General features: G+C 40.3%; 1 protein-coding gene and 1 long non-coding RNA gene across 2 annotated transcripts; one reads left to right on the forward strand and one right to left on the reverse strand.

Moving 5' to 3' along the window:
• Positions 1–11,580: 11,580 nt before the first annotated feature.
• ENPEP (glutamyl aminopeptidase) lies at positions 11,581–46,276 on the reverse strand. The gene is given in 33 exon segments (XM_066316916.1): positions 11,581–11,641; positions 13,645–13,758; positions 13,760–13,824; positions 13,826–13,858; positions 14,103–14,162; positions 14,164–14,182; positions 14,970–15,110; positions 16,820–16,992; positions 17,112–17,217; positions 17,327–17,400; positions 18,157–18,236; positions 18,239–18,307; positions 19,127–19,182; positions 19,287–19,401; positions 19,404–19,424; positions 20,969–21,048; positions 22,244–22,325; positions 22,328–22,394; positions 23,645–23,710; positions 25,089–25,110; positions 25,112–25,152; positions 29,148–29,282; positions 30,891–31,004; positions 31,622–31,756; positions 31,758–31,777; positions 33,911–34,031; positions 38,036–38,130; positions 38,133–38,166; positions 41,135–41,276; positions 45,400–45,613; positions 45,616–45,668; positions 45,670–45,772; positions 45,775–46,276. Coding segments are annotated over 33 exon segments (2,979 nt in total). The 5' UTR covers positions 46,043–46,276.
• An 11,456-nt stretch (positions 46,277–57,732) lies between these two features.
• On the forward strand, positions 57,733–61,925 carry LOC136359960 (uncharacterized). The gene is made up of 3 exons (XR_010743389.1): positions 57,733–57,886; positions 59,151–59,200; positions 61,788–61,925. It is a non-coding gene; the product is annotated as an uncharacterized lncRNA (long non-coding RNA).
• The last annotated feature ends 10,164 nt before the right edge of the window (positions 61,926–72,089 follow it).

A 72,089-nucleotide genomic window follows, 5' to 3' on the forward strand; every position in this document is an offset into this window, starting at 1 on the left:
TCTAGTGGACCAGATGGCAAGTTTAGGGCTTTTAATGGCTGTATCCAAAACCCACCAGAGCAAACATATTTGGTGATCTTGCATACAGAGACTGCCGAGCACATGAAACAAAGACCCAGCTTCTGCTCACACAGATGCACAAGCTGATCGTTTGGGCTTTGTGAGGAGTGATTAAATCCCAGTGGCTGTGCCTGGCCTGCAGGACAGCGGTGCTCCATGTTACAGCACCTCAGCGAGGTGGCTCCGGCTCCCTGCCCATCCACAGACCCCCTTTCCTCCCCCTGAACTGGGTAGGGGGCAAAGCAGAGGGATCACATTCCCACATTTCACCCCAACACAGAGTCAAGACGTAGATGAGCCAGACAGCAGGACCCAGGAGCGAAGCAGTACTCAGGGTCAGACTGCATAAACACAGTGAGTATTAAATCTGTATTATTTGCTTTTGCTGCAGTGCCTTGGGTCTCTGAGAACCTTACTGTGCCAGGCACTGTACGAGTCCAGAACAAACTTACCCCAATATAGAATTTGAATAAGGATAGTATTGAACCGTGGCAGATTTAGTACACAGCCTTTAAAGATATCATTAAAAATGTTTTAAACCCCTGTTTTTTTGGAACAACACCATCCCCCACCCCTTTGGAGGGGAGATCTTCTCAGGCACTAAATAAATGTTTACAGAAAGGTGTTTATGACTCTACATTCAATAATAGTTTTAGATGGAAATGTTGACAGAGTCTGAGTGCTAGCAATGCTTCTCAGAATCTAGATGCATCTGGGAATTTATTTCCTTTTACAGTCTATGATAAAAAAGGAATAGCTTATCTATGTTTTTAAATCTCACATCAAGGGCCAACCAAAATTATCTGTAATTCCTGAAAACAGGAATTTCTACTGGAAACAGGAACAGAACCTCTACTGTAGATTTTTCAGCAGGAAAAACATTATAAAAATCATCTCCATATGTTGCACAAAATCCTTCTCCTGTTTACAACTCATTGTTTCAGAAGCTGGGATTTTTCACTATCACTGTCTTTTCATTTCTCTATTCCCCTCGTTTGTCTTTGTATTTTAAAATGTGTATTTGCTTGAGAAAAGTCTTCTTAATTTTGACCCACTGGTGGCCCAGCTAAGCGCTGAGCTAATATTGACTAATATTTCAAAATAAATTGCTCCCTCTAGTGAGATCATGGCAGTACTGATGTCTAGCAGATGTGCCTGAAAACTGCTTGAATGTGTTTCTCTGTACCACTCGATTAAGCAGCTGGGTCATTATGGACTTGATTCTGTGCTTCTTACACAAAACTCCAGATGATCTCAAGAGGACACTTGCCTGAGCAAGGAATACATGATAAGGCCTTCTGCATTTAAGACAATATTATTTACAAAGGTTTATGCCTCCTACACCATTAAAATCTCCCCTTAAACAACACACCAAATTAACTAGCAGACCTTTCGAGGAGCACACTAGCTTGCCAAATGCTATGAATAAGTTTCATACAAACAATACTGTTATCACCATCTCCTTCATTTCTTTTAGCTCCAAGTTGCTTGGGAAAAAAAAAATCCCATTTAAGGTAGACCTTGCTCCAAATATGATCTGGATGCTTTAATTTGTTCCCCTGCATCCAGCAGCTTTTAATGTAAAAAAGAAACATTAATATGGCATATTTTGTGGCATCTTCAAAAGTCTCCCGGGGGGGGTGGGGGGGAACTACCACATTTAAAGGAAACAGCATATGCATTGGTTTTTATCCCCTTCTAGCCTGTCGGCACGATAGCACCAGAAGTAAAGCCTTTCATAAGGAAAATGTTGCCCTTTCTCGCTCTGATAAATTCTCAGGAAACACTTGGGAATAAATCCCAGAGAGGCTGGGGCCAGGGTGCTGAGATGCTTCTCTGCTAATTATTGGGACATTCATTAGCAGCACTATCCCGAAGCTGGCTGTGCAGTGGCCACAAGCGCTGCAGACACCAGCCACCTCCCTGAGCATCCGCGCCGCATGGGCTGGGGAGGCCTGTGCCTCCTGAGGAGGGCTCGCTAGGCTGTGTCCCCTCCCGGGACACGTGGACAGCTGCTCCCCGGACAAACCCATGCTCGCAGGGAAGTAAAGCCAGAAACTGGTGTTTTGTCCGGAGCCATCCTGCTCTCTGCTCTGTTCCGCCTGCTGGCAGGACGGGGCCCGCTGTGGCAGCGGCCTGGAGCCCGTGCTGCCGGAGCAGCTCTGGGCAGAGGGGGCCCACCAGCACGGCCCACCCGATACTGAGAGCAGCAGCACTGTGAAGCCCCGCTGGCTGCTGCAGGGTTGATTTCATTAGCGGCACAGCCTGATTTCATTAGCGGGGGATTGGATTAGCGTGGATGAATGGCTGTACGGAGAGCAGCCGGCCGCCCACCCCTGCGCTCCCGGCCGCACCAGCGGTGTGAGGGGCTCGACCTGCCCGAGGTGTGGGTGCGGCCCGGCCCCGCGCAGGGGAATGTGCGCTGCAGGTCATGCAGGGCAGGGCCTTTCCTTCTCCTCCCATGGCCCTGCCTGCCGCGTGGGGACACAAACCCTTGGCGGGCTCCTGGACCCCTAAGAGAGATCTCTCTCTCCTCATGATAGTGACCTTAGGAGAGCCAGGGGCGGGAGATGAAGCCAGAGCCGCCCCAGGTGCTGGAGGGCTGCAGCTGCCGATGATGCCAGCCACAGAACCCCACTCAGCTGTGCTCAGGGCCCAGTGGCAGGGCCTCTCCTGTGCTCTCAGGAGAGGCTTTATACTTCAAAACAGTGAACTTGCAGCTCAGCTGGTGTGAGATGAGAGTCTGGAAGAGACCTCAGCTCCCTCAGACTGCATAAGAGCAAGGCCACTCCATCACGGGAGGGTAGGTGTGAGGGGAGGCAGCAGACATGTCTGAATACATGATGTTCAAACCCTCGTGCCCGCCAGGGTGAGCACTGCCCCACCACTGGGTGCAAGGTTTTGTTCTCCATAGCCCTTGGGAAACCAGCCGTGAGAGGGAGCCCATACCTCTGGCAGCTTCTCCTTCCCTCCTGCCTGGCTGAGGGAGATGGGCTGCGCTGCTTGTGCCAGGTGCTGCCCTGCGGTGCTGAGAGGACAGGTGCCCGATGCCTTGCTGCTGTCCTTCCCGGGACAACATTCCTGAACTCTCCCTGGCTCTCCAGCCTCCCTTAGTAACGCTGAAAAAGTGTTGCTGAAATGCTGAGGCTATAGACACTATCATGACTGTGAACCTGAGTTCATTTTCCATAAGCAAACTTTGGCTGTAGCAATTCTCCAGAGTTCTGGGCAGAGCCATGTCTGTAGGAGAGCAGCCGCCACAGGCAGTTGTAGATGAGTCCTTCTGCAAATGAAGAAATTACTTAAAGGCAGGTGCTCAGGCTTCTTAAACAAATATTTCTTAACTTCTTTTCAGCGAGGAACAAAAGAACATATGACTCCCCAAAGCAATGGATTAAAAAACAAACATAAGCCTGTTTTGGAAATGCTAAGGGCATTGTTGTGGGCTACTGGCAGAACCTGAGGAGACACTGCCTGATTTTACCATTCCCAACCACACCTCAGGCAGTCAGAGCTTGTTTGAGTCCTGCCATGACCCCTCAGCATTTTGCTGAGCACAGGCACCCCACACAATCATAGGTGTTTGTTTCCACAGTCCCTCAAAGCACAAGTGTGTGTGTTTGTGTGTACATCCTAAAAGAAAGACAAGTTTGCAAGAAGATGAAATATCTTCTTAATGTCTCAGTTATTACCAGTGAAAGAAGCTAAAAAATTCCTATCTCAGAATGGTGATAGGGAGTTCATGGGCTTTTATGATTGTTGCAAATTATACATGCCTGGTTTTGCTAGGAAGCTTGTTTTAGTTGCAAACTGCTTGAGGTAAAATGGCCATCATGCCAGAATCCAGCACACCTTCATACACACAAGAATGTGTATGCAAGTTCATTGTCTGTCTTGTGTTCTGAGTATTTGGCTTTTTGCTTCATCATGGCAGTGCCCACTGCTTTTTGAAACATAACTTGCATTTTCAGCAATTTCCAATGACGAGTGGCATTCCTCAGAGGTTGGTATTGGGAGCAGTGCTGTTTCACATCTTTGTTGTCAACATGGGCAGTGGGATTGAGTGCACTCTCAGGCAGTTTGCCAGTAACACTAAGTTGTGTGGTGTGGTCAGCACACTGGAGGGAAGGGATGCCATGCAAGTAGGACCTTGACAGGCTTGAGAGGTGGTCTTAGGTGAACACCAGGAAGTTCAGCAAGGACAAGTGCCAAGATCCTGCACCTGGGTCAGGGCAATCCCAAGTACAAATGCAGGCTGAATAGCAAATGGATTGAGAGCAGCCCTGAGGAGAAGGACTTGGAGATATTGGTGGGTGAGAAGCTAAGCATGACCAAGGAATGTGCATTTGCATCCGAGGAAGCCAAACTGTGTCCTGGGCTGCATCCAAAGCAGTGTGGCCAGCAGGGTGAGGGAGGCGATTCTCCCCTTCTACTCTGTTCTCATGAGACCCCACCAGTAACACTGTGTTCAGCTCTGGGGCTCCCTGTATGAGAAGGGTGTGGACCTGTTGCACCGAAACTGGTGTAGGGTTACAAAGATGTCAGAGCATGGGAGCACCTGTCGTATAAAGAGAGATTGAAAGAGCTGGGGTTGTTCAGGCTGGAGAGGAGGACATCTCTGGGGACATCTTATAGCAGGCTCCAGTAGGAGACTCTAGTGGAGAGCTTACTAGAGGGATGGAGAGGAGCATTATGCAAGGTAATGTAGGGATAGGACAAGGGGGAATGGCTTTAGGCAGAAGGAGGGTAGGTTTAAATTGGATGTTAGGAAGAAATTCTCTATTGCAAGGGTGGTGAGGCACAGTCTGTCCAGAGAAGCTGAGTGGCCCATCCCTGCAAGTGTTCAAGGGCCTTTGAGCAGCCTGGTCTAGTGGAAGGTCTCTGCCTGCAGCAAGGGGGTTGAACTAGATTATCTTAAAGACCCCTTCCAATCCAGGCCATTTTATGATTAAAAGGGTTAAATTTAACCGTAAAGTAGTTACATAGAAGCTTATTATACGGGTTGGTTGTTGATTTTTTTTTTATATACCTATAAGTTTTAGCCTTTATGATTACCATTTATTCTAAGTAGTTTTATGCAATTATACTTAGAAGCTCCTGTGTGCCTAGTGACTGGTCTCTAAGACCAGGTTGAGGCTATTTTGTTTATTTTTTGAAGATGTATTATAAATAGTTAAGGAGGTGTTTCTGTTTCTGCACTCTGTGTTTAAGCCAGTATAATGGACTGTAATGGCTACTAACTGTCACTAGAGGCTGCTCTTAACACACTGTGAAGAAATAAAAAGAGGGGAAAAAAATCACTACACGTCCTCTATCTCCCATAAAGTAGGCAGTTTTTAAATTTCTTTAACAAGAGGAAAAGAAGTTAATCACCATGATGCATCTTCGTGATTATCCTATTTATTTCCATAGCTAAAGATTTGTTTAACCATAAAATCACTCTAGCTATTAAAATCCAATGCAAGGACAAACCATATTTCCCAGACCATTAATACTCATTGTTTTTTTAGTGAACACAGCAAATAGATCAAAATTTTTGTACTGCATTTTAAGGAATATTTGAGCAATAACCCCTATAATTATAGTAGGAAATTTATGTTTTGCTTTAACATATGTTTTTGGGATAAAATATTTCCCATAGCAAAAACTTAATGATACTTCACTAATATGTTTTCTGATGGTTGTTTTTTTTCCTGTCCTTAATCTTCCCCATCTGATTTGTTTTGGACAGATTGCATTAATCTCCTATGCAAGGAGTCCCGACTAAAGAAGGAAAATACCTTCAATATTTCGTAAAGACCTCTGAAATATTTTCTACAGAACTGTTAGCCCCTAAGCCAAGAGGGTTTAAAGAAACAAAACACAAGCTCTATGTGTGACACTAGGACATGGGTGTCAACTTGCTTTGGTAACTTAACTGCCTTTCTGTTTCCCTGTCCTGCACCCTGTTTCCATGGTCACCATGGCAGCCCGGAAGGCACCCCAAAAAAGTCTTTTTCCTGACTAAACCCACCCATCCATTAGAGTGGAATGAGCAGTGTCACTGTTAGAGACATGAAAGGATGAAGCAGGCAGCAGGAGGTCAAGCAGGAAAGCTCTCTCCTTTATTTTTTCTGACTCCATCTTAAATACCTTTTACAAGCAGGACAAAGATTGGCTACACAGGTAGCCTCCTCTTCCACCTCGTTGGTGGACATCACCATCAATCATATTTCTCCTCTCAGGGGAGAAATATGTAAACATATTTCTAATATATGTTAATCTAAAAATATGTTAGTATGTTAATCTAAAAATAGTTTACTTGAAGCTGTGTGAGAACAAATGCAAACAGTGAAAAGCAGACAAACTTGAGACAACAGAGCAGTTCTGGCCAAATGAGTTGTTCCCCATTCATTCAAAATGCAAAGTGGGCAAACCTGTCTTGCTTTGCTTAGTTTTCTCCTGGCTGTGCACCTACAGCTGTGAATAGGGGACATGAGGAGGGGTCTGTCCGGGGTGCAGCACAGAAGACACTGTATTGGTGGGCTAGTGTAGCACTTTGCTTGCAGGAACACCATCCTTTAGCCTAGCCCTGACTTTCTGAGTGGGCCATGCTAATGCCAGCTAAGATGTGCTCTTTGGTGTTGTACCTGATTTCTTCCTCCTGCATTCTGATTTTAGCCATAGCTGACCTTGCCCTTGGTTGTGGTGTTTCAATGTTAATTATGTGTTGTTGGCTCTGCTGCTGGCTATTCTTTTTTGTACTGCTTGGTACTGACTTGATGTTCATTAAAACCAGCCCCAGCTTGCATCAGCCCTTCTCAAATTGCTCAATTGTGTGCTTCTGTTTCGTGGCTGATACCTGAAGGGGCAGTTTGCTCTGGTTCACCTCCTAGTTTGCACTGGTTGTCTTTCATGCCTGGAGCTTGTCTTTCCCCTGTTGCACTTGGGCCAGGGAGCTGAACAACTTGTCTATGAAGCCAGAAGTCATGTTATTTTGAAGCATTCAGTAGAGGTGCACAATTTTTTGTTTTTCTCCTGAACTAGAGAGAAGGGGTGTGTGTCTATGCAGCTTGAAAGAAGTTTTGTTTTCTTCTGAAGAAATGGAAAGCTGAAGTTTTGCCTCACCTGACATAGAAATATTCCCTTGCACACGACTGAGCATGTTGGTTTGGAGTCCTTGAGGTGGTATGGTAAAATAAGGGTTGCATTTACAAGAGCACTGGGGGAGAGGAATGCCTCTTGCAAGCAGTGGTTGGAGATCTTGGGCAGGAACTGGAAGACTTCATGAATTATTGTTTCTGCTGGAGAAAATTTTAAACCATGTCTGCCCTTTCAGGCTATTACTTAAACCACTGTACTACAGAACAGTGCTCCTCTGCAATTCTAATTACTTAGGGCCTACTGATACAGATCTGAGCTTATTAGCAGTCTCTCTTTGAGGGCATCCATCTTTACTTAAAGTAATGCTAAAAATACTCTGTAATAAAATACTAATAAAAGTATCTGGCAACCTTGTGTTCTCAAGTGCTTATGTGAGGCAACAGACTAGGAAGTTACTAATTACTTTTGATTCTGGCTATTATTTAAGAACCATGGGAAAATTTGAAAGACCAGCAGAGTCGTGTGGAAGAATTCATGTGCATTCCTGTGGAGGAGGCAGGAGTGAGCCTTGATCTGTTTGCTTTTTTTGCAAGTGCTACAGCCTAAGAAAAAGCGGGGGATGCTGACTTTTCATCAGGGTTTATGTAACTTCAGGTCCATAGTGTTTTCTCCAGCTGAATTTGCTTAAGGAACCTGGGTGGGCCACAATTTCAGTTTGCTGAAAGTGACTATTTGCTAAAATAAATGAATCCAATCAGGTTTTGGCTGCCCACCAGACACCTGGAAAATCTTCCTCCTAGGCTGCCACAGTAACACCTTTGGCTTATGAGAACTTGACCTACAGCTTAACACCTTTTTTTGGCATGAGGTTCCTCAACTTTTGCTCTGGCTAATAGCTGTGTCAGCAACCCTCCAGAGTGTATCCTGCAATTTTTGGTTTCAGGATCCCTCTTTGAGAAAGACATAAAAAAACAGCCCTAAGTTGCAGAGCTGCTACAGATACTAGCTCTGTACCTCAGGGGCTTGCAGTTCCTGGTTGGAGAGGCTTCCTTGCTGACCTGTGGTGTAGGAAAAAACAGAAGGGGAGGTCAGGAATGGCAGAACCTCATTACCCACATCTGGCCTCGCACTCCTTGGAGGAAGTCGTATCAGTGACCAGTCCCTCATTCACTGCAAACTGTTGAAGAAAATATTGAGAGGATTTTTAGAAGACACCTGGCCATCTCATCCATCTCCAAAGGAAAATGACCCTTGATGGTTTAAGCTGGGTGAAGGTTGTGTGATGGATATAGCATTTATAACTGAAACATCTATTTCAAATTAACTTTTGGGGATTTTTTACTAAAATAATTACCATGTACCTCCAGCCTTCCTTTTGGAGAGGTAGGCTCCAGTCCTCTCTCATACCTGGATATCTTCTTTTCCATGGCTACCTGCTGGAAACCATCCACCCATATTGTTTCAGCATCATTAAATCATCAGCAAGCAGGTTTCAGCTTGGTAGCAGCCTCTGGATATCAATTTGTGAAGAAGAGAGGGTTGATATGGAAAGGCTTTCTGCAGTTGACGCATTACTGAAACAACTAGTAAGTGCTACTTACTCATGGTATTTTTTAGATTTTAAGTGTTGTTACAAGCACAACAGACATATCTGCAGCAACAGAAGTTGGATCATTTTCTTTCACACTGTATTGTGGTCATATTTTTCAGGATTTGCTCTTCCTTCATGAACTTTGGAATGTACACTGAGAAGCCAGAAACTCTCAGACTTACCTCAACCATATATGTTTCAAATGCTTTATAAATATATTTGTAGTGGTTTTATTCTGAAGCACATCTTGGAAAAAATCAGGTGTCTGGGCAGCCTTGTGAACCACTATAGTCCCCGTGACCTAGAGAATATTTCTTATGTCTCACATACCTGTATTTTTCTGTACCAGTTTTCCACATACAGGCATACATTCAACTGCTCTAGGTGTGGATGTGAGTTGAAATACCTCCAGAACAACTGACTTCTAATGGAATACTGGATTCTGTGTAAACACTTGGGAAAGCAAACTCAACCTGTTTGACTAATCTTCATAACTGGGTACATATAACACAAGACAAAGTTTTGATCTGGCAGTATGGTGTTGTTGTTAGCTACAGGATGAGTTCCTATCCTTCACACCCTTTTATCTAGGGTTCCTTTGCCTAGCACAGGCTATCTTTTTCCTTTTCATCCTGAGTCCCAAAAGCTGCTGGAAGATGCCATTACACAAAACGCCAAGAAATGGTACTGGTTATCGTGGGAAGACTGGAGGGATACTTCCCAGTCATATTCTGTTCCAGCAGACATACCATATGTTTAAGGTGGGGGGCTTTTTTTTTTTTTTCTGTCTGCATACTCATAGTGATCTTAACTGCTGGTTTAGAAACTGGCTCAGCTGGGGAGTTGTGGACACCTTGGTGTTCCCATTGGTGCTATTCATTTTTTCGCTCTGTGCAGTAATACAATGTCTTTAGTTGTTTCTTTACCTGAATTATCAAGATAAAACATTTTCATGCTCCTATCAGGCTTACAGCCTCCTGGGGCCCATGGGCTCAGGCTCCATAGGACGCACAGCTGTAGCTGATATGAGACGGATTTGCAGAGCTGGTGTAAGACAACACTGCAAAAGTTGTAAGTGGCCTCTCTTTAACTCCACCACATTGCACTTCGATTACTCAATAAGTTTCTCTGCCTCACTGCCTGCAATAGCTTTTTGGTGTGGTCCAATAAGAACAGCAGAGTCTCAAAAAGCTGTGTGGATCTAAGGGGCCAGCTGGTTCTGCACTCCCTCACTCGGTGTTATCAGTAGAAATTCCTTCCTTGCTGATCGAATGACCGAGGGAAAATTATCTCTTTTTAAAACAGTTCACATTTCTTTGGATTCAGTTTCAAATTGGCATTCTTAAGCTTATCACAGACCATTTATAAATGCACCAGTTCATGACTGAAAGATTTAGCACGTACCAGATTTGTTATCCATCTCGGACAAACAGTCTGAACGAGGCACATGCCATACAGTACATTCTCCATGAGCCATTTAAAGGTAGCAAGAGCACTGCATAATCTAGAGAACATTATTTAAAATTGACAGAACATTTACCCTATCACAAAAGCAGCTGCCTTCTGGGGCTTTTGGACTTTCTTCCATGTTCCTCTACCCACTTAAGATCAGTGTAGAAATCCAGCTAACCTTTCTGTAACATCAGAAGTATCCAAGCACTAGTCAAAGCTTTCTCTGATCCAGGGTGGCTCAGGCACAAATCTGCGATTGTTTGCAACTTCCTCAACAGAATGAGAGTCAAATGACAAGTGATAATTGCTCAGTTCCTTTAAATCTCCTTCTCTCTCCCATTCACCCAGGACCAAAGCTCAGTAGTTGTTCAGGCTTGTCCTTGGCTTCTCTTTCTCTCTGTGCTTTGGTGATATGTTTCTCTTCTCTCTCTCTGACCCTTTTATTCTTTCTACTACAGTGATACACAATGCTACCAATAAGTGTCTTGTCTGAAACAATGATATTGTCTGTGTGATTCAGATGAAGGCTGCTTTCACTGTAGCTTTCCATCATCACAGAAAAATCTTCATTACTTCCTATGTTTTCCTTGATGAAAGCCTACTACTGTAGCTGACAAAGCTGGCCAGCCCAATCCCACTTGGTGGTAGTAGGGGCTACATGTAACAAGGGATAAAAATATCTTAAAGTAACTTCTTAATCTTGTACCATTCCCTTAATAGCCATACTTCTCCTTCTACAGCAACTTGTGGCAGAAATATGTGAATAATAAAATCAGTTCTTTTTGCCAAAATTTAATTAAATTATCTTTGAAAGGGAAAACGACTGAGCTGTGTGCTTGGATATCTTCATACTGATTTTGCAATGTTGCAAAAGAGGCCATCTGAAATTAAAAACCTTCAATCAAAACATACTGTGCACAGAAAATTTTTCAGAGACGATTGTACTGTTGATAGTCACAGTGATACAATATTCTGATGGCATTACTGTGTGATGCTGCCAAACCTGTTCGTGACCTTGAACCCAAAAGAGTTTTTGTTTGGCTTCCACTCCTTCAGTTCATCAAAAGTGTAAAATAGTGAAGGTGAGTTGTCATATGTTGTACTGAGCTGGCACCTGCCCAAGGGCCATCTGCTCCCTGTCTGCTGCTCGTAGTTTTGGGTGTGGGCAGCTGCTTCACTTTCACTGTTCTGCATGTGTGAATCTGAGCAACAAGAAAAACTGGAAGGGATTACCTGGCCCTTTGCCACCTCCTCACCTTGAAAAGCAGCTGGTGTCTCTAGCAAGCTGTAACCACTGTGAGTCAAAATTCTGCCGTGTTTTGTTTGCAGGAAGCAAACGACTGTCATTTTCCTTTGACAGGTCTTGTGTTTTAACCCCAGCTGGCATTTCAGCCTCACACAGCTACTCGCTCACTCCTTCTCGGAGAATTGAGCACATAAAAACCAAGAAAACTCCTGGGTTGAGATAAAGACATAGTTTAAAAATTAAAGAAAAAGCTGTGGATGTACATAAAGCAAAACAAAGAATTCCTTCACCACCTCCCATGAGATGCCAGGTGTTCAGCCATCTCTATGAAAGCAGAACTCCATACACATAATGGTTACTTGGGAACACAAACCCCATCGCTCTGAATGTCCCTCCCTTCCTTCTTCTTCTTCCCTTCATCTCTGTATGCTAAGCATGATGCAGTATGGTGTGGAGTATCTCATGGATGAGTTGGGATCAGCCGTCTCAGCTGTGTCCCCTCCCAGTTTATGCACACTCAGTTTCCTTGTTTGTGGGGTGGTGTGAGAGGCAGAAAAAGCCCTGACACTGTAAGCACTGCTCAGCAGTAATGAAAACATCCCTGTTTTATAAACATTGTTTCCAGTACAAATAAAATGCATAGCCCACAGGAGCTACTGTGAAGAAAATTAACTCTATCCCAGACAAAACCAGCACAGCAGGACAACTGACTTTGTCACCAGATTTGTCTGGGCTTGTCACAGCTATTTGGATATCTACAGAGACGCCCAAAACCAGCCTTGAATGAAGTGTGGAAGTGGGGTAAGGTGTTTCCGCTTGGGACTATATAAGTAGTTCTGGAGTCCTCTGTGCTGTACCAAGGCCCAGAGGCAAGCACATAGACTGTACTGAAATTTCTGTACCTTACAGTCATCTCCTCTTCCATTTGAATATCATGGCAGGATGAAGGTGAGAGAAATGCTTTTCCATGCTTTTGTCTTCTGATCCAACTGCAGCTGTTTCCTGACAGCTGTGATGAAATCTCCCAGGGCTACCAACTATGAGGTGCTCTGTGATCCTGCTCCCAGGACATATGGACAGACATTGGCTCTGGCTGGTTAGGGTCTCTGCTCAGGAGACCAGGGAGAAGGCAAGGAGGTGCTCACATTTCCTGCTTGTCCAGTGTCAGGACACATCACATGGAAATCTAGGAACTCCAAAGGCCCCAGCTTCCAACTTCCAGCTTGGGAGGACAGGCAGAGTAGCCCTGATGCTTTCCTCCAGCATCACAAGGGCAGAGGGACTAGAGACTGAGATTCTTTCTTTGCTTTCTGTATTCCTGCAATAGACTAAGTTGCAGGAGTGTGACTCATCTGATCCCTCATGGGTGCATTTGCCATTTTTATTGTGTTTTCTCAGAGGAGTTAATAGATTTCTCCCCCACTCAGAAGTCACTGAAGTCACTATTATCTACAGCACAGCTGAACTATGCAACTATTCATTTTTCTATAACCCAGGAAGTTTAATAATTCATTAGAAAGAGACTGAGATTTCATGTAGATTTTTAAATTTTATTTATCTATAAGAAAGAAGCAGTAAGTAAAGCACATCTTGTTTCCAGTATTGGCTGCCACAAGTTCTCTCTCTTTTTTTTTTAAGATTTAGAAATAGACAAAAGTAACCCAAGACAACCCCTACCCTAAGCTACAGAATCCAACTAATAACTTTGAAAAGAAATTGATAATATGGATCCCTTGTGTACTGTAGTTAAACTTCAAAAATCAATTGAAAGGAAAGCTTAACTGGCCTTTCTGTAGTATCAGAAAGCAAACCTAAATCCCAGATGTAGAATTTTTTTCAGCTATAAATATAGGGGAATGATTTTCAGGCAATGTCAATACTACAGTTTAATTCCCTTCCTTCAGGAGAAAGTTCCTATGAGGTGCACTTGGAAAGGAATCCCTGAGTGTGTTAGATATACTTCTGTGCGAACCAAGAAGTAGCTTTACAGAGTGGTGTGCATAAGGAGAGAGACCAGAGTGATCAGCAAGGACTCCAGTCCTTCCATCACTTCTACTTGAGTGACTTTAAACCTTTGTCCTGTTTGTTCAGGCAAATTCAGCTCTCAGCATATAAAGCTATTCCTGCTAAGCAATTACCAAACATTGCTCTGGCAGTGGTCTCCTGAGTGCTTGTAGAAAAAAAAATATTAGGTCTTAGTCTTCTAGGGTACCTAGGTGAGAAATCCACATTGCTAAACATCTTTGAAGATCTGAGTGCTTGGTCTTTTTCACAAAGCAGACTCTGAACCTGTGCTTCCAGCCATGTTTGTATTTCCTCCTTGTTTCTTTAGCCATTCAATGTTGCTCTTCACTTGCTCCAGTGACTGACTTCTGGGCATTTCTCCTGCCCCACGCATTAGGATATTTTTCAAAGAAATTTTCCATCTGGAAAAGAGAAAAATAAATGATGTGAAGTAAATAATGCTGCTATTGGGCAAGCAGCTTTTTACAAGACACTCGGGTAATTCTGACTGTAAGAGATCTATAAGTTCATGCTAGTAGCACTGGAATAGTTTTACAGTTAACTCCTGCTGCTTTAAGCATTTAGAGGACAAAAACTAAAAAATTTCCTGGCCAGAAGATTGTTAATATATTTGACTTAAACCCAAGAGAATGGATGTCACCATACCTGCCAAAGCTGGACCTCAGTGTTGAAGTTTTGGGTAATAGTTAGTATTCGACCAAGGGTTTCTGTCATTTATAGTGAATCTAGAAAAACAATTTAATAAATTATGTTTGATGCCAAAACCATAATCATCTGAAGCTTAAACTTCTAAATGTGTACGATAAAGAAGATATGCTCAAATTTCAGCATTTTGGAAATAGTTGAAAAATAGCACCTCTGCATAATATCTGGCTGTTCTTAAATATGTTTACTAATGGAGTGATCTCTTATGGTGGAAATAATTTTTTTTAAGTGATTACTGATTGTCTCAGGCTTGAAGTTAGGCTGCTCAGCAATACAAAACCTCTGTCTAGTTCACAGCTCTAGGCTTGCAGGTGTGCTTCCCTTCTGTGCCCTCACCAAGCACTTAGAAAGGAGATGGAAGGAGAGAGAAATCACTCAAATACTGAGGAGAAAAAGTTTGCTATTATTTCCACTGCTCATCTGTATGTCTGCTGCTTGCTGTACTATTAGAATAAATTTAAAGAACACCAAATTTTATTCTCTGTCTTCTTGGTATGAAATTGGTCGCAAGAGTGGAGACTTGATTCACTAATTTCCATGCAATAATCAGATTTCTGTGGCCTTGGTAAAACTTTCTCTCCTTGATCACCATTTACTGATAGTGATCATTTAGGGAACAAATGGCCTTTCCAAATTAAAGACAAAGTACTTTTTCTACAGCAAATAAATACAATTTTGTTGAATAAGCTTTTCAGTTTTCATTTTGCAAAGGCCAGTGATTATAGCTGTACAATGAAAACACGAAAAACATGGCATGTAACAAGATTTACAGGTGGTGATGTAGTTTCCCGTGAGTTCATAGAGTACCTGTCAACTAAGTACTGCCAGTTCAGTCGTATCCAGTCCCAGGCCATTGTTTTCCCATAGGTGTTATATGCGATGTTATCTCAGGACCGTGAACACATCTTGGCTTTGATGAGGCTGGTGTTGTAAATGTATTTCAGATATCTAAGAGAAATGCCATAGGAATTGATGAGAGCCATTTCCAAACAGGAATATTATTTTTTCCTACAGCATTTTAAAGGTAAAATACGCAGATGTAAAATGTAAACTCTGTCAAGAGATAATTGTATTTACAGGAATCTTAGGAATCTCTTTAGCAAAGTAGGTAGAGTTTATGTCTCTACATGAAAATAGCCAAACCACCAAACCATTATTATCCTATATTTTAATGCAGTAGAGGAAAACCCAGACTGGATCAGTAATAGTTCAGTCTGTTCAGCCAAGCACCAAAAAAATTAGTAGTCAGACTTTAAAGACCTTACAGGGACCATGAATACATGCACAAGTGGCTTGCTCCAATTGACATCTATGCTGTTTGTTTGGAAACTTTTATCCAAACAACATCAAAATTAATTTGGGCAGAGCATGCCTGCAAGTGCTGCAGTTATACTTGCATGTATAGCACAGGATGGTTTTTGACTGATGGGGTGAAGCACTCATGTTTGCAGGGAGATGAGTAGCATGGTCATGGATTCACAGCAGCAGCTGCACAACAACCCTTTCAAGCGTTTGTGTATTGGATAAGGGTTTGTCTTCTTTTCCCCAGTAACTGAGAGACAAGCTTTCTCTGCTTTAGGAGGATTTTTTTTTATTTTCTGCAAATATAGGCCGATCTAACTAATTAATTCATGTCTTAATCATGTCAGCTGTTAACTATTTAATAGCTTTAGATTATGGCTGTTTTTTGGTCACAAGAATATTTAGGAATGCAGCTGCTTCCTACCATCATTTCAATTACTCTAACTCTTACACTTCCTGAATTTCCTTATATTCCTGTTTTCACCTCCTTTAAACCTGGAACTCTGTCAAGCAGAGGCTGTTCCACGTTATGATATTTTAGATAGGGCTCCAATACAGTGGTCAATGGGCCCTAGTGTAGATGTTTGCCTGCATGGAGTGCTACATGATACGACAACATGCAAAGTTATCAGCATAAGCCTAAAGTAGCTGGTGTTGCCTCTGCAGGGCGACAGCCCGGTGACATACTTGCCCAACTGACAGTCTGCTGGACCAGTCTGGGGCAGTATCCAGGCTCCTCATCATTGCCATGTTTTCAACGTTTTTGCTTCTAGCTTGAGCCTTTCTACATAGCACCTCAGGGAGCATTGCAAGTTCACATGGATGCCTTCATAGGACTCTTAATAACATTGTTTTTTACGCAATTTTAGCTAGTTAGAAGGTAGACATCTAGGCTAAGCAAACTGGAGCCAATGGAGGGTAACTGACAATACCCAAAAACAATTCTTTCCATTGATTTTTAAGCCCCTTTCCTGGTCTGGGATAAGCAGTTGCTTTGTAGGTCTGGCCTGTCTTCACTGATTAAGATGAAATGGATGACTAATTTACTCCTGATGCTTAACTATTAAGCAACTAAACTGCACTGGGTGAAGGGCTGTTGGAAGAGCTGAAAGTTGTTGATTGTGTGCAGCAACTACAATGTCTTCAATATCTTTTGACTAAAAAAACAAGGCTTTTTTCCTGCTGTAGTACAATCTCAGAGGGGCATGTTAGATAATTGGTCTTGAAAATGTGTTGCATTCCTCATGCTGTAATCTGACCAAAATGACAACACAGAAGAGAGGAAGAGGGGAATGAACAAACAGCGGAGTGGTTGCTTTTGTAGGTAGAGAGAAATATGTGTGTGTTTAAATCACCTGTCCAAAAGGGTGATGTTCCTCACTGATGCCAGGCCATATAGCAACTTTTCTTTTTCTTGGGCTAATGAAGTGTTTTGGTATTTCTCAAACATGTAATTCCATGATGTCTCATTGCCTGAGTTCTGCATCCCATAGCGATATACTAGTGAGTCGGAGATTTTGCAGGAATACTAAAATAAAGAAACAATATGTCCCCCTATTGAACAATACTTTAAATATTCTTCCCCCTTTCCCACTTGAGGTCAGTGACCCAGTCACATACTGTGCTCTCCACAAAAGATGTGAGCACTCACATTTCTCCTTGTAACCATCTGTTGAAGAGTTGAGAAGCATTGCTCAAGATTCTGGGTCATTCATACTGCAGGCAAAGTCCTAGAACACTTGCACGAAGAAGCCTTGGAAAGAGAGAGAGAGAGAGAGAGAGAGAGAGAGAGATTTTCCTACTGCTAACTATTCTTTGACTGCATCAATAACATGATGAAAGAAACAATAAAGATGTCCCACTTCTGCAAATGGTCTCCAGAGTCCTCCCAGCGCAGTCGATTCACAGTTGGTTTTACCAGATTGTGAAAATAGTCCTGAGGTAGAAAAAGATATTGATCTACTTGTGTAGATTTCTTTAAATAATATATTTAATTTCATACGTTTATTCTCCTTCATTTTTTCTCAGAACTAGCATCTCTTGAATGAAAAGTAACATGAACAGGCACAGACACAATCTTTCCAGATCCCCACATCATGCCAAGTCTGAATGCTTGCAATACTGATAGGACACAGCCAACCTGCTTTCTCTCCAACCTTGTCTGTGCTCCCAAAGGAAGGCTGGGGTACAGCAAGGACATACTGCCACAACTGCTTTCCAGAGATGATAGAGAGTTCAGGACATACTCACTTCAGTGACCATTAAATCATGTTCAGTATTTAGGTCAACTAACAACATACTCACTGTCACACAGAGATATAGCCATCCTTGGTGCTGAGGACTGGTGTCTGAGATTTTTCTGCCCTATACATACTTCTTTATTGAATGCAGGACAGCCTTGACTAATAAATATCTGTAACATGGCTTATGGTGACAGATTATAAGAATAATTAGGCATAATTTCTTTCTCCAAGTGCATGATCCTGAATGCAGAATCCAAGTAATTCAGATACCACACCGAAGCAGTGTTTAGATGTTTTTGGGTTTTTTAAGAGAACAGTCATGAAAAGTAAATGTTAATAGTGCCGCAACACTGAAAATCACTTGAACTTCAGTATTACTCTTGTTAGAATTCTGAATGATCAGATTCAGTGGTCCCAAACTGGATTGGCTTTTATTTTGCTTCATCAACTGGAAGCTGAGGATAGACATTTTTATCATCTTCAAGCATGTTTGCAAGGTAAGTTACAGCTGATATAGCTCTATTCCAGGTAAATACTCTGTTTCACTTCTTAGGTATTTTGTGAGTTCCAGGGGAACAGTGTAATTCACAAGATCCAGGTCTGTGGAAGGAGAAAACATAAGTTTCTGTTATTTAAGAATTAGAGGAACTTCCTTCTTCAAAGATATTAGATTTACTATTTACTTTAGGAGGTCCTAAATATAGTAAAGTTTGTAAGGGAGTAAAGTAGTTGGAAATATAACTTGGAAGGTGCTTTCCAACGAGATAACTGAGGATCACTGTGGTCAATGCCTAACCTCTCTCATTGTGAGAAGAATGCTTGTGCAGCAGCCCAGTGTGCCTAGAAAATGGGCAGCCCTTAACTGGCAACATTAATATCACAAAAGAGAAAGGAATTGCTGGTTGGAGACATCCTGAAAGGATGAGAAGACTTAGACTTAGAGGCTGTTACAGAACGCCTAAAATTTATTTGTGTCAGCATGACTGGGCACAGGATCTAGAACTTTCCAATCAAGCTTCTAAACAAACTACTAGCTGAGGTGTTAGCCACTCAATACTGGTATGCATTATAGGCACGCCTCTGCTTTTCTGGATACCTAACTTCTGCTGGAATGCTTCCATTATTATTGATTATATGGAGAAAAAAAACACCCCTTTCTCAGACTTGTGCAATTAAAGCCTGCTTTTTTCTCACCATGGTGCTGAAAGGGAGCATTTCTCTGATTGGCAGTGGTAATGCACCCCTTAAATGCACCCCTTTTGGAGGACAAAGATGAAGCAACAAAGAATTAAAGCTTCTGCTAAGTCAGAAAAATTCTTCCAACCACCTGGGTTGCGTGAATTCTAATTATTAGGTCACCCAGGACAGTAACAGAAAGTGAAAAACTAGCATTGAAATCTCCGCATAGAATTAGTTTACCTTGCTAAAGAAAAGCATCATCCAAAATCCCTGCACGATCAGCAGCTGAAAAAATACTGTATGAAAAGAGGAAAATAGAGATCAATATATACAGATTATTTGGAGAAAAAACCCCAGCCTCTACAGACCTCTGTAAGAGACCCACCAGACAGGTTAGGACATTACAACACTCACTGTGTGGTTTTGGAGCAGAAGATTGCCTAAATTTGCCCAGTTTTGGCTATCATAATTCACCCGAAAGAATCCAATGTGTTCTGGATTCACATTCAGAAAGTATTAGAAGCTGCTATGGTAATTCCTACAAAACAAACAAGCAGGATCAGTTTGTGCACCTTATATCATGCAGAACTCATTGGAGATTCCTGACTACAAAAGTATTACTGGTTTTAATGGATATCAAAATAAGTCCAACCCTTATTTTCATTTCATTTCTTTCTTTATTTCTAAATGGCTCTGAGTTACTACAGATTTTGATAATGCCAGCACTTGTCTTAGTACAATGAATTGTGGTAATTACTTGGGCTAGCTAGTTTGTTAAATTTGAAATGGAGAGCATGTGAGTAGGGTGAGGATGGTGAGATTTAGTGTCATGGTAAAAAGCAAAAAAATTGCAAAGCTGTTCCTGCAAATATATATTTTAAAGTTTTTTTGACCTTATGTGCACTATCAATGTGCACTATTATTATCCTGCATTAGTTTCATTTTTCAGTTTGTTTCAATTTAAATTTAAATTTTCTTCCTGTACTCTTCTTGATTCTATTTTTGTGGCTATTGTTTAAAGGATTTACAAACAAGCTGACACTTCATGCAAGCACTCATCTTTAAGAGTTTCCCATTTAAAATGAATACTTGAAAAATGTTCCTTTCTCAGAAGCTGGCCTGGTGATGCTACTTATGAAATTTTTTTATTTCCCAATGAAACACAGTGGTCTTCAATCTGTGGTTTTAGCTAAAAGGTGTTACAGTTAGTGTTTGCCCCACAAAACAAGTTTGCATATGTAGAAGTAACATCTAATCAAGACTTGCAGGCTTTGTAAAGTTAATAGCCCCTTGCAGCTCCTATATCATGTGGAAATCAGAGAAAGAAAATTCTTTGTGTTAACTTCTGACTTGTATCATGACACAAGATAGTTTTTATATTTGCTTTTCTGTGGGTACTAAAAGCAACCAGGTTAAAAAAACCCCTAAAACTCCAGAACAAAAGACAAATTGCATTAAAAATAAGTAACAAACAAGTACAAGAAAAGATGAGCTGAAATTCAACGTGATGTAATTTAAAATCTGAAAAAAGTCAGTAATTTTTCCCCACATTTTTGTCCACTGGAGGTGTAAAACAAGAAATTCAGTTTTGACTGCATAATAGAACAATGATAAAAAAACCTAAAACAGGTAAGAATGTTTTCAGTTCTGAAATCAGTATTAGAAAAGGGGTTAATCATTTGTAGTTCTTTTTCTTTAATTGAAATGAAGTTGCCAGTATATCGTGCCACAAAACCATTCATCAGCCTCCACTTCTCCTCTTTTCTTGGACTGAACAATGGCCATATCTAAGCCAAACTGATTTTAGTGCATTATATTTAAGAGTATGCATAGATGTTTCCTTGAATAGGACGTATTTATACAGATGCTTAAGCACTTTACTGAGCTTAACTGACATGTTTGTACAGGGGAAATAGTAATCTTTTCACCTGAACTTACTAGTAACTGCAGTACAACCAAGCTGTGTGCTAGCTCCCAGATCTGAAAACTGGAAAATAAGGAAGTTCATTCTGTGCTCTCTTTTTCCTAAATGATATTGAAAAAATTTTATCCATCATTATCCTTAAAAGAGAAGACGTTTACCTCTAGAATCTGATGCATTGTAGAAAGTATAATTTGATGAATCACCAAGTTTCCATTTGACTGGTATATTCCATTTATAACTGAAATTATTTAATGAGAAAGAAAATCAAATTACATTTGAAGCCAAATGGTAAAAAACCTCCTCCAATATGTCTTGGTTTGTTGTTTGTTTTTTAAAGCTTACATCTTGTTTTATTAAGCCAACTTGTGCTTTTGCATACACATTTACTAAATAATATGTCAGGCAATATTCTAGCAGGATACAAAGCAATTAATTTAGTAAAAGATGATTATATGTCAATAATTTGTGTCAGTGTTAATGTTGATGTGTATAGGGCTTTGTGCAGACACTAGTTAATCTTTGCAATGCTCACTTGAAATAAATGGTTAAGTATTACAAAAGTTTTAACAGATTGAAAAAGAAAGGAGTTTAAGCAACCACTTTGATACAGATAATAGGACCTCTTGTCTTTTCCAGCCTATTTTTCTTCTCCAAGACAACACTAATTCCTCATTATAAACCACTGAGAGCCAAATGTAGCCTTAACTCTTGCTCCTCAGCTCCTTGTATACTTTTATTGGGTAGGTGCAGATTCCTCAGTCCAGGGCATGCCCAGGACAAAGGTGACAAATTTGGGCAGAAATGGAGCTGTGGCACAGGCTGACCAAGACTGTGACCAGGCAATCAGGGAGGTGGGACAGCAGAGCATGCTGTGAGTGTAATATCGGCCACCTGCACAGGGCTGCTAAAATTATTAAGCCCTTTTGAGCAGTCATCTGCTGTTCCATATTAGTATATTATAATTCATTCCAGGGAGACTTCCCTTGGTGACAAATGCTATGGGAAAACATATGTCATCTTTAGAACCCTAGGTTAAGTAAATGGTCACTAACTTCCAGAAAATAAAAAAATTAAAGTTATCTCCTCCTACTTCCATGAAGAGACATTTATTATTTTGTATCTCCTAAACAAAATATCTTAACAGATTAATATACTTCTAGTTTTGCTAGTTCTTTTATGAAGCTTACTATGATGGAATTTAGAGAGGTATTGTACTTCCCAAGAGAAAACCCATATAGGTTTTTGGGGTTTTGTTTGTTCATTTGTGATTTTTGGTTGTTTGGCGGGGGGGGGGGGGGGTGGAGGAGGGGGTGTTGTTTGTGGGGTTTTTGTTTTGGTTTGGGTTTTTTAGTTGTTTTTGTAAATGCACTTAATGAGGTACATTTTACTTAGTTGCTGCTCAGTTTGAATCAACACTTGCAGTAGGAACTTACCCAAGATCAGAAGGAGGATAAGAAGCATTTGCACTGGGATCCAAAAGAAAACGTTTCTGTGTGAACACTGAATTATCTCCATCTCCAAAACAGGGTAGCCCATCTGCCTAGTCCATGTGTCCATGACTTCCTTCACAGGTTTATTACTGGCCTATGATAATGGAAGAAGGTTGCAGTGAAAATGGAAATTCGGTCTTAAGAGGAAAGAAAGTATCTCTGGTATTAAGAAAAAGAAAGCAGAAAGGAGCAGAGGAAAGAGCAGGTTCAGAGCAAAAGATCTCTTGTTAAATCCTTTGATGGTGCCTGCCATTTAAAAAATTATTTGGAAACTTGAACACCCAGAGAAGAAATGAGAAACGAGAAATGAGAAATGTATAGGCAGGAGACTGGCCAGTAACATGGACAAGAAATACTGAGGAACCTCCAAGGCCCCTTGCATGCTCTAAGATATCTTCTTTTTTTTTCTGACAGAAAACCCGAACAGGATAGAAAGGACATGGGGGCATTTTTAAAGCCAGAGGCCTCCTTGCAGTGTGTCCTGTTTTGAGTGTGAAGGAAGAGCCAGTTTACCACCAGAAGCTGCACCAATGTAAAATTTGGTTCGTTCTGTGAATCCTGAATAACTGTCCTAGGAACTGGAGCTGGATAAAGCTGTCACTACCTCCCCAGGATGTCACCTGTGAGGGAAGTGAGCTAGGGTCACTTCTAGTGTTTCCTTCTCCACATTAGGGAGATGATGCAAAGATGCAAAGCCCTAGAGAGAGAAAGGAGGAAGTTCTGCTGAGTAAGAAGAAGTCTGGGACCAAGGAGAAGACTGGAACTAGAAATGACACAAAAGCACAATTTAGGCTGTGTGCATGTCTACCAGGTTGGAAGAAAAGGAAATAGTATCAGGGAAGAACCTGGCAGTACGCAAGTAATGGGGGTAATGAGTAAATGGAAAAAAAATCATCCAGCCTCAAGAAACAGGAAAGATCAGAAAATGGTGACACCGATGACGACCCAGAGGGAGAGAAGCTAGAGAGCAAGATAAGCATCAAAATTACTTGGGAATTGATACTACTGAGAGCTTTCAAACACCTGAATCTGGATAGAGAAAAGAGACAGTATGAGGTACATGTTCGTGGTGGATGAGAGGGGTTTTCACACATGAAATGAGTTTGAGTTGCAGAAGGATGTTTCAGTAGCAGGTTGTTTGTTAGCAATGCCTCCTTTTGTTCCTTATTCCATTCCCACAACCTTATGAAAAAAAAAAAAAAGAGAAATATACTGGGAGGCTGCCTAGCTTGTGATCTCCCATTGACAGAAGTGCTATAGAATATTAGAAGTTTGAGAAACTGAAATCAGTGGGTGAGATATGAAACACATATTAGTAACGGTTTGGGTGGACGCAAAACATACCTCTTCCAGAGCTTCCCAAAATTGTTGCGTCTTAGCATTCTGGAAATGGTATTTCTTCAAATACACCTAGAGAGACATGGAAGACTGTGAAAATACTACCAGTGTTTCTTCTTTTCCTATGAAAACAATACACATATTCAGTTGTACAGGGATACAGAGAGTACCTCTCAGTTGCAGAGTATACACACATGGGTGGTAGTACTGTGAGTGGGAGATTAAATGGGTCAGTATTCAGCTGATGAAATTCCTTTGCTGTCCAATGCATCCAATTAAGTCAGAATTTCAAGTGACTTGTTAGTGAGAAATAAAATTGTACTTGAAGGGTTCTTTTTGCTTTGTTTAAATGGACACCATTATACCCTGTTGCAAATTTCTGACTAACATAAGAGGCTGTTTAGCAGGAGGAAGGTATTTCATGAGATTTCACTACTCTGTGGACTCCGAGTGGAAGTAGGAAAGTCAAGTCACCTCTAAGTTTTGATCAAAACGATTGTTACACGGAGTAATGATGTTCAGCAAAGAGTTTGCAACGCTTAAACCTTATTCCCATCCTGTGTTCCCTGGCCCCTTGGCGGGTGTTTCCTACCCTGTCACCTGCTCCTGGTGGTGTTCAGTCAGTAGATGGTGCTATTTGTTTCGCTGTTGGCCACAGCTGCCTATGTTAGCGCTCTTGAAGGCTCTGAGCAGAAGGGAAGGATGAGGGTCTTTGGGACCAGGTGACTGTATTTTAATATGAGTACCTCTTCTGATTGAATACATGTAAAGGGAAGTACAGGAAAATACAGCTACCTTGTAGCAGCCCATAAATGTGCTCTTCATGAGGGATGGAAGTAAGAACAGATGTGGTAAGCCTGCACTGTAACTCATTACCAATGTCTGTTCAGAATAAAGGACAGACATTTCTCCTTCTGGGACAGCTCCTCTCTCCTTTTGTCATTTTGTAGCACCACGTTTTTTGTCCACAAGAAAGGACTATGAACTGTGCAAATATCCCCTTTCTTCTCCCTATTATCTTGACTTTCTAGGGATGGGTGTCCTCACATCAGGGCACAGATGAGCTTATGCCTCTAGTGGTCTCTACATAGCAGCCTTGTGTGGGTTGGAGGATTCTGGCCGTAGGAAGCTACAGACACACTTTGCAGTGGAATGAGGGGATCCAACTGACAACGGATAGCAGGGGTAGAAGAGGTTTTTCCATTAAAAGCTGTCAGGAATTTAGGACCTCACTGTCTGGCTATCAACTCTATGCAGTTACCATTCCTGCTTCTGTGGGAGCATGGCAACTTCTTCCCCTACATGTTCCACTCAGACACTGACCAATCATTGTGCACTAAGTGCTTTGCTACACATACCAGGATCTCTGAATTCACTTTCTGAATAATGGCTTTGCTAGTGTCACATGAAGGTGGGCTGTATGTCTGGCAGGTTTTGGTACCAGCTTTACCTGACAGCCTTCTCGGAAGAGCTGGTGTAATCCAGTCTTGAATCATTCTGAGGATCGATGCACCCTGAGGACAAAGGGAAAAAGGTCAATCCATACTGCTCTAACACTGATTTCCATTCATCTAAAAGGCAACATGGGAATGAGTATTTTATAAGGCAAAAATAGAAATCATCCATCACACTATGAAGTGGTTTTTTACTTCCTTTGTGGAATGGCATGCCTACCTGGTGGAGCTTAAATCTGGATGTGAGAAGCAGTCTTTAGTTGTAATCAGACGCTTGTTTCTATGTTCAGCCCCTGAACCCTGCTGCTGTGGTTGTCCTGCCACTCTACCAGTTCGTGTGAGCAGGGCTGCCTGTTTCATGCTGAACAGGACGGGGGTGAAGGCAGCTGGGGACTACCCATCAGGGAAACAGCTTGAGAGAGGCAGTGACTTCAGAAGAAAACACAGCAGGAAGAGAACTCTAAAAATGCTGCAAGTCTGGGGCTTTACAGGTTGGGTATGCCATCTCAAGGTAAGAATGAGATTTGCTGAGAACTAGTGTAAGAGCTCTGGCCTCTGAAGCAGGATAGAATTTGGACCAGAGAAGTTACTAACTTGGGCATCACAAAAAACCCCAAACAATTAGGACTTTGAAAAAAGAAAGAAACCAGAGAAAGACAGGAGAGTAGAAGAGCCACGTGGAACAAAGAAGAGAGTGTACACAAAATGATGAAGAAAAGAAAAGGACTGCAAACTCAATGTAAGATGCAAAATACAATTTTAGGATTAGCATGTTTTCATTTTCTGAACTAAATCAAGGGGCAGTTGAGAGCCTAATGCTATGAATGGTTTTAAAATCCAGTTGTCCCATGAAAACAAGAATATTATCTGAATTCTCAGTAAATCCTGTTTCCTCTCTTATGTGAGAATAATGACTGAGTCATGGCAGAAGGACTGTTCGAACAGATAGGCCTCAAACTGCTTTCCAGGCTATTGTTGGAGAGTCAAGGTGGTCAGCAGATGACTATTTTCCAATACAGAATTCTGATGTGTTTGCCATGGAATATGTTCAAAACCAGTTTAGTACCTTTAGAACAAATATCCATTAGTGGTATAAGGCTGCTTAATGATCAACAGTGATCATAAGGCCACGAGTATGTACTAGAGAACCTCAGCTCCTCAGCTTTGTCTCTCAGCTGCTTCTTATCTGATATCACCTCTCATAAACCATCCCCTCCCATTTATATTAAAAGCCAAAGTAGAAATACACACTTATATATGTTTGGTAACAGTGGAGACTTCTTTTGCTGTAAATTGTAATGTATAGTTAGTCACTTGCACCTTCTATTGCTTTTCAGTCTCTTCCCCCCTCTCTTGTCATTCCTCTGTAGTCCATGATAGGGTGTACTTGAGAAAAACTCATCCTAACAAAAATCACTGATTAGAGAAACACCAGTATTTTAATAACTTTCCTTTCTTACAACTGTTTGGGGAGGCTCAGGAAAGTGACCTTAATTTGACTACCTGACATTCTCTGGTGGGGGTATAGGGGAGAGTCTTTTATCAAAACCACATAATGTCATAGTAATTGCCAAGTATGTGACAATATTTTTTGTGGCAGAGATGTGAAAGATGAATCCTAAACTTCTGTAGCTTGGAAGTTCCAAAACTGTGGGGGTCCAAGAGCAAATTTCTAACAGAACTTATTTCAAAAAACATCACTGTTACTTTAGTAGAACTTTTAAAAATAAAAGAGAGGATTCAATTGGGAAAGAGATGAGGTGCAAATACTTTTTAAAAGCAGATTAAAACAATTATGTACATTAATTGTTGATTCATCAGCTACTCTAGCAGAGTTTTCCTAGGCATATAATGCCCTACCAATCACACAGCATTTGGAGCATCTCACACAGAACACTGCAATGACTCCGTAACCCTTAGGCAATTCATTAGGGTCTTAGGATTGGATAAGCTCTCTGGTTGTTCTGGTAAGACTAACAGAGAGCATTCCAATTATGCTTTATTGTTTAGTGATGAATATTATCATGAGAAGATTGTTTTTAAAAGAAAAATGCAAAAGAGAAGCCAAATAAAGCCAAAAAGAAACAATCTAATTTTGTCATGCATTTATATATAAATACCAACAGTAATTTGAGCTAAATCTACGCAAAGACTTTCTCTTTCAAGCCAAATTATAACCCAAGCCAAATTATATCCCAAGCAAACTGTTCCCAAACAATGCACAAGTCCTCAAGTGCTTTTGCTTAAAAAAATGAGTTCATGTAGCAATTATCTAGGCACAAAGAGAAGAGTAAAACTAGGATTTTTTCTCCATTGTTTTTACAGACCCTGCAAAAGTATGTCTCTTGCTTAGCTCACCACTAAAATACATTTTGATCCAGAGTATTTGATTTAGCTCTGTATATTTCGTGACTTTTGTTAGTTTGATTTAAAAACAGTGTTACACAATGCAGGTTTTTACATGGTTTATGGTTTGACTGTGAGGAATTTATGATGCAATAAATACTGGTTGTATTGTTGGATAGAGGATTTAACAATTGAAAACAGAAAACTGATGGAAATGGATGGATCACGTCTGGCTAATAAACTATCTACAGTTACAGACGATGCACAGCTAAAGCTAAAGTCAATGCAATATATACTTTATCTTTAGCTGATAATGGGAGCTTGGAGGGAAAAACAAGCAGTATTTAATAATGGTGGATTTTGTGTGTTCAGTGGAAGCGGGTTATGACATCAGATAGGGAACACTGACAGGAGTCATGCAAGAAGCTGCCAATGAAAGTATTGTGTATCAGGTTCAGAAGCAGCATGGGAGATGGCTGGTTGAGTAGAGGAGTGACAGGGCTGTTTTCTCCTGTGTTTCTTTGGGCTTTTCTCTTGATGCATTGCCGAAAACAGCTGGAGGGAACAATGTTGTTGGGGCCCTTGAGTCAAGAGACTCCCTGGTTAGATACAGGGGGACACCTGCTTTGTTCCATGTCTAAGGCTTGTCTAAGGACAAAGTGGCATTGGCTACATGCAATATGGAGGGAGATGAGTTGGTCTCAGCCCCCTAGGCTGGGTCTTTACAGTGATGATCCTCAGCATGGCTGCTGGGGTCCTGCATGCTCTGGACTTCACAGCACTTTCCCACAAGTTCTGATCTCTGGGCTGCCGCCCATCACAGCAAGTACCGCCAGAGGCCTCTGTGTGCCCTGCACACAACAGAGTTTGGATGAGTCCAGCATTCCAGCTTGCTCAGGCAGACCCAAGGTATTCTTCCAGCCAGCTCCTTAGAGAGTCTTAATCACAGTTCCTCACTGCCACTGACTGGGATGGGATGTCAAATACTTAATGGAATATCTGCTACCACATCCTGGGCTGGAGACTACTGTACTCCAATGCACTCCTGAGCTCCACAGCTTTCAGTGGAATGTGAGCTAGTTTATCTCCCAATTTAGGCCAATGCTAGTAGAGGCTGGTGTAACCCATCTTTGCTAAGTTTTTTTGGGTGGCTGGGATACTGTGAGCAACTTGAGATAAAAAGTCTCTTTCCTGTTTTCACTGCTTGGTTCCCTGCCTTGCTTCCTCAAAACAGAAGTTATACTGGCCTGCAAGTGTGATGGAGAAGTGACAGAAAGGATAGCTGGACATCCACTCTGCCTCCTCTGCCCTCGTGTTAGATCATGACTCTTGAGATAACTGAGCTGCATCAGCATGATGTGATGGGAGAGGGATGTCCTTAGTACCTGGTTTAGTTTAATTTTAAGCTCAACACTCTAGTGGCAGAGCCTGGTGACACTGTGCTCAGTGACATGCAGACACATCACTGCATGCTGTGAGCAGGCCTGCATGATGTCAGTGGCTGACAAGGCTCTGGCTGCATTGCTCCTCTCACAGCTGCTTTTAACTCATTGTCACTGACAGAATTTGGGAATGTCCCAGAACAAAGACCTGCACAGACACAGCTCAGGTGAAATTAGGAGTCCTGATGATGAGCACCCCGACTTTTATCTCCTCTCCAAAGTTGCCGCTTTTTTTGCATGTAAAGTCACAACAGGAGGATATCCTACCTTACTGTAGGATATCCCATCAAACACAGAGGTGATTTCAGCTGGAGATGACACATCAACGACAATTGGGTGGGAAGACAGCAAAGAGTCGTCCTTCAGTACAGGAAGCACATCTTCAATTAAAACCTGTTCAAGCTGAGACAAAGAAGACATTTGAATAGAAACAAAGGCAGGAGTATATGCCTATTTCTCAAAGAAGTAGCTTGAACTTCAACTTCTCTAGGCAATTTGAAATAGAACAAAATATCATGCCCTCTAAAGAAGGACTTGCAAACTCTTTCTTTACATCTGAAAGGGGAAGGATACAATTTCTCCTTTACTAAGATAAATTGCCTTCTGCAGATCCTGTTTTCCTGTGTGTACCATAACACAGACACACACATCCTGCCCTCCCTTGCTCCCAGTAGGCAAAAAGAGTAGCCTGTGTTACCAATTTCAGAAGTGTGACAATATTTACCAAGAATTATGGTCTCCTCTTGCAAAAGAGGAGCTGGGTAGGAAGAGAGAGGGAAGAAGGAGGCAGCATTCCCCATCCCAATGCTTATAATGTTTTTTTTACATTGATTTGAATTTTTAAAAAAAGATTAAGTAGCCAGCAGTCAAAAGCCCCTTATTTCCTAATCAATATTGACCAAAAAAAAGACTAAAATTCAATTTAGCTTTCCTCTTCTAATAATCACTAGGATAATATTGAAATGTCTTAGATATTAGATGAACATAGAATCTAGATAAAAAAAGGTCTTTTAAATTTTAAACTCAATAATTAGAATTTTTCTTGCATAGTTAGGACCACAGATCCACTTTAAAGTGTAAAAGTGATCCAGGAAATTATTTTGTTCTTAGCTCTCTGCAAAAGAGAGGCAGGGAAAGCAGCAAGTAGGCACTGCCTGCTTCTAAAGTCATCAGGCTCAGGAGATAGTAGATTTCAATAGGTTCAACCTGCAAAACCTACTCTGCTCCCTTCCACTGGCATAAGTTATGTATGTCTTAGCACCCAGAACATCATTACACCTGGACAGCTGGGGAAAATATGTCCGCTGTGTACCATCACATCTGTTTGGGAGGGGAGGAAGGAAGGAGCAAGAAAACTCCCTTTATTCACAGAGTATAATGTATATTTAAGGCTAACTTCTTTGCAACACCCTTAAAGCATCTGGATTTGGCACTGATAGCACTTTGGCTATCCACTGTCACTACCTATTTTTGCACTGTACAGAATAGTACAGTGAGTTGGAGCATTTGAAATGCTGGCATTTAAAATGCTGGCAGAAGCTGAATGGAAATCCAGTATTTTCCTTGATAAAAGCCCAAACTGTGGAGACAGGCCCAGGTTCCCAACCCTTACCAGATCAAATAAAGATTTTAAATCCTGTGAAGGGAGTACAGCCCAAAAATAAACAGGACTCCATCTTTCAGAATTAGACCTTTAAGCAACCCTGCAAAACTGTTAAGGCTCTGTCCAGAACCCTAGGTGTTATTTGCCATAATAACCAAACACTTGATTAAGTCGTTTAAAAAGAATGACTCTTCCCTGCAGACTGAAACTTCATAAAGTTTACTTTGACTAGTTTCAGACCATAACATAGGTAGGTAAAAACTTAAACCAACTTTTTCTATGTTCCACCACACTGTGTTAGTTTTCTATAAATATACTTTAAGTCTTCATCACCCTTGTCTAAATTTTACTCCCTCCAACATGTTTCTCCCAGCCCCATCAACCCACCACAAGGCAGAAATAATTACCATTTGCCATTCTGGTTCTGCTTCATTTGCTCCCAGGAACTCAAAATAACTGGCAAATCCTTCATTTAACCACAAGTCATCCCACCAGTCCATGGTTACAATATTTCCAAACCACTACAATTATGAACATAAAGATGTAGGTTTAGATAAATAGTACATGTACATTTCAGTATCTCACATCTGCATATAGAACATTCATTTGCTTACTTTTTTCCTGCTGCCAGATGAAAATTATCATAATTCTGGGGTTTGAATAGGAATGAAGGCATTGCCTTGTGTTAAAACATCACTTTATTATAAAATTACATATTACTCAGGAGATTGCTAATGATTCATGTGCCACTGGAAATATTTTTAGTTCCTTCCTCTTGAATTGATTATTTCTGCTTTTAAGGATATGTTTTCAGACAGCCTCCACAGTGTATAACTGTCCCTGTTTGCCAGCCCAAAGAGACATCTGCACACACATATAATTAGTTTCTCTAAGACATTTTAGACAGATTTTCATAAACTGGCTGACAGTCTGGGCCCAAGCATCTAACTTCCTCAGAAAAATTCCAAGGCAGTAGTCGTGGTATTTTGAAGCTGTAATGGGGATCTGTTTTAACATATTTTGCAATCAGATTTCAAGCACATGTAGAAGAGGAAGTTAATTACATTATTTGCAGGATTTAAATGTAGCGACTATTTATTTGAAACACTGTAAATGTGACTCAAGTACTAAAATATACCTGATGAACGAGCTCATGGGCTATCACAGTAGCTACTCTCTGTTGGTTGGATGTGGCTGACTCCTGAGGATCATACAGCAGATTTGTTTCTCGGTATGTAATCAGCCCCCAGTTCTCCATAGCACCTGTCCCAAAAATCTGGAATAGCTATTTTATCTGCATTAGAAGAAAAGCAACGATTACCACTGTATCTCTGAAATCAATTAGCTTGACCTCTCTCTGTGTATTTATAGCCTGTTTTGCTTACTGTTTGTGATTCTGGCTTACTACTGTGGACTGTGGGGCTATGATCTGTGTTCAAGAAGAGAACTGGCCTAAAGCAGCTGATAGCAAGCGCCCTGCCTCTGCTGAGATTAACAGAGGTAGGATCAGTTGCACTTGCTGAGAATCTGTCCTGGGAGGTGATCCTGGGCCATCTCCTGGGAACCTGTGTATCATACATTACTTAATTTTGGCCCCAGAAATTAATACTCTTGTCTGGGGATGTGCTGTAGCCAGTAAACCTCCTGAAACTATTTGTAGAATAATGAGGCATGACATTGCTTGTCACACTGTTGTATTAAAATATTTATTGACATGTTAACTGAAGTAAATCCCCCATGCAGTGAACAACATCTGCTTCTACGCCTGGCAATTTGTGGGGTCACTCATTTATGGTCAGTAATCAATACAGGTTTAAATGAGAATTGCAGACTCAATTGAACTGCCATTTTCTTCTGCAAATAATGACCACAGGCTTCCTATGTGGGTTAGGGAAAAAGTACAGATGGATTTAAAACTGAATAGAATGAAAAACCCTCACCCCACTACAACAGAAGATAGAAATTACTAATTTTAAATTAAACAACTTGATTACAGAATCAAAGCTGATAGTTTGGCAAGGGCTTCAATGACAGTCAAATGAGCATACAAGGAAGAGGTAATGCCAGAAGCCATAAATCAATGTGAAATACAATATTTAAGCAAACAATTATCAGAAACATATCTGATTCATCAAGTTTGACCTGGATAACTTCTAATAATGAGGGAACAACATGGCAAGTCAAGATTAGTGATCCAACAAATAGACATTTTGGGAAAAACAGTATAGAATCTACAAAAGTATCTATCCTGTGACACTGCTGACCTAAAGATACCAGTCCATCCTGTCACACAGACAGACCTTTATCCAGATACCACCATGGCAAAGTCATCAGGTTTTCGTGACAGTGAAAGTTTGAATATAAAGCACAGGTGAGATATGGTACCTATTACTGGAGACCAATGTGTGAACGAACAACATATTGTACTGGTTTCCCTAATCCAGTTGTCATTGAAATGCAAATATATTTATGGTAAACTCAGGTGTTGTTTTGAAAGGAAGAGGTAAAAATCTTTTCTTTAAGTAATATAGGTTAGCCTTATAGGTACAGGTACAAATATCCAGCAAAAGCATTATTAATTGTCTTCAAAGTTTTGGGGATTTTTTTTTCCACCCTATATTGTCTTGACTTGTTTGCAGCTAGTATTTTTTCATCCTTTTAAGTTCATGAACCTAACTGAATTGGCTCTTTGAAGGTCTTAGGAGGCAGAATTTCAAAAACTCTGATTGCATTCCCAGCTTGATTACTGTGCATGTTAAACTGCAAGAATCAGACCCAGAGTCCAGATGTTCCAAACTAAAGGATGCCCAAATGCACTGCCACCTCATTGCTTGTTTTGTAACCATGGGCAAAATTTGAGACTGTGCCCACTGTTATTTAGTCCCAGATCTTTATTTAGCCCAGCAGTAGAAACTAAAAATTATATGCTGGACCACATTCATCTTTCTAAGAAGTGGATACACACCCACTTTGCACTAAGGTTAATATAATATGACATACTCTCTGGCAGTTTACATCTTCACTTATCTCACTGCTGACTTTGTCCAGATGTTCACATGGAAGCGGTATATATTTTTCTGAAACTTCTGGCTCTGTTTTAACTCATGATGGTCCTTTGCAGATGACATCAATGCTTGTATTGATTTTCCACAAGACACTTTAAAATAAACATGCCAGGACCAGTTCTTCAGTTCAGGAACTGAACTGTGAGAACTGGTAACTAAACAGTAACTGAGACCAACTCATCCATCATGACATTTAGAAATGTCTTGAGCTACACTGGTACAGTTTTAAAACATCCTGACATAGTATCAGCAGTTAGTAACCAAATGCTTTCATGCTGCTTTCCACCAAAGCACAGAGATCTGTAGGAGCAACATAACCATGACACTGAATTAACAAATTAAAAATAAATGTTAATAATCACCCAGTTTTGGAAGAGAGTAGCTCAAATTAAAGTACTGTTCAAAGAAGTCGAATACAATTTTTGTTACGTTTGCTGCATATTCTGCCGTGTGTATTTGCTGTGGCTGGGCATAAACTCTCAGCTGTAAAATACAGAGAGACAATTAGAAAAATTTTCAGTTAAAAGGAATCAGCTGTCAAACACTGAAAAGGCATTTAGCATACATATCAATAACACTGCAGATTTTCTCTGAGACTGGCCTGAACACTGAATTCAGGTGTTCAGCCTATCACATTTATTCAATGAAATTTTACAAGTGTTGTACATATGAGAGACCAAATCAACATGTGCACGCTTTCCACTGTTTGTCTAAATTGTAAAACTGGCAAGACCCATGTCCAGAATCTCACAGTGGCCAAGCCTGGAGCAGGGCCTGGTTGCATACCAGCCCCTACTTCCCTGGTTTTCTCAAGAAGGAAACCTGGGCAAGCAGTCAAAGGGGATCCACTTGGTCTGAGCAGTTCATTGATCTTGACTGATCCCATCAGATCAATATTCAGGCTCTGTATTGAAATGTATCAGTTATTTTATAACTTCTTTGTACCTTTCCTACGTACTATCATCATAGTTTCCTCTTGTCCTCGTATGTTTGAAGATCTCAAACCCGCTGAAGACAGTGCATCTACTAGATCTGTGACCCTTCCCAGACATGCTGGTCTATGCAGGTTGAGTAGCTGTTTGACCAGGACCTTGAGCCACACAGTCACTCAGTCACAGTTTTGGTGCCTTTGGTGCCTTCTGGGCTGCCCCAGGAAATCATAGGCAAAAATCAGTTCTGTCTTCTATGACCAGGCAATTCTAGGGAAACTGGCACATTTGGTAGCCCTGTGTGTGAAGTGACCATTTCTGTGCTCCTCCTGTATATATGAATGCAAAAAATTATGTATTGAATGTTGGCCTTTCTATCCCTGAAGCCTGGTGCCTGGGAATGCTTTGGCTATTGCTGTCAAGCGGTAGGAAACAAGCTCTGGAGACTAGAATCTTTATGGCACCTGTACCCATGGTGAGGAGACCTGAAACTTGAAAAACCCTTTTGAGAAGTTATCTTCACGTTGTGAAGACAAAGTTTGAGTTCAGAATTCATGGAACCTTTTGGTGGTCTTTCCCTCAATCTCTTTGTCCCAAAGCCTGCTGGAGCTGTATGCAGGCAGTTCTCTTCCCTGCCCCTGAAAATCTCCAGTGTGGATAAGAGATTTCTATATGAAATGAAGTTTCTAGTTTTAGTTTTCTATTTCTTTTTCTCGTTTAGAGCAGCTCCATGACTCTTATGAATGGGACACATTCATCTGACTACACTGGTGTGGCTTGTTTACTCCTTCAGTGCTGTCTTACAGCCAGGAGTTTAGGGCCCAAGCTGAGCAAAGGAGCTGGTCAGTTCCAGGAACTCTTTTGGAGCCTGAAAACACATTTCAATACCATAAATTACACTTCCTCCAATGAGAGGGGAGGATGAGAAAGTAGTCAAAAATAACGCTGGTAAAAAGAAGAAAAAAGAATAAAATAAACAAAACAAAATAAAATAAAATAAAATAAAGCTTATGAAATTTAATCTGGAATCCATTCCAGCCAGGGGATTTCCCCCAGGGTCAGTTTGCAATTACAATCTGTGATTTCCATTTCTGTAAGCTCTTTGCCCAATTTAGCAGTCTTCAGTCCCCTAGCTGATCCATATTAATGGTTTCCAAAACCCTCAGCCTGCACTAGAACTGACTCTGGGTTTCATTTGTATAATCTCCTCTGTGATTTTCCAAACCAGATATTCAGTACCTAACAGGTAATCAGCTCAGGAGCATTGTTTCCAGCTGTAGGCATATTTCCCACAACTGATTTCATGAATGTCTTTGTTAGGGCTTTCAGAATGAATGGCAGAGTTTTTAAATAATTTACTATGTTGTGAGCTGTATGCTCTTGCTGTTGTTTATGAAAGTAATTTATGGATCAAGTGGATACTTCCTGTTGATGAGGGACCTATTATTAGAAATTTACACAGAAAACTATGGAATGTTCTTTCCAGTAGCTGGTGAATTAAAGACCTCATTGTTCAGCTAGTCTTCAAAGTTCTTGGAGAGGAAGCCTTGGAAAGTTAGAAAAGTAACTTTCTATATATATGATTAGAACCCCTAAAGATAGTCTGGTTTCCCAGGGAAAAGATAACTTTTAGTAATGCATGTATTATGCATGTATTTGATATTGGTAAAATTATGTCCATCTTAAGAGAAAAAAGTTATGATTCTAACCTCACTAAAATCCCAAGTTTTCTAGTGCAGGCAAGTCCTTAGACGTTGTTTAGTGATCAGTGTTAATAAATAGTAGCATAGGCCTGAAGAAGATGTTTCTTCAGGCAACCTCTGTACTGACATGAATACCCCTGCTTCTACACACACACTTTAATTACCATGTTTCAGTGAGCACTCCCTTCTATTTAGAAAAGCTACAACCAGTCAGGAACACTGTGGGCTATACTGTTTTGCTTCTGGACAAAACAAATAGTGACCTCAGGGCATACTCTGGAGTGTGGCATGGGCAAGTAGTGAATGTTTAACTTCTGCACATAGAAAACAGCGTTACACACTTCTTCAGTACATTTTTTCCTTTCTGCACCATGTTCTGCACAAAAAATCTAGACAAATTCTGATTTTTAAAGGAACTGAACTCCAGAGAATATCTATTGCGACCAAGTAGTCAAAGTCCTGTCCCTGATGAGTGGATCAGCTATGCTGAAGGTAATTGGTTAACAAAATTGTGTGACTGGGTGTAAAAATGTACTCCTGAATTACTTAGCCAAACAGCAAAGAATTAAGAATATTACATCTGTATCTCAAACTAGGCTCCATTTTCTTGTCTAAGTGTAATTTAGCTTTAGTTATTTGTCAAGTAATATATAAACATAAAGCATGACACTAGTAAGGGCACATAGGGAGGCCTCAGCATAGTGCCGGGACAGGGTCTTTGCTAAGAGCTGAATCAGAATTTTGGAGATTTCTACAGGACAGATTTAAACATCAGTGAACAGCCTTCAGTAGGGAAGGATTTGATGAGCTTTCTCAGTTAAAGAAACTAGGGAAGAGCTAACTTGCTAAGGGAACAGCAGCCTGGCTGGGGTTTTATTCTAGAGTCCCTGTCCATTTGTGACATTGTCTCCAGAAAATGAGGAATGCACCGCTAGCTCACATGAACGACAAGACCCTGTGTCACATAAGGGAAAGGAAGGGGAAGAAACAAGGGCATACAACCCTAGGATCACTCTCTGTATCAGATAAGAAAAAGATCTAAACCAATAAACAATTAAAAGCAGGTTAAGTATCCCAAACTAGGTTTGGGCTAAATGAGGAGTTTCTGTTGAGATGCAAGCTGTATTTCAGATTTCAGTTTGTGATTCAGTGTAATATCTCATCTCTTTATGCCTGATCAGCTACACCTTCAGGAAATTTGAATCTAAGCAAGAAATGGATTGCCTGCCTACTGTATCTAAATGGAGCTATTTAATTTAATAGATTCAGATTCAAACCCATTCACTTCATTTGGGGATCTACCCAATATCCACCACTTTAAGCACACTATCACTTCAATACTTATTTTTACAGAACTTACACTGGGTATTTGCCTTTTGCCACTGTTGTAAAATAAAGCAAGCCAGTACATAATGGCACATAGCACTGTAATCCTATGTCTCATGGTTGCAATAACATCAAGTGCAATTCACTCTTTTAACCCACAGAAAACAATTAAGTATTTGTATTCATGGCATGTGACTCTCCTGTACCCCCTTGTACATGCCTTCAGTCACTGGGCCTCGAGTCAGGGATGAGTTTGAAAAAGAGTTTCTCTTCCTCACCTGTGTGCTTGTATGCTAACTGGGATCTCACAAAGACAGGAGACAGGAAGGATGGCAAAACACCGAATGTAGTGAAGGTCAGAGGGACCTCTGTGAACACCTAACCTGATAAAATAGCTACAGGAAAGGAAATTCATAAAATAAGCTACAGGAAAGGGAAAAATATGTCCCTGTTAGTATAAAAAGAGGTTTTTAAGAAAAAGGCAAATCAAGGCACATCTGAACCACATTCAGGCTGCAGAAGGACTTACAGGTATTCCTCTTGCGGATATTCTCTCAACCCATTGAAACTGGTGCACTGCAAAGCATACCAAGTAAGTGCTCATGGGGACTGACTTCTCAAAGTTGTTCGACTCCAGACATTGTCAAGCTGTACAGTTTGCTGCAGAAATGCAAAAATAATCAAATTGATTTTTGAAATTGCAAACAGATGCATAAGAGTACAATATTTGTATGAAGGCTGCAACTGCATAGGAGCAACAAATCCCCTCTCCAGATACACCTCTTCTGGAATTTCATTGCTGAAGGCATGAGAACAGACAAGATATTTTTCTTCTGCGTTATGTGAAATTGTACTTTGCTTTTTTGGCAGTAAATAGGTTTACCTTGCTCTTTTCATCAGGTATTTGAAATCATTCACATGAACAGAAATTTTGCCAACAGGAATTTTCTGATCTATGCTGTGTTTTTTCTTGCAATAGTTGCATAAAATAAGATCACTTTGCATGGAGCAGAGAAAAGACTGGATTCTCCCCTCTCTTAAATAGATGCATCACGTATTTAAGTCATGGTGCAGGGATTCTACCTGGGATATAGACCAGTCTAATGAATCTATCCCAACCTAATTCAAATACCAATGAGCACTGCTAATTGGCAGGTTTCCTAAATATACATAAAATTTAGTGCTGATCATAGTTGTTATTTTGCAAATCAATTAAAAACATTCCTGATTTTCCTAGATGGTTTTTCCTCTAAGTTTGCTGACAACATTAAGAAGGGGTAGACACTGATCTCTTCTTTCCTATGACCAGGGACAGACTCAAGGAAATGGCATTAAATTGAGTCAGGGGAGGGTTAAGTTTGATTTCAAGAAAAGGTTTTCCACCAAGAGAGTGGTTGGGCACTGAAACAGGCTCCCCAGGAAAATGGTCACAACACCAAGCCTGACAAAGTTCCAGAAGCATTTGGACAATGCTCTCGGGGCCATGGTGTGACTCTTGGGTGTCCTGCACAGGGCCAGGAGTTGGACTTGATGATCTTGATGGCTCCCTTACAACTCAGATTATTCTATGATTCAATTCTAAACACATATTTCTTTTATTTCTTTTCTGCTATAGTGTGAAATTTTTTATGTGTCTGACTGGATGACTAACTTAAATAGAACAAAAGCCAAAAGTGTATAAAAGATATTAGCCTTCTAGAGATACAGTGGTTCATGAGATTGTTTGTTACAAACACAATATAAATAAAGCATAGACAGTTAATGTTACAGGTAATATGATTCCATAAAAAACCACTATTCACAGATATATTCAAAACCCTTTTTGAAAAGGTATTCACAATCTAATTTTTGATTATTTTAACAATTTTGACTCTATTTTGATACATTTTGTTATTTCAACAAAGTCAGGACTTGAGTGGAAAAAAATGTGAAGAAACTCAACTCCAGTGAAAAACGCAAATGAAATGTACAAGATTCTGATTTTGCTGATCTGATTTTGCCATGCTTATTATAAAGCTCCACACCACCCAAACTACTACAGGACATGTAACATACAACGTGCCTTGCATTTACAAACTCTTACATTTCCATCTGTGGAAAAGATGTTCCCAAGTTCTTTCACTACTAAGACCAGAGTTACTGACCTTGACCAGATGAAGAAGTGCCCTTCTATAATCCCTTAGTCAAATCTCAATATTAGTTCAGTATAATCTACATTTTCTTATCTGTACTTCTGAATAGCAAAACAATTAAGAAGCAGTAGTTAGCCCTTTGCAAGCTTATTACTGTAGATCCATAACAGAGGCAAAGTCCACCTGTCAAGGGTGTAAAGTAAATCTCAAAGCCCAATAAATCTTAATAACATATGGTGTTGTTCCCTTACTTCCTTGCTCATACTCACTTATCTGAGGTCTGTGAGGAAAGGTACAGTAATCTCCTTTCATGTGTTGTTCACCAAAATGCCTGGTGGCCTTCTAGGTATCATAGAAATATTTTTAATAACAAGTTAGAGCTTTAAATGTGCAAACGGTATGTATGTATCTGTATGTATCTGTATCAGCCTGGTAATAGATATCTCAGCTGCATTGCTAGGAGAATAAGTTTGAGGGACTCTAAATAAAGCAGACCTTTGTTTTCTGGGTGAGGGAGTGATTGGAAAAGTTCAAATGCCAACAGCCTGGAGGCTGGAAGCTTTTTCTTTTCTTTCTCTCTCTTTCTTTCTCTCTTTCTCTTTCTTTCTCTTTCTTTCTCTTTCTTTCTTTCTTCTTTCTTTTCTTTCTTTCTTCTTTCTTTCTTCTTTCTTTCTTCTTTCTTTCTTTCTTTCTTCTTCTTTCTTTCTTTTCTTTTCTTTCTTTCTTTCTTTCTTTCTTCTTCTTTCTTTCTTCTTTCTCTCTCTTCAAACTTGGCACTTTATCTCCCACTTCAGAACTTATACAATAGATTACACATCCAGTTGAACTATTCAGTAGAAACTCTCTCTCTGAAAGACATTCAGTCTTCTTCCAGAAGGCCCAGAGGTAGATAATTGATGCCATGAATTTCATGCAAAATTGGGAATTGACACAGTAGGTCTAGAAATGGATTATTTAGGAAATTAGAGACATAGTGGAATGACATCCACACCCATTAGCTTACAGATGGGATTTCAGATCCTCCATTATTAAAAGGAATAATCTTAGTCTTTCTGACTGGCAGGATTCTTTACCATAAAATTGTGATCCAGATTCTTGTTCTGGACTATTGCAGTTTTAGGATTATTTTAAACTTCCTGTCTGAGAAGGAGCTGCCTTTCAGAGTAGTCAGTCTCCAAGCCTATCCAGTTTGACTGAAGAACCTGCCAATATCTCTTTGTAGTTAGCAAATATCTGAACAGAGGGTCAGCTGGCTAATGACAGAAGAGCTGTTTCATTTCTGCTTTGGATTTGACTCTGCACTGCCATGTGTTGTGCTGGTGGACCACTTTGTGCTCGGATCAGTCAACCAGCCAAGTTCTGCTCATGGAATGTTTATTAACTGTGAGTTTCACAGTGGTAAGAGTCTTTGAACGTGCAAGAACCTGGCAACCTACATTACCTTTCAGTGGCTCTACAGAACTGTTCCACTTAGGCAGCAGTTGGGAAATACGTACCTGTACCGGCATGTTTGAAAGCGCTTGGTATGTGCTTTCATGGATGATGGATATGTTGTAAGTTGCCTTTTTGTTTGGCTCGTCAAAGCAGGGAAAGGATTTCCGTGCATCTGTTGGCTCATGATCAGTAGCTGCAATGCTCCTGAAACAAAAAACACGTTGGCAAGACTTAGTTATATGGCTTTGAAATCTTGTCTGCAATTTCTAAGCATTTTTGTAATGATTTCACAAACTAAATCCAGCTACAAATATTTGTGCATATTTATCCATTCATAAAAGCAGATGACACCAGAAATGCGTGAGCTGACGTGGCATAGTCAGTCTGTCGTCAACATTCTCTAGGTTTCAGAACAAAAGCTAATGCAACTTGTTTATCATCAAATATTTTTAGGAGCCAGGCAATAAGAGAGGCATGATGTCTCATGCATAGGGAAAACTTTGCTCACCCTCCTTCTGAGCTTTCCCATTGATTTATGCACCTAAAACAAGAAACTGATGATATCACCTAAAAGGAATAAGTCACTCCAAGAGTTGTTTACCCACTACAGCGTATGTTGGATTGGGGTCTTGAACATCTGCTAGAGCAGCACCTTGAATTGTGTAAATGCCAATAATCTCAAACTGTTTGGGTGTTTCTTTCTCTGCATTTACCACATACAGTTTTCTCTGGTGCTCCTATGTCCCCTGACTCCATTAGTGAAACTGCTGGAGAAAGCATGGAAAGTTCAGGTGAACATCCTAGTACATAACTGATGCTATGCAACTGTGCTTGAGGGAAGTCAGAAAGGCATCTCTGTTATGCACAACCAGCTGGAGGAGCGAGACAATAGGGGTCATATAAAAACATAAGGAGAATGTTGTGAGTGTTCATATTGTGCTGCTTCTCTCAAGTGACATCGGGCTCCCCCATTAATGACCCACACAGCTGGCCAGAGGCTATTCTCTAGTGATTGATGGTGAAAGGGATCACAAATGTTCCTTCAATTAATCTGGAATGTCAAGCATTTTCTGACAGCACTTCTACAGCTGCTCCAACTATATTAAGGTAGTTTTTCTTTCTGAAAAGTAATTAAAAGTGTACCTCATAAATTACAGCTCTGCAGCAATCCTACAAGCTCACTTGACAACCAATTTTTCAATGTTTCTGTTGCCCTTGGCATTTTTCTGTGATGGTTAAATACTAAACTGGTCATTAGGAACTTGTAGCAGCAAGGGTCATTTACAAGCTGACACAGGTAATATGTCTGGGTCTCTCCATCCATGTTCCTTGGAATAGTAGCTCAAAGGTTTGTGGGCAGAAAGCATCATGAACATTCACCTTTCAGACTCAATAGAGTTCTTTTGCTTGGTGCATTCTTGCTGTCACTCTCTACTTTTCATAGGATTTGAGAATTATTTCAAAATAAAGTTAACTGCAAGCCTCCAGGGAAATGCTTCACAGCTATTGGTTTAAAAAACTTGGCTATATAATTTGACACATTTATGTCTTGTTCCTACAGACTGATAAGATTGTGATATATCTGTTGTATTTATAAGGTGATAATCCATCTCTCCTCATATGTTTGTGGAGGCAGACAGACATTAGGAGCGAAAAGGCCTCAGCAGTACTCTTCCTACAGGCTAGATGATGAGAATTCCAGACTGTGGCATGCATAGAGTGGTAATAGAAACATGAAATGTTATAATTCACTTTCAAATGGCATAATATAGTTTTTAGATAAGAATTTCTTCACTGGTTGGTGGCTTCTGTTCTTGAAGTTGATGTCCAGACCTTTAAATATGAACTAGAGCTGACAGTTGTAAACATTATAGTATAAGAAGTGTAGATCTGGCTGAGACTGCATCCAGCTGTTCTCAAATAAAACAGTGATGCATTTAGAACCATGATGAATTTCCTTTTTTTCCCTTCCCCTGAAGTACAAGGCATTAGTGTCAAACCCTTCCTCCCTGAACTAATTAAAGCATTTTTCTCCTAGTCTTTCTAAAATTCTCATTGCTTCTTCTTGGAAAACCTTCTCCTTGAGGAAGAAATCAGCAGTGTTATTTCTGTACACAGAAGAAAAAATTTCCCTTGTCTACTCAATAAAATCCTAAATACATCCCTATAAGTCATGTGCCAGCCTCTGTTCTCTTACAGACAAGAGTGGAATTCCTAAAAAGGGAAGCCATACCTTGTCACTATTAAGGTCTCAAAAGGTCCCCCTGCGTCTAACACTGCACAGAAGTGACAGTAGAGTTTAATTGCATGTTGGATCCCTTTTCACCTCTGCTGCCTTTCTTTAACCTCCAGTATTAACAGATTTGTTTGATCATTGCTGTTACCTGATCTGATTTGTATTTACTTGCAACAAGACAAGAACAGAACTATTTGTGTTGAAATTTTCAAGGGTGGGTCTACCTTAGCAAAGGCAAAATAAAAATGCTAATTCCAGTCAGCATTGTTTCTAAGGAGAAAGCTGGGGGAAAATGCATTTTTAATAGGTAATTAAACCCTCCCCTCGCTGTCTTTCCTCACCCCATCCTATCCCCCCCACCCTCTCCTGCATAGCAGCAATTTGGCTGGTGGTTGCTTTACTTTCAAAGTTGTACTTACCACTATCATGTACATCACCTCTGCCACCTCAACAAAAAATCTGCCCAAACTCAATCACATGAAAAATATTTCAGAATTTACCATTCACTTGTTCTGATTAAAAACCCTTCTCAAGCCTAACAAACCTCACACCCTCAAGTTCCTTTCTGCATTGAGAGTTTTCAGACTGCTGGCTAGGATCATCCTTGTAGTTTCCAGCATCCAATTCAAGAAGTAGAAACAGTCAAAGTGAACTCACATTTATACTTTCTTTAGTTTTAAAGTTCTCCTTTCTTCATAGTATCAGATGCTTGGCCCTTGTCTACCTATACTGTCTGGATTTATGGGACAGGCACTCACCCCTCCTGCTCTGCAGCTTAGAAGACTTGTGTTCTGGTCCTGCTGTTCTGGGGTTGTGACAGATCTGGGCTATAAATTAATATCTAGATATCCTTCAGCAATAAGAAAGAAGTAACACACTTCAATTTAGAAGGATGTTAGGAGGTTGCATTCAAAACTGCTGTGGAAATGTCAGATGTTCAAAGTATGAAACCAAAGCTGCCCAAATTATAAAACCAAAGCACCTTTAAAGTCAGAGCAATGCTGAGGTCATAGATGGAGGAAAACAAGAGGAAAAGAGCTGCCTGGTGTTTGAGCTGTTCCCTGCATGATTTCTCCACAGGAAAAATCATGCTTGCTTATCCTCTTCCTCTTGGATCTGCTACTGCTAGTGCCTGACACTGCTGCTGCTCCTGTCAGTGGTTGAATGGAGCTGACAAGACTCTCACCCATGACACTATTGTCCAAGGAGGGCAAAGAAATGCCATGAAAACACATCAGTGGTTGTCTCCGTGTTCCTGCTACAGGGCCTTGTAAAGGTCTAGCCAAGTTTATCTTCCAGCTGTAAAGGCTGGAATAAGTCACTTCAGAAATGTAATATAAGAAAATGGGTGAGTGTCATCTCCAAAATGTGAACAGAAGCCTTTGAGGAGTGGGAAATTGCTTTTTCAAGCTTCCACCTTGAAGCAGTGCAAACCTGGCAAGTGGAATAGGTTAGCTGAACTGGTGGAGGCTTTATAATCTTTCAATAACTGTTGATATATTAATAAGGAAGAGATGGAGCACAATAAAAAAAGTAAAGGACAACCCTAATTGTTTAGACTTTCCTATATATAATTTCAACCAGCTGCAAGAGAGAAAGGGAGTTCTGGTCTGAATATTCTTCAGGCTTACCTCAAGGAGGTATGCTTTCAGGAAAACTTTCAGAAGAACATTTTACACCAAAACTGTTACCCTTGGGGATAACAGGAGAGAGTGGTAATAGTTGTATGCTATTGAACTATAGAGATGAAAACAGGCCTTGATCCCTCCAGCCCTTTGAGGGAGCCATTCAGTTCAAAGGTAAGCTCAGACCAATAGAGTTTGAAAAGGTTTTTCATAATAATAATAGTAGTAGTAATAATAACAGTAATAATAATAACAACAAACCCCTAATATCTCCAGCCCACATTCACTAGTCAGAAGCCAAAGAGTTTTGAATGCAGCATCTTCCTTAGGGAATGAGGAAAACTAAAGAACAGCCCAGAAATGTCAGCAAGTTGGTGAGAGACAAGAGTGAAAAGCTGAAACAGGAATAGAGCAGGCCTGAGCAAGTGAAAATAGAGAATAAAGTTAATAAATAAAACTGCTTTACTTGATCTGTCCATTCTCAGTATAGGTGGTCCTATAAAACCCAACCAGCGAACCATTCAGCCAGCCTTGAAACTTCATGGTGAGCACATAGGGATCATTTTCATCAGTGACAGGGAGCTCTGCTGCTGCTTTCATCACAATGTATTCTTGTGGACTGTACTCAAAGCAGTCATTCAGAACAATCTGCTGTCCTGAAGATTTCCGGAGTGTGGGCTTTCTGTAACCTTGGTCTCTCGCAGGTGAAGCCACAGGGAGCTGGTTGGTTTTCCAAACAATAGATATATTGACTGTCCCACTGTAAATGTCCTTCTCCATCTCAGGCTTGATTTCCAGATCATAGTGGACAGGCTTGACATAAGTGGGCAGCCTAAATCTCTCCAGTCTCCAGTGTCATCATTCTTGGAAGGACAGGGACCCAAATCCACTGGGGGAGGAGGCTGTTCTGTTGCTGTCGTCTGATCTGCTGTTGTCGTCTGATCTGTTGTTGGTTTTGCTGTTGCCTCTGGAGATTTCGGTCTGCTCAACCCCACACCAAGCCCCACAGCAAGTCCTACAACAACCACGACTCCACAGATGATAGCCACATGCTTTGTCTTCATGCAGTACCTCTTGGACTTCTCATCCTCAAAATCCATGCCCTCCATCTCTGCTCCTAGGTCTGTTCTCAGAGCAAACCATTAACCACAAAAAAGCTAATTTGTCACTCCAGCACTTGCATTCAGTAAACTCAGCAGTCTTGGTTTGTATTTTAATTGTGTAGCTATAGCTGCCTGTCTCCCGCACCTCGCTTTCCACGAGACACTCAATTAATTAAAGACAACATGCATTTGGAGGAAACGTGAATGATCAAAAGAAGTGCAGCTGGCCTGCGAGACAGAGCGAACTGACACAGAAGAACATTGTTTCTGCCGTGCTCCCCTTATAAGCAGTGCAACCCCACCCCCCAGCCCCTCCTGTTCTGGCCTGAGTTAAATATAAAACAGTGCTATGTTAATCAGCAGTCAGGAGATGATCAGATGCCAAAGCTCTGTCAGCAGCTTTCAGAAGGAGTTTGCAGATAGAGGTGTAACTGCTCCAAACCCTCAACCTTCACCACTACCTCTTCCTTTTTTCCTCTGCTATGTCTTGTTTAGGTTTTTGAGGTTTGGGGTTTTTTTCTTCCTCTACTAACAAAGATTTCCTTGAATTTCCACCCTATAGTTTGTGAAATGACATCTCAAAACTTGCAAAAATCACATATATCTTTCAGCTGTTTCCCCTCTTTTCTGGCCTCATTTACCTTTGCCTAGTAACTCAAGGCAGTCACAGACAGATGAATGCACAGTGGAACAATAAATTTTGATCACTGCTTCAAACTTTAAAAGCTGTCTAATTCCTCTCCCCCTCACAGGGCCAGTTTTCCAGGAGATTGACCATAACCAAGCTGGTAGCCTGGGATAGCATTGCTTTGTTGGGTAGCACAATTACAGTGCTGCCTGTGAACCCTTGCTGTGAGGGACACTTCTAAGTATGATTTATGCACTAAAGATCTAATTTACCATTTATTGCTTGTCATCACAATGTGGCACTTCATTGGAGCAAATAATTGAATCGAGCCTGATTCCGCTTGAGGGAACTTATTGTGTGTAAGGCCTTGCTAAGCCTGCAAGCAAGATGTTGCTAATGCAGTATGAACTGAGCACAGTGGTAGTCTTGACCTTGTTTGAAACTGGACTAAAGGAAAATAGGGTAGAATAGAAACGTCAGTCTCTGTATCTCTAACCCTATTTCTCCATTTATGTAGTCCATGTGAGTAGATTTTTTTATTCAGGTGCATCAGTATGGCTTTATGCCAACTGATTTAGTTTATTAGGAGACAGATTATTATCACTTTTTACATCATTACAGCTCTCTGACTACTTAGCCTTGCTCTTCTCTTCCTTTCCCTTCCCTTCTCTTTTTTTTTTTTTTTTCAGATGGATGAAGTTTCACCTGAATGGACTGACTTAGGTTTAGAATCAGTTAACACATGCTTCAAGTGAGATGCACTAAGCTGGGGAATTTCACCCAGTCTGTTTAGAAATGGATCTGTTCATAAGCCACACTTCTAAACACTGTCACTCACCACAGGGAAATTTAGCCACCCAGTCTGCATCTGCACACTGCTATTTATATATCAACTTGTTTTAAAGGCAAGAGTTTCCTACAGGAACAGAGAAATAAAACTTTTTTTTTTTTTTTTTTTTTTTTTTTTTTAGATCATCACATTAACTTCTACATGTTTTCAAAGTGAGAGGTTGATTAAAAAAAAAAAAGAAAAAAGAAGCAGAAAGCTAAAAATCTGTTTCATATTATCCCTGTTTTTATTGTTTCCCATTTCTCTGCTGTGATCAAAACTAGATATGACATGGGAAACCAGTGCCCTTTAATGGATTGAGTAAGAATTCAACTTCTAGCAGCAGGGCCAGCATGGAAGATCATAGTCTTAACATTTAAAACTATTTCATCTTTTCTTTTGTTCTGATTGGGCAGGACACAGGAAAAAGTTACAACAGATTTTAAAGAAGACATCTTTAGTCAGAGTAGGCCCTAAGTGATGAGATAATAAATGTGTCTTGATTTTAGACATGGCTTTTACATCACTTCTGTTCTTATTTTCCTAAGCCACGAGCTTTTCTGTTACATTTTTAACGTGAAGATGAAAAATGCTGTTTGAATTTACAGACTGCAGAGCAAGTTATTTACTGTAGTTTTGAAGACACTTGAAGATTTCTTCACTGGTAACAATTACATCGTTCAGGAAGGGCTAGAAAACAAATATGAATGAGCTAGTCCTAAACAGCAAATAAGTATCTATTTTTTATCCTAAGCCTTGAAGACAATACTAGTAGTAAAGTCCATTACAAGCTGTCAGTGAAGAGCAGTAGTGTAGTTATACACAAGTTCTAGCAGTGATCTTTTCGTTGTGATAACTGAGTTTCCAACCTAGCTGCAGCCAAAACTAGATATATCTCTGGTGTGGGTAGCTATGAGCAGGCTTTCTCTTCCCACATCCGAAACGTGCGCTCCTGCAGTCAGCCAGCAGCGCTAAGGAGCCTCCCTGCTGCCAGTGACCATGAGAAGGATAAACAGCGCCTAAACTGTTAATTCCTCGAGTCAGGAGCAAAGCAGGAGGGCAGAGCTCCCCAAAGCAGTGCTAGCGTTCCCCGTGTTTGGCTGTGTCCAGGCAGAAAGGGGCAGGGAACAAGACCTGCCTCCGCAGAGAGGAGAACGGCCTGGCCTTCGTGGACAAGGTGTCACAAAGTGTACTTTGTTAACCCTCTCCCCACCCCGGCAGGATGGTGAATATCCACTCGGAAAGTCAAAGCAAGCTCCCCCCGAGCTGCTCCAGCACAAACTACAAGCAGCACTGCAGGCAAGTGTCAGACAAGCTTGGATTGCTTAGATTGCTTTAGTTTGACTTCTAGAAATGAGATTTAAACAGTCTTTGCTGTCACCTGGGCAGTGCAAACACCTGTTATAATTAATCTGTTTGGTGTTGATTTTTTTATCCAATCGATTTTATTTCAAGCTAGGATTTAGTTCCCAGTTTGCACCAGATTTACCACAATCAACTTAACCCTGACCCTTTGGATACCTAAAATGAAGGGGGTATGGAATCACCCAGCTCTGCCATGACATTGCTGGTGTGAACATGTAGATGCTTGTAGGAACAACACCCAGATAACTTTTCAGACAACTACCAGGAATGTAATGAATGCTAATTTTTATCTGCAATTTGTCAGCCATTCATTTCCAATGCAATTTCCAATTTGAAGTATTAAAAGTGGAATAAAATTTCTGCAAGTGACAGCCGGGATCAACACTAGGAAAGGCCTGCTCCAGGCCTTCAGGGAGATGTCAGATACTCCCAGGATATCCTTAACTGAAGCTGACAATGAGAAAAGAGCTGCTCTGGAAAGCATCAAAGACATGAAAATAAATGAAATATATTAAAAAAAAAATCTCCACTGCAATTCACAACAAATGAAACTCCTCTGAGACAAATCATCCTTGGAATAACATGAAATGCTTACTGGGCCAATGCCAAGGAGCTCTTTGTCTCCCTGTGTCCAGGGACTTTAAGGCAACATGAGGGCAGCAGAGTCTAAGCACCTCTGATTCCCTTCTGCTCTCTGAGCTACCCTTACTGAAAGATTTTGGAATAATAAATGGATCCTTTCTGCCTCCATCAGGAGGAATTTCTCTCTCTTTATGTAAAATAACACTCCTTTGATTTTTTCATTGCAAATTCAGAAGACATGAAGCAATCTACTGTCATGACTGCTTTCTGGCACAGCTGCACTTGCAGATTTCTCCCCTGTGGCCCCCTACCAAAAAATCTTTTGGACATTAATTTAAGAAATATGAAACTTGTGTTGTTCCACCAGGTCAGAAACAAACACTGTCAGAAATTATTCCCTTGTCCAGTGTTTTCCTGTGTCTATAATGAGTGATTTTGTCTCTATCTTTTGGCATTGAATCCTCTAGTAATCATTAATCCCCTGGAGTTCACAAGTCTTAGTGATTACTCTAAGTACTTGTTCCACTCACAATCTTTTCTATGACAGTTTTTAACTCCAAAACATGTTCTTTTGGGTTTCAGTTGTTTCAAAGTGCAAATGTTTTGAACTGACTTGTGAAAGTCAGGATTCATTTAGCCATTATTGGTTTCCCATTAAGATCTTTAAAATCTGGACTCAGGTTGTGGAATATTGTTGGATGCAATGCCTTGGGAGGATTGCATTATTTCCTGCTGCAGACTGATGAGTTCTGTCTGTAATACACCAGCTGAAGTGCAGTGGAGCTCCACAACTTATTCTGGGTTCTGCTGTACTCCCTCAGCAAGTCAGTGCTAGATGTATTTATCACTAGGGCTGAGACTGAGGGGAGTTACCTCAAAGTCTGCTCTCAGTGAAGTACTATGAGTTTCTCTTGGCAGAGGCTTTCTTTCCTTCCTCTCTGTTTTTTCATGTTTCGAATTCCTGGATGTAGATTCTGTGCCTTGAAATGTGACTGCCATCTCTAATACTATTTATGTAAATTAAGCAAATCAAACTGCATTCATTTGAATTGCTCTATCATATCATGTTCATGATAAGATGTCTTATCTAGTATCTTGTCAAATGAACACTCACCATAAAATCATAGAATGACTTGGGTTAGAAAGGACCTAAAGGATTAATCCCAACCCTCCTGACCTGACCAGGGACATTTTCCACTAGATCAGTTTGCTCAAAGCCCCATCCAGCCTGGCCTTGAACACTTCCAGGAATGGGGCGTGTCTCACCAACCTCTCAGTGAAGAGTTTCTATTATCTATTCTGAGCCTACCCTGCCAGTTTAAAGCAATTGCCCCTTATCCTATCCCTACATGCCCTTGTAAGAAGTTCCTCTGCAACTTAATCATGATGATGTGGTTTGATGTGATATCTTATCACATTCTATTACATAACTTCATCTTCCACTGCATTGCTACCAAGACGAGATTCCTTGTGTTCTTCCTTTCTAATCATTAGCCTTTAATACAAAATCAGAACAGTCCAAATCCTGGTGAATTCAGTTCAACTTTCCAATCCAGGTGAACAGTTCCAACTTTCCAATTCCACCATGTTTTATTATTTCTACATTTTTGTATCCTTTTTCTTGTCAACATTGGCCATTTAAATAGTTACAGTTTATGGCTATGCACTCCTCACCTTCCAGTGCCTTGAAAAACATGCCTGAGGAGAAATCTACTGTATCAACAAAATACTATTTAACTTATACACACAATTTTTCCGAATCACTCAACATGTATCTTGTTTAACAAATTCCTAAACAAAAGTGAGAAACAAGCTATTACAGTGTAACTTCCAGGATACATTGGCATGCCAGCAGATCCACAGGAAAATGAAATACTGCATTTTAGAAATTCCATGCGAAATTCCTTGATGAGCTTTTGGAGGCATTTTATCCTCTAGAATGAAAACCTTGCTCTCCACTCTCTTCACTTTGTTTTGTGAGTGAGGGTGATGTCTTACAAGACCTGCTCTTTCCACTTGCAATTCAAAACACTACTTTCAATCTACCTGTTATGGGCTGCAGTTCCTTGAGGTTCCATCTCTGCCCTCAAGCATGGCTGTGTCACTCAGTATGCACTTGCACTGATCTGTTTCTTATGTCTAGAAAGCAGAGCACAAGAAGGAAAGCATTTTGATGGAGGAGACATGTAAAATTTCCTTCCTACCTTGACTGGCCCCAGCCTGAAACTGTTAGCCTTCAGGACAAACTCACTTGTACTTGCTTTCTCCTTTGAAACTCAGGGGAAGTTCAGAGGCCAAAGAGTGAAAACGAATCCATCAGCAGAGCAGTAGTGGTCTGCTCAGCATGGAATAGCCAGTACCATATCCAAGTATGATCCTGGCTTCATTGAGCAGGTAATGGAGATTACTGGAAACAGTATTTTCAGTTGAACGCATGTTTTCAAGTGAATTGTGAGTTTCTCATCTTACTAGAAAAGATACAGTGGAAATAAAAGAAGTCATCAAACTAACTATTCCATAACAGTCAATAGCAAACTATTTGAGAATCTGAGAAAGAGCAGTAGTATATAATAACAGTGTAAAAATAATGTGTAGCTTAGGTTAAGATAGCTTGACTTTGTCATCATATAATGGCAAGGAAACTCTATATTCTCACATTTATCTCATTCATGGTGGCATTCATAGTGAAGGGCCATAGATGCTGTTATGAAGTATCTTATGCCAGCCACTGAGAAGCAGAACAGCACACTGAGAAGATTTCTGATCTCTTCTGCTCTATAAATTCATGTGATTTTTTGCTGCTGAAGCTGCACCAGAAGTTATTCCAAGCTGAAGATAAATAATTGTGATTTCCAGCACTAGGAAAGTCTCCTAAATGAAACCAAGTTAGTTAAAGAGGATACAACAGTTTAACATTTTTGCTTGGTTAGAAATGTAATCTCAGGGCAATTATCTGCCAACATGTATTTAGGTTACTTCTGTTACCTGTTTCATTCTCTTGGCTAGGCTGATGAAGCTGATGAAAAAGCAGTTGCATAAACTGTTTCATTTACTATTATATATAAAAAAAATCCTTTCTTCCCCCCTTTGCAAACAGGATTATGGTTATATTAAGGCATTTCAAAATTAATCAAGAGATTGGAGGATGAAAGAAAGTCAACAATTATAGATACGGCTCTCTTGCCTTCCTGCCTCCCAGTTGAATCTCTTTGAATGCAAAATGGAAATAGAATAACCTATGTCTTTGGAACTTCCACCACATTTGCTTCATCTGTTTTGTCCTGCATACAATATGTCTCCCTCTCTTGCACTAGCTCTGTTTTCATCAGCCCTTACCTCCCCACACCCACCAGCAACAGGTACTGCTGTGGTTGGGTAGAGCAAGAGACAGAGATCAGAGGACTGATTCCAAGGCAATTTCCTAAATCGCTCCTCACACACAATTTAACAAATAGGGGTGTATGTGAGGGGTGGCAAGGTTATGCACTGGGAGTACCAGATAGTACGCTTGCCTGAAAGAGGTGTCACATTAGGAAGAGGGCTCTGAAATGAAGACTATTTATTTGATATTATTTGGAAGTCATGACCTTCACTGCAGGCTGAGCAGACACCTGGACTGACTAATGCTTCATTTTCATTTTTTGCCTCTGAATTTGCCCCTGCTTTTAAAGGAAGAAGCAATCCTTCAGAGCAAGAATCAGGCAAATGCTTTCACACAGAAAGGATATTATTATTTTCTGTTTTAGCAAACCCAAGCTGATCTGAGCGTACATTTTTTCAGCCTCATATTTTAATTAAATTTTATGACAACAAGCAGCATTCAAAATAATAGGTGTTCTGGCAAAAAGATGAGGACATCTTTATTCTTCAGGTATATAACAGATGATTTTGAGAAGGCTGCCAAGGACATAAATAAACAGAGCAGCAAAAAATAGCTCTTGGTAAAGTTTGCACTGAAGAAAAAGTGGCACAAGCAAAATGAAAGAAACACAAGAATTTGAGATCTTGGACATGATGATGAGTATTTCATCTTTTTTCTAAAACCAAATAAGGAGTTGCATCCTTTATATCCAAAACCAAATGAAGAAAGGAGGCTTACCATTGGGGAAATAACCTACTAGTGTCTTGGGCTATCTGGATTCTGTTTGAGATTTTAACCTCTTGTCCAAGACCTACTCCACTGATAATGAGATGCCAAATGAGATTGGATCATATGCACCAATTCACTTTTAGTTTTGTAGGATTGCTGCCTCCGCTGTCCATGGAGAAGTTTAAATACTGGTGTTTTACAGGATAAACTACAGGATGTACAGCCAGGTATTTCCTGCAGAGCCTTCTTTTCTTTCTTACTTTAATTTACTTTTTTATTTTCCTTTTCCTCAAATGCCAAAGATAGGCTTTAATAGGAACCTATCTTTAATATAGAGAACTTCCTTCCAAGATCTGACAATACAAACAACAACAACAAAAAAATCCCAAACCCAAAACCAAACCAAACCAAAATAAAACAAACAAACAAACAAAAAACAATCTCCCAAAAAACCCAATAAAACCAACCAAAAAAACCACCACTACACCCAACCCCCCCCCTAAAAACAGAAATGATACATCAAAATAATAGAAATTATGGATACATAACCATAATTTATATCCATGATACACATGAGTAAAACTGCCAATTTTTCAGCCTCTGTCTTAATGTCTTTTACAAACATATAACACAGTTTGTATATGCCGTTTTTATGCTGTTTCTGGTTCTTTCTGAAGTCAATAATACCATTTCTACTCGCTGCAGACAGACCAAGAAGTATAGCAGAGAATTGCAGGCCTCCATTTACTACTAGATCCAAGGGCAGCATTTAGACAAAGAATGTTTGACGCTTCTTCCTCACAGAACTTGTTCCTATTTATGTACATACATTCAAGAGCAGCCTAATGGTTTTAGACAAAGCAGAGGCTTGGTCCTTGCCCAGAGATTGTATCTGCTGCTTTTAAACACAAGATAAAAGTAGGGCACTAAAAAATTAAAAGGGGAGTATGAAATGAAGTGTGAGGACACTTATACCAGCATAGCCATGCAGGTAGGCAGGTAGGTATGTTCTATTCATTGTGATTATTTGTAATCCAAAACCTGTAATTTGGATTACACATAATTCATATTACTTGACAGGCTGTCATTCTGTTGGCTTCCTCCTCATAATGACACAACTTCAAATGAAGTTCTTTTAAATTAAATAATTGCATTAAAACATCTGCTCAGCTGAGAAGAGCACTTCTTGGACTCTCAGACAAAGCAATCACCAACTGAATTATCAGAACTCATATCTATGCAGTGAACAATGTTTTTCAATATTGAAGAATCAGCCTAAAGATTAAAAAGTCAAAGGACAAACTGTTCAGCATAGTTTTACAATGACCATATCTTACTTTTCCAAGATTAGAAGGTTGTTTCTGAAGCATATATTTAGGATAACTAAAGCAAAGTGCAATCTATTGAACTCCTTCCCACATCTTTAAGTTCAATGTGACTTTTAGAATGGAAAGAATTTTTTGAGGAAGATGCACCACTGCACTGGTACATGTCAACAACCACCTAAGCCAGAGACAAAACTGTAATAATTTTCTTAATTTTATATAAAAACTTGTACATCCAGTTGACTATAAGGGTACCTCTGAACAAGATCTGAGTCTGTCTACTTCAGCAGGAGGATCAGCTCTTTTCTTCCTAAAGCTATGCCACCCTCCTCCTTTCATGTATTTTGGTCTGTAATATCTGTGTTACTGACAAAGATGTTCAAATCTTCACACCTGGACCACAGAAGAGAAAGATGGGAAAAGAAACTAAAGCTAATTACATCTTATGGAATGGCTCAAAACTAACTGTTCTTTGTAATAAAGTTATTAATATAAAGGAACAGTGAAGCCTATTTCCATCTCCTAGTCCTTCCTTCTTAATGTTCCAACTGTCCATTGTCCCAGTGCAGGATAGGTCTCTGAATTGTTGATATTCTGGGGACATTTCACCTAAGTTGCAAAGGAATGCTTCTGACTGTGTGGAACATTTTAGTAGTGCTTTATACCTATACTAGGTAAAAACCTCTCAGTGTTCTAGATAGAGAAGTAGAAAGGCCTTTTTCTGCTTTGCCAAGATGGAATTTGGTTTTCTTATCTTCCTCTAAGAAAGACAGCCGCACATTTAGTACTGAAGAGAAAGCAGAGTTCAGAGCCTTGCCTTCAGGCAGACTCACTGGAGTTTAACATGCTGCACAAGCTGTTCCCTATTGTCCTGTGGCACTATTTTGGCACACGCTCATCTGAGACTCCCAGATTCACATGAACTATTTTAACAAGCAGCCCTGTTTTTCAAGTGCTTCCTAGTGAACTCAAGCATCCAATTCAGCACTGAATCTCCAGAAAAAAAAAAAAATTAAATAATGACCCCTGCAGCAAACAAAAGACCAAACCAACCAAACAAACAAAAAAACCCAAAACAAGCCAACCTAAACCAAAACTTCAAACCACCAAAACAGTAAAATTGTAATTTAATTCACAAGAAAATGTAAGTAGTTGAAAGAAAAATCAGTACATGCTTTTCAGGGTTATCCTGACAGCTTGTATGCATTACATGCTGCAGCTTCACACTCCTGGAATCCTATGTGGAATCCACTGGGGAAATAAAGTGTTGTGCCCCTGACTAGATCTAGGCTTGCAGGCTTGCAGCCTCATTTTAACAGAAATATTCTGGTTATGCTTCTCTGATCATTTGGGTTACTGCCATTGCCACATTTAGCTAGATGTCTGCATTCACCTTGTGCCAGCCCTTTCCTCTGCAGTATAGTAAGACTCAGGACTTTTTGTCTCCTGAGATATACTGAAAAAGCCCTGAAGAGGTGTTGTAATGGTGCTTCAGGTCATGCACGTGACCAGAAGTGGCATCCAAGCAAATTCTCTCTATGGCCATGTGCCTTTTATCTGACGACTGTAAATTCAGAGCTCTATCATTCCTCTAGAAAATAAAATTTAACACTAATCCTGCAGCCTCACCCAGGGCAGAGCACCCAGTGCAGCAGGGATTAGAGCAGCTCTTCCAAGCATTACTGATCCCACATTCAGCCCTATACTCCAGGCCCTCTGACTAGCTAAATGGGGTACTGTCTGTCCCAGTAAATGACACTATCTGGTCATGCTCTTTGCTAATCAAGTCCTTGGGAATTAGCTCAATTCAGAGAGACCATTGTTTCTACTATCTCTGATTTGTTTCTGCAACACTAAATATAATGTCTTCTTGAAGCAATTGCATTCCTCTTTTGTGGTCAGTAAAGCCCCTCACGCATCAGTGCTTTTTATTAGGGGAAAATTTATAAAATTCGCCCTCTCAGGTGTTTCCCAGCACAGGCTCACAGCTTTATTAGTGTCAGAAATCATTGTAGCAAGGGAAAGAAAGTGCTTTTATTCAGCAAATCACTAAAGCCGCCTTCCGCCTGGGAACAGCATGAACTAGTCTCTTAAATACAGTTCTAAATCCCTTGATCTGCTGGGATTTATAGAAAGAAAGAGGTGAAGCCAGGCAATGACCAGAGAGCAGAGGAAATGGCCTCAACTGCTCTGAATAAAAGCACTGGGAAGAGGGTGGTCAAAGGAGGTGATGGCTAAAGGAACTTGCTTTTCTAAGGTGAGGCCTGATCTCTAAGATTTCTGTATATGTGCTGTGGAGGATGGATATATGTAAAAATACTTTCCTGGTTGGGCAGTTAATGAAGAAATCTGGTTGGTTCTGGTTAGTTTATTTTTGGCACCTGCATGACTCCATAATGGATGTATAATACTTCTGATTCAATTTCCTCTTCCATGTGCAGCCTCTCATGTCCATCTCTCATCAATGTAAGAGCAGCCACGACCAGACCTGTGTTTATGCCTGTCCCCAGAGCTGTGTGATTATTTCTACACCTTATATAATCAAATTCCAAAAGTTGTGAGTTAACTAATACAGCAGTGTTGGAAATAAGGCTCTGAGGGATTTTTATATCAGACTATGACTTACCTTCCTGTTCCAGAATGTGGAAGCCCATGCTGCTTTTATGATCTGCCTATCTTATAAAGGTACTTTTGCTATTCTCATGAGGACAAGCTTCCATTGTCTTACTCTGTGGCAGCTTCATTTCTCATTTATAAATAGGAACAGATGTTTCACTTTCATACCAATGAAGAACAGGTGTGGAGAATAAAATTATTTCCTCCTGTTTTAGTATAATTTCTCTTTCTTCACATTAGCCTCACTGTGAAGATAATCTGCTCTGCTCTTGGCCAACCACTCAGACTTGGGTGGAAAAGCCAGGCTGTGCTCCCTCCCATCCATGCTGCCCTGAGGACAACTGGATTTAACTCTTTTGTGTTCTTCCCCTGCCCAGAAGTACAAAACAAATGAGTTTGCAGCTGTATGAAGGTTGTAGTGAACCCTAGGGAACCCTAATCAGTGTGTCTGGTTATGCAAATAGTGTCAAGGTACTGTCCTGTTTTAGACTTGGGCTGATAGATTTGCAGTATTTTGAGTATAGGTAGCCACAGCTGCTGGCTCGAAGTGCAGCACATTGCTTGAATGGAAACTGTGTATTCATTTTCAGAGGGATTTCTGTATTACACTATTGAAATTAGTCTTCCAGTTAATAGTTTACTCAGGATTCAGCATCACATTTTGAAATGCTAAAAATAGTTCTATCATATTACATCTATTTGGACTTTATTCTTTCATCAGGAGTGGCTTTAATGGTTGTCAAATTGCACAAAAAGAGCATTAGTGTTCTCACATATGGAAAAGGGAGCTAATATAAAAAAAAGGGACTGATATCAATGTTTATTACCACAGAAAGATTTTGAAAAGTTACCTTCACCTAAATAACCTCAAAGTTGTAGGAACTAGGCCCCAAGTTTCAAATGCTGTTTTATTTGGGAGATTGCCCAGCACGTGCCTGATAACTTCTGTGCTTTAGGTACATCCTTCAGTGGGTTGTTTTTTGGTTTTTTTTCTTTAAATAAAAACCTCAACAGGCTAAAAGGGCAGACTCTTAATGCATCTGTGTAACCTCTCTTGTAACTCACGTTCTCATATGAACAGCAGAATGATTAAGTTTCCCTGCCATCCCATTCTGAATTTAGGTGTTTAATGGTGCTAATACTTATGGTGCACTCAGTCATTCTGGTTCCCAAATGTACTTTTGTATGAATTGATCTATGGTACTTCTTTTTACCTAGCTGTTTTTAGAGCCAGACTCCATCATTTCATTATGACATAACTGAACTGTGCCACTGCTTGTGCCAGATATCTCTGTTATTTCTCTGTAACAGAAAAGGACTCCAGTCTATTATCCTAAAAAACTTGATGAACACAGTGATCGTTTACAAAGCTATATATAGGAACCCAAAGTTTAGCTGTTCAGAGCCCCAGTAGTTACTCTGGTGCTAAGAGAAGTGCTGCACTATCTAGCATAGGACTGTGAGGTTCTTGTTCACACTTTGCTGACTCTGCTCACTGTTCTCATTGCAAAGACATACACTTACTCAGTTGCTTTCTTATGTCATCTGAAGCTGTTTTCCTCAATTCTATTATGCCATTACTGCATGTGTTCAATCTCTGAGTCCTGGTCAACAACGTATCTATACAGTATTTATTGTCAAAGTCTTAATTTTGTCTTATTTTGTGTGTTCTCCATTAGGCAGTGTCAATGCTTCTTGTAAAAGCTTTCAGGAGGGAGCACTTGCAGAGGTGAGTTGCTTAGTGGAGATGCTTAGAAGCATTTGTCCATGCCCAGAGCTAAAGTATTGTCTTTAGTGGCAGTTTCTGACTGGTGGGCTGGACAAGGATTACTCTCATTTGTTAGGGAGTAGTTAATAGGAAAAGCCTGCAGGCTTTTTTTTATCAGACAACACAGCAGGTAGTACAGTTTGCCCTGACATAAAATGCTGGGTTCCAAGCCGGCAAAGCATGCTGTTCCCCTGGGTTAGCAAATCAGAAATATCATAAGCAGATTAATTTTCTACTGGGAGAAGAAGGATAACTCAAGAGAGACTCGTGTTCAAACTGACCAGCTAATAGGATACTACTGAATGAGAGTGTAGCCTGAGCAGTGAGCAGAAGGAAAGAGTGCCATGAACAACAGCAATGTTCATTCTATAGAAGTGACATGTCTTGTAATGCTTTAAAGGAATCGTGAAATGACTTGACATGCAATTTTTCCCTAAAGTCATGCTAATGGTGGTTAGAACAGTGCCTATTTTTCATATTCTTGAAGTTTCAGTGCAAAAAGAATCAGTTTGCCATAAGTTTATTGACAGTTATTAAAAAAACATTCACAATTCAGGAGACCTGAATATTGTAATGTCTTAAAAAAAAATTAAACCCAGTGCTCCCATAAGATATTCTCCTGTTATTACTATGCCTGGGTACAAGACAGATGTTACAAGGCTTCAGTTTCCATGACAAGAAAGTTACTGGATTAGTATTTAATCTCATTCCAATATCCTTCACTAGATAACTCTCTGTTAAAAAGAAGGGTATAAGAGCTCCCATTAACATTATAAACAGAGGAGTCAACGTCCTTCGAGCCATTTGTAAAATTGGTGCAGTGATGTGACTTTTGAATTGCTTTGTCTTTCCATTGTATGTCTGTGTCAGCATCGTGAGATATCACACCATTACTGGCATCTTACAGATCAGAACACGAAAGCATGTGCTAAGATTAGGTATTTTATGCAAGGTACTTAAAAACAAGCAAGCCAATGAGAGCTCCAAATTTTTAAGTAGTGTCAACTGAAGACAAAGCATTAAAATGTTATATTGTACAATAAAAGAGAGCATAGCCTTGGAGTTTGACTACCTGTTAAGTGTTCCTGGAAACATTTCTTCATCTTGGAAACATCTTGGATTTAAGGTTGAAATCTCAGTCCTGACTCCATCTCTAGTGGAAGGTTTGCAAAACTTTGCATGGCCACAGAGCAGATATTTAGCACAATTCAGGACTAGCAATTTTTCTTCAAACACTAATTATTTTCTTTGCTACAGTTTTGGACTTCAGAATAGGCTGGTTTTGATGCCAAGGAAGAAGATGTCATTCGTCAAATGGAAAGTCATAGGCTTCCTAGAAATAGGACCAAAAACTTATCCCTTGAGGAAAGTCCCTACTCTTAAAAGGGAGATTTCTGAGAGAGCACCAGGACACCACCTAGGTTCTAATGATGGTGAGGCAAGGCTAGGGTCTACCTCGGAAGTCAGTCCAGAGTTTGAGAGTCCTTGGCCAGGCACAGGCTATGACAGAGCTTGAAGAAGGAGATAAAGGAGAAGCCCAACAAAACCCTAATAAGGGCCCCAATAAGTAGAGTTGTGGATGGAGATCTGAGGTGAGGCTGGTCAGGGCCTCAGAGACCAGGTAGTACACTCAAGGCCTGACAAAAAGGTAAAAAAAGGACTTTTGTTTCTTGCAGAGTACTGAAATGGCCAGTGTGTGTTATAGTACAGCATGGCAATGCAGATGAGATTCAACATTTCTAACATTGCTAAGAGGTCTTGAACAAGGACTGTATTTGAGGAGCAATAAAATGAGAAGCTTTGCCAAAATGCTGATTTACTATGATCAGCAGCAACGTCTTCAAAACAAGGAAGGTAAAAATGAAGTTGCAAATAGAAATGTGCTTAGCAAGAGATTCCCTTAATAAACTCAAACTACCTTTAACCTGGGAGCGCCTGCCAAGATCTAAATTAAGATGAGACATCCACCAAAGATAAGGAAAAGCAAGGATAGTAAAAGACATGATATACAAATTACTTTGATAACTGTTTGAAAAATGTATGATGGTTGTAGCATGATTATTGCATATATGGAACAGCACAGCAAAAGCACTCAACTCCTTACCAATACCATGACTTGGGAACCAGCACTCCCACTTTAGTGGTAATTTGTGGTGGGTAGGACACAGCTGCATAGGGACGCTCAAGCCATTTCTGAATAATGTGGTGGTCAGGGACACCTAGCTAATAGGCTGTATTAGTTAACAATTGCTGTATATTATTATTATTATTACTACTATTATTATTATTTTGGCTGAATTAATTAAAACATTAATATGTTTCAAATTGACTACTTGATTATGGCACAACAATGCAGCCAGGAGAGATGTGTCAGAGTGAGAATAAGAATTCAGGATTCCTTCTTTGTAGCCTTGTGATCTTTGCAGATCTAGAAATTGCCATGAAGTGTGCTTTGGCTTTGATTCTGTAGGCAAGTAAAAAGAGTTGGATACAGCAGCTGAGAAACTGACTTCCCAGCTCTGATACCCAACTCTGCTTTTCCTCTCAGTGAAGCTGAAAGTCTGTGCATTCGCAGCACAGTTTCTGTCAGGCTGCAGAAGTGGCTGGATTGGCTCACAGGAATAACTGCTCATCAGGGAGCCTTGGAAGTTGCAAGGATGTTGAAAGCATGTGGAAGACATAGCTACTGCAGCTTCTGTGAGTACACCACATAACTGGAGACATCTGTTCTGGGGAGGAAAACACTTTTTAATCTCTAGGGTGTGTTAAGACCTCGGGGCCATGGGAAGAAAAGCTGCACAGGTGCAGTAGGACCTGTTGAATTCTATCTGTGGGAGACATCTTTGGGGGAACTCTACTGCACACACCGTGTTAGCAACATGACCTGGAGAAGAGGGAAATGTTCAGCTCTTGGTATGTGCAGGAAGAAAGGACTACATGGATCATTTCTTTCAAAGGAGCCCTCTGGGGGCTGTGATTCTGACGCCCAAATGCAGTAGTTGAGGAAAGAAGAGGAAAACAGATCCTGCATGGTCCAAAGGGTACTTATTAGACCTCTGCTGCCTGCCTAAGAGTTGAATTGGGTGCTTCACTGAAATCTGAGCTGAGTTTCTTTGTGTGGCTGAGAAGGGGCTGAGGAGACTCTTTGCTGGTGTGGCTAACTATCCAAAGGGGAGGATGATCTCTGAACAGAGATGAATACGGGGGCTTCTTGCTTCTTGTCAACAAAACTGAGCTGCTGCTTATTTAGTATGGCTTTGGAGTAGCACTGAATGTGCTCCTTTAGTAAAGGTAAAACAGGGACTCCCTCAAGAGATCCAAATAACCCATTGCCCTTGTCTGCATGTTGTGTTCCTCTTGAACACTACCTCCTCTCTTACACTAGATCAGGTGAGGAAGATGTTAACCCTGACTCCAAAAGGGTAGCAAGAAAATCTTCTGGAAGCAGAGCTTTGAATTTGTACAGCTGTTGCCATGCTAAGGCTTGCCGTTGGATTCCTTAGACACTTCCAGCACAATAAATGCAGATGCGGAAGGATATTTTCTGTACAGTAGGAGGTAAGATATATCATATATATATATATATATATATATATATATATATCATCATATAAATTTTTCTGTACTGTGTAAACCAAGATGCATTCTGAGCTGAAAGGATGCAGTGATGTTTGATTCAGTCAGACTATGTCCTGTTTCTTAAATAACGTTGTGTTAAAGATCATTATTATTGGTAATACAGGTTAGTCTTACAAAATTTAAATGCAGTTACAAAAACTTTAACAGAAGTGCAGGAAGTTCATCTCAGGAATAGCCTGTACTATTGTAACACTATGAAATAAAGAGGCAATGGTGAGATCAGATCAGAAATTAGAGATTTCATCTGCAGTGTAATTTGCTGCTGACATCAGCTGCAGGGAGATAATCATTAACAGGATAAATGCAGTAAAGATTATACAATTCATATGATAGTCTATTGCTCTTCCCCTAGTATGACAACCTTTGACCAACTCTGACCTGGTGAAGAGCAATTTAGATAAAAGAGGAGGATTGCAAGAAACTTTCTGAGGCAAGGGTCTCTATTTGTCAATCCACTTTCTTCTTTCTGATCTCTGATTTTGCAGTCTAAGGGCTTGCACAAGTTTCATTCACATCACTCATTTTATAGCCACTTTCTTTGTGGTCATGGCCTGGTGAAGAGGTCAGCCTTCTTATCATCAGTCATGGGTTAATCTAGAAACCTAGAATCCTGATCACAGTGGTATGAAAGGGTCAGAAAAGGAATTACAGGTATATTTTTGTTTCCACAGACCTCAGTGAAAATTATTCTGCTTGTCTTCAGAGGGGTTATTACCACCTCCTAGGCTTCTACATTTCTAGTAGGTATTCCAGATGAACTCATAGTAGGATCTCCCTGAAACAGGCACCACTGTGACCTTTTTAGGAAAGATCGAGGTCCTTTAAACACCGAAGAGGAGCCAACAACTGATGGTGCATTGTCAAGAAGCTATTTTTTTAAAATTGTTGAAATGCCAGGAATCCTTCATTCTGCCAAGGGCCACTTGTCACAAAGGACTGAGCATAGTTCTTGTGTATCCCCAGATATCTCCAGCTGAAGACATTGGGTTTCCCAATAATGCAGAGGCAGAAGTGGTTAGTGCTGTGCCCAATGCCAGTCTAGACCAGGTGGTCATGTAAGATACCAACTTCTGAAAGGGTCTAAAGGCCTACTGTTACAATAGCAAAAATGTTACAATTCTAAACTGGACTGAGTGGATTTCATCACCCTCCATACTGAAACTTTATATATGGAATTCCTTTGAAGATAGTAATTGCTGCTAATCTGCAGGCGTACAAACGAGGTGAGACTTTTCCCAAGACCTCTGAAAGGCCCAGTAAAAGAAAAATGCTTTTGCCACAGAGAATGCCTCTTCCTTCAGGTTAAGAGAGCGAGCATTTGCTAAAGCATACAGTGTCTTTGGCATACAGTGGTCCAGACATAGTGGCACATTCTGGCAGTCTACGTGGCAGTGCATACTGTCCATAGCTGTTGGATCTCTTGTGGGTGGACTACACAGCCATACCCCTGGAGGCAGATTGACAGCAATGATTTGTAACAATTATTGTGACCACAAGTATGAAGGATGGCACTGATCATTCCTTACTGTTCATGCAGAATAGAGCTGTCACAGACATTTGTTCGTCAGTACACTTTGAATACTACATATCTTGCTATAATAACAAATATTCCCACATGAATATTTTAAGAAACTGTTTTCCTTTGGTATTGCATGACATTTGCATAATTATCCCTGATATTTGTGGCAGATTCAAACTGTCAAACCTATTTACATTGCAGTGGAAAAGTATTTACTGATCCATGAAAATGTTACATTTGCATCAGTAACAAAAATGCATACCTCTTCAGTTTGCTAATGAGAAGAATTATACATCTGGTTAAAACTTTGTCAAAGGCAGAACTAGCATTTTCCATATCCCATTAACGTATGGGAACAGTTTTTCCCCCCGTTGGAATTTCAGTTAACTCTGAGAACATGTTTTTGAGAAAACTGAGTGGTGCCAGAATTTACATGAAGTATTAAACCCCAGGCTTCTGAGCCATTGACTTATAATAGTCACGGTCTTATTTGGCTGGCTAAGTAACAAGTACAGCATTAATACAGGATTTAAAACTAAAGGAACAACTAAATGGGACATTGTTCTGTTCTTTAAGGAGCTAAACATTTGAGGCCTCAAAAACAGTCTGAGAGAGGAGGTGCTGAGTACCTGGCTGGATTTAGTACCGGGACACTCAGCTCTCCATTGCAGTTGTTAAACCTGTGACTGATAAATGAGTTGCAAACCTGTGCAGAGCAGCTCAGGTCCTGTCAGGCATATTTACCTGAGTGTCAGCAGAGATCAAATGAAGCAGCATTGGTGCAAAACTGGTTTTGAGGGACTGTAATCTCAAACCTGGAGAAGCATGGTGGAGCTGTACGCAAAGGGCTCTTCAGAAGTCTGAAAAAATCCAGGTGGATTTAATACATCCAGGCTGGAGCTGGCCATACCAGCTGTCAGTCGGTTTGGTGCAGAGAGATTCAGCCTTTGGCTTGTGCTCTTGTGTTAACTGCACAGGACAAGAAATCACAGGACTTGGTTCCCAGTCAGTGCAAAGAGAGAAGCAGTGGGGCAATGGCTGCAAATGAGTCTTCTGGTCCTACTGGATGCAGAACAAAAATGATCCACTCTATCATTATAAAAAGAAACTGAATTATAATAATTAGCCCAAAGAGATAAATGTTCAAATATCAGGGCTCAAGTTGCAACCAACGTGGGTCTGGCATCAAAAGGCTAGTGTTTTGACATATATTAGGTTCTCTTTGTCTTTAGAAACTTCCAGGTGTACTTGAATTCCAGAGTCATGCCTTAAATTAGGAAGGTTTCCTTGTCATACAACTGAATTAGACATTCCTGTTATCAGGAACTGGTGTGCTAAGTAATGCATCAGTATCCATGAGACTTGAAATAAAACCAACAGCACGTCCTTCAGAATTTATATCCCTGTGTAGTCTCAGACTTGGTGCTCTGCTGGTTGCCTTTAAACGTTTATATGATGCCTTTAACTGGATAAGGCAAAGATAGTTAACAAAATGCCTTGCTCAATTAATAAAAATATTATAATAATATTATAATCAGAAATACTTCTTTGGTATTAAAGTACTTCAGAAAACATTCTTGTTTAGGAGTTTTGTTTTGTACCAACCTCTATGCTAAACTGAGATGTTTGATCATTTTACCTTAGCTCTCTTAACATTTAAAATTGCACCTTAGGTATTTTCCTTAGTGGTCTTCAAAGTAAAAATTAACTCAGAATTTCCAAGAACTAGATAACTAAACTGTGGAAAATGTCTTTGTAATGAATACATAGAAGGATGAAGCTACTTCTTGGCCCCAAACACCTAATAAGTTCCTTCCTTTCATGACTCCTATTTTTTAATAAATGCAGCTACATCATTCTAGCCATTCCAGCCAAGTCCAAGTGAAACATCAGGTTTTTTCTATACAACAACATATTGCATTTGTCTCAAACAGTTCTTTCTGTTACTTGTGAAAAAAAAACCCTAAAATTTCATTCTTTCTCTCTTGGCTAATAGGGCTTTTAAGTGCTCTTGTCACTTGCACACTACACCACTATACTTTTATCTTTAAATGGTGCCTATGATATTGTATATCATTCATAAAAGTTAGAATCATAGGGTGTGGGTTGTAAGGGACCTTAAATATCATCTAGTTCCAAGCCCCCTGCCATGGGCAGGTAACATTTCACTAGAACCACGTTACTTGGAGTCCCAAGCTCCAGCCTTTTCCTGAAATGGAGGAATTCTGGGTCTAAATTTTCATGTCTTTCTTGTCCCAGACAAGTATCTTGGGCAGCTGGGAGAGATCAGTATTTCTATAGATGTCCAAAGGAGGCTGTGTGACAGCTGCAACTTGAATATGAATGAAGAAATATCAATATTTCTGGGAGTTCAGCTCATTTTTACAGCAGTGTGTCTTAGGCCTTCAGGAAAGACTTTTTCCAAAATACATCTAATAAACAAATTACTTTGTGCAAAGCACATTTTCTTCAGATTCTTTAGTCAGTATCAGGCTCTCCCCTCATGGCACAAAAATTCTGTGGAACTCAAACTTGCAAAAAGAACCTCTGGCTTCTCTGGCCCTCAGGGTGTTGGGCCACTGAAGCACAATTGTGACATACATAATGCAGCACGCCAAGCTGCAGATGAAGAATGAATGGCATGAAAGGAGAAGAAAGTGTGAGGATGAGCCCTGAACAGTGGGTTCTGATGTGTCCATGAGGGTTAACAATGGACTCTTTGTGGGGGTGTGCAACTGAGAGTGTGACCTGAGAATGTGTGAAATGGGACAGGGCACAGTCTTAGGTTCTTACAGTACACTTTCCATGAAAGTGTGGTAACTACTGCCCAAAACCAGAAGGAAGCCTCCTCTGATTCTGTTGTGCTTTTATTTGTATTAGTAACCAAACTACTTCACAGAAGAATTTCAGGTGTTTAGAGCTTTTCTAAATACCCTAAAAATTCCTCAATAGCTTTTTATTGTAGTCATCAAAATCCTTGTTTGTTGTTTTTTGTTGTTGTGGTTGGTTTTTTGCTTTATGTTTTTTTACTTGGAAAGATTTTCTTTTGGTTCATTCATTTCTAGGGTTGATATTAAAGCCACCAAATATATAGACCCTAAGCCAAGATATGGGAAGGAACTAACTTATAAGACAAAGAAGTGGAAAGCTATTTCATCATATGTAGGTTCTAGAGAATTAAATGGTTCAGCCATGCTCTAAGAAAGCAAATTTATGGCCAGATTACAGAACAAGTTTAATTGACTGTTGTGATTTTCCCACACCATTTGGTCACCAAAATCAGACACAGTTCTCTGATGCCTGTGGCATCAAACCAGACATCATCTGAGATACCTGAGAGCAGCTGAAGCTCAATGGAACTTTGTGGTGTGCTTATGTTGCCAGTGTCCCTCTCAACATGAGAGTTACATTTAGCACTTCAAGAGAAATTATGAGGATGTGGCTTATCTCTCCTCAGCTGCCTGAGTGACAGGTGTCTATATTTTGAGGAGCTGACTGGCCTGGAAGTAGAAGTAAGGTTAGCTTGAAAACATACAGATTTTTAAATTCAAATGTCCTTTTTCTCTATTCTTGCAAGACCTTAAAAAAATTAATACATTTATTCCAATTAGACCTCAAGTTTGTATTTGTTCTAGAAAGTCTAAAGGTAGAAAATTATGAAGTGCCTAAATATAGAATATTAATATACTGTTAATTTTCCTAGGATGCAGCTGTACTTATTCTGATACAGACTTGCCAAAAGTTGCCATTTAAATACTGTACAACAGTCACAATAAACAAACAAGATAAATCTGGAGATGCACAATGCTTTGAGTCTCCAAGTTAATTTTGTATACATGTACTTGTTGCACATTTTCTTGTTTTAACAATTTCAGATCTTTCCAGCAGAATTGTAACTCATGTTATAAATTAAGAAATTTCTACCAAAATTTGTCGTGGAGAATCCTATAGAAATATATGGGATATGCATATTTACAGCTCCTATAGAATGCATAAAGCAACATACTTAATTACAAAGATTGCAAAAATGTAAAGATCTGAAAATAGTAAATAATGACTTTGAGCTTAGCTTCTATGATTATTATCTGTCTGTCAATGAGTGAAGTATTTATAATCTACTACTAAAACAGAGCAATTAAAATTTGCATCGAAGAGTATGTTCCATTAATTCCACAGTACTTTTCTTACTTCCACTTAATTTAGTCAATACAGTTATTTAATCTTCCCTTCTCAGGGAAGCTTCTCATCTATTCATAATACTTCATGGAAACAGTTCAGTAAACTGACCTTGCACCTAAAAACCAAAACCAGGAAGGTTCAGTCACCTTTTTAACAAGATCAAATGAATTCTCTTTCCCACTTGTCTGATCAGGTCACAGTCCAGCAGCCAGTATGAGCCAGAGCACACACCCCAGGTTCTCTTCTCTGGCTGAAGTGCTCCATCACCCTACTGACTGGAAAATAATTAGTATTTTCATCACCTCTCACTTCTTACTACTTTTGCTTTTTATATCAGCCCAAGCTGTGGCTAGGAAGTTATTGTGATGATATCATGCAGGCACAAAAGGGATGTGCCAGAATATGATATTTAGGAAAAAAATCATAAATTGTCCTTTGTCCTTGAAAATCATTAATTTTAAATGTCAGCGGGAATGTACCCCTGCTGTGAGATGAGGGCCTCCTCTTACATACATGTTAAACTCATTTTTCTCCACTCCCTGTCTTCTCCAAGCTCAACAGAAAGTCTGTGAATCCCCTCCCCTTCAAATATAAATTGACATGTAGACCCAGAGGCCAGCATTGCTGTATTTCATTTTTCAAACCTTGCAGAGCACAGGAGCCCCAGAGGGGGGTGCTGCTCAAACGCAGACAGCAGCTCTAAAGTGCCACCTGCGGTGGAATTCTGCTGGACCTCAGCCTGGGGACAGTGCCAAGTGGAGCACGCCTGTGGAACTAGTGGAAGGAGCGTGCCAAGTGGAACTAGTGTCACTCTGACTGTGCTGCCTTCCAGCCTTTCTACCTGCCTCCAAGGCTCCAGGAGCCATGGTGTGCAGGGAACGGCAGGTCTACTGCCCTCCTGCCCCTCCTGACTTTTGGTTCTCCCTTGATTCCTCTGTATGTGTTGTCTGGAGAATTCCACAGCCAGAACTGGTTTGTTTTTTCTTTTTCTCCAGATGACGAGTCAAGCCCTTGGCGTGAGTAGCCCCACAGGCATTTTTTTTTTTTTACAGGAAAGTAGCTCATGGCCACAGAAACTTAAATGATCAAATCTACACTTCTCCTTCAGCACAAGAGAAGGGCACAACCCCTTGCCAGCAGCTCCATCTCAAAGGAATGCTGCTGTCAGTGTAGTGTGGCCTGTCCCAAGGCAGCATGGATGGCATCAAGATCCAGAGAAAGGCTCAGGAGTGATTCAGATGGTTTAAAAGTACATGTGCCTTTCTCCAGGCCCAGGACTCCCCCTGGTACAGTCCCCAGCTGAGCACATGCTGTGTCATTGGTTGTTTCTGTCCTCCAAGAGCATTTGCTGAACATGCTGGTGTTTCTGCACCCTTATGTCTGTGTTGGGAAAACCAGGACATCCTGCTGTGCTGCCTGAACATGCAACCCCGGTTACTCTCAGGTACACTCCTGCTGCTAAGAACTTCCTTCTTGGTGACAAAGCTAACTTTGTTCAAACTTGCTCTCCCTCAAGGATGTCAAATAAATTCTTCCCGAGGTCCTCTACCAGATCTCTCACTGAAGCCGTGTATTACATGACTATGGATTTGTGTGCTTCTACCCTTGCCTTATGTAGCTGTCATGGACTGTTTGACCTGCAAGTGGCAGTATGTGGCTTAAAATTCTTCCTCCTTCTACGGCTCTTAATCATCCAGCTCGATGACTTTCAGAGGGAAGGATAATTGGAGGACAGACTGAATTCCCCTGACTAGGAGTTTACTTAAACAGTCTGCTTGACTGAATGGTGTCACACTGCTTCCTATTATTCCTAATAGTGCTCAAGCATAGGAAAAGATTTTGAATTGCTTTCTTTTCTCAAGCTTTTAAATCTGCTTTTAACAGTAGTCAAAAGGTTTCTTTGCCTGAGAGTTTCGAAAGCTTTTATTTCCTATGTGAATTTTAGACTAGCGCTGCGTGGCTCATTTCTACATAATGTTCTACATAATGTTTAATGTTGTGTTTCATAATATACACAGACAAATAAGTACATTCAGTCAACAAAAGAAACTTGTACACATGATTTCCTTCACAAAGCTAGTGTTAAAATGCTCAGCAGGGATAAATTCTAAAAGTTCCTGGGTTTTATGCCAATAAAGTTGTTCAAGCTTACCTATCAAGAACAGAAAAATAGGCTCCTCTGCTTTCTTTTGAGAGACATCAGCCTGATTTGTTTATTTTTGATTGTCACCCAAACTTGAAAATAACTTGAGTGACACCTTGCAAACCTGTGTTATGCAGATGGAGAAGAAAGCAGAGTTTGTACGTACCAGGTTTTATTCTGCAGTCTCACCCATGAGTCAGCCCTCCTGAGGACTGAATGATAATCATAAATGATGCTCTTCTCTGTGCTTCCCATCTTCCCTTTGCTTTATGTGTAAAGGTGCTATGCTTTTGCCTTGTCAGCTGCAAGTCTGGTGCTTTTTCACAGGCTTTAAAAATAAACCCTTAAAGAAACTATCCTGTTCTGTTGGGCTATAAAGGACACTGAAAGTTTCATATATAGCATATCATGCATAAAAATAATTGCTGGAACTGCAATGTACAAGTACTTATTGTGCCAAAGTAAAATCAAGGAATGTCACAAGTAAAAAATGTTACTCTGGAAAAAAAGTCCTTGCTTTAAGAAGTAGAGAAAAACAGCTATATCAGGGGAAACGCAGAACACAGAGAGGGTTTTGTTCATGTCAGCCTTTTTATGGTACTCCTCAGAATCCATTTAGTAGCTCATAAATAGGAATTAATTTATGCTCATAACTCTTCTATGAAGCATGGAAATATTCATTTCTTCAGTTTAGAGAAAGGAAAATGGGCCAAGGAACAATCAAATTAATAGCCCAACATCATAAGGATAACCTGTAGTAGAGCAGAATTCAAATGCAAATGCAGGTTTCCAGAGTCCAGACCACACTTTTAACCACTGAACAAGCTTTCTCTCAAATTTTTGGTACCTATCACAGTGAAAAATATCAGCCCCACTTTCAAGAAAATAAAAATATGGGGACATAGATGAAGCGTTTTATCCAGAAGTCTCTTGAAATTCAGAAGCATTTAGATGCTTTTAAAGTTTCCAGAGACTGACTATAGATTCAGCTATGTTCATAAGGTTGCAATATTAAAAAAAAAAATAAAAAATTTAAATAGTCCATAAACAATAGGAGTTACAGATGAAGAGGAGAAATCATGAGCTTAGCTGTTTGTTGGCTTTTCAAATGCACACGAATACCCTATTTTTAACACCATGGATTTCCTTCTCCTGTCAGCTTCATAATCCTCAATTTCAGAGATGATGGAAAGCACACTCCTCAGTAAGTATGTTGATGGTTTCATTCCCCTGCTAGGGCCACCTAAACCCCAGTGTTCTGAACCCAGAAAAACCAGCCCTGAAGTCTGGAGAGCTTTAGAATTATAAATATTTCTGGTTCAATTTTCTCCAGCAATACCAGGAGTTCTCCAGTAAGAGAAGGCCTACAT

The sequence above is a fragment of the Sylvia atricapilla genome, chromosome 4 (assembly GCF_009819655.1).
Source record: "Sylvia atricapilla isolate bSylAtr1 chromosome 4, bSylAtr1.pri, whole genome shotgun sequence".
In the NCBI taxonomy this organism is placed as follows: Eukaryota; Metazoa; Chordata; class Aves; order Passeriformes; family Sylviidae; genus Sylvia; species Sylvia atricapilla.